General features: G+C 36.6%; 4 protein-coding genes, 1 long non-coding RNA gene and 1 other non-coding gene across 6 annotated transcripts; 4 read left to right on the top strand and 2 right to left on the bottom strand.

Moving 5' to 3' along the window:
- Window positions 1-27,491: 27,491 nt before the first annotated feature.
- LOC132032688 (eukaryotic translation initiation factor 5A-3) lies at window positions 27,492-30,793 on the top strand. The gene is made up of 5 exons (XM_059422365.1): window positions 27,492-27,710; window positions 29,414-29,536; window positions 29,651-29,707; window positions 29,786-29,860; window positions 30,450-30,793. Exons 1-5 carry the CDS (start codon window positions 27,588-27,590, stop codon window positions 30,549-30,551), a joined length of 480 nt encoding a protein of 159 aa, XP_059278348.1. The 5' UTR covers window positions 27,492-27,587; the 3' UTR covers window positions 30,552-30,793.
- Window positions 30,061-30,178, top strand: LOC132035706 (small nucleolar RNA snoR100). Its single transcript, XR_009409422.1, has one exon. It is a non-coding gene; the product is annotated as a small nucleolar RNA snoR100 (small nucleolar RNA).
- Window positions 30,794-37,023: 6,230 nt separating the features above from the next.
- Window positions 37,024-42,883, top strand: LOC132032686 (probable WRKY transcription factor 4). The gene is made up of 4 exons (XM_059422364.1): window positions 37,024-37,382; window positions 41,256-41,911; window positions 42,019-42,174; window positions 42,623-42,883. The coding sequence occupies exons 1-4, from the start codon at window positions 37,047-37,049 to the stop codon at window positions 42,861-42,863; spliced, it is 1,389 nt and encodes a 462-aa protein (XP_059278347.1). The 5' UTR covers window positions 37,024-37,046; the 3' UTR covers window positions 42,864-42,883.
- On the top strand, window positions 40,129-40,522 carry LOC132032687 (uncharacterized). Its single transcript, XR_009408579.1, has 2 exons — window positions 40,129-40,228; window positions 40,286-40,522. It is a non-coding gene; the product is annotated as an uncharacterized LOC132032687 (long non-coding RNA).
- Window positions 42,884-47,813: 4,930 nt separating the features above from the next.
- LOC132034684 (uncharacterized) lies at window positions 47,814-48,272 on the bottom strand. Its single transcript, XM_059425059.1, has one exon. It carries the CDS (start codon window positions 48,270-48,272, stop codon window positions 47,814-47,816), a length of 459 nt encoding a protein of 152 aa, XP_059281042.1.
- A 6,663-nt stretch (window positions 48,273-54,935) lies between these two features.
- On the bottom strand, window positions 54,936-57,061 carry LOC132032685 (uncharacterized). Its single transcript, XM_059422363.1, has 2 exons — window positions 56,478-57,061; window positions 54,936-56,351 (listed from the first exon to the last, which is right to left on the bottom strand). Exon 2 carries the CDS (start codon window positions 56,343-56,345, stop codon window positions 55,263-55,265), a length of 1,083 nt encoding a protein of 360 aa, XP_059278346.1. The 5' UTR covers window positions 56,346-56,351; window positions 56,478-57,061; the 3' UTR covers window positions 54,936-55,262.
- Window positions 57,062-72,089: the final 15,028 nt, after the last annotated feature.

Below are 72,089 nucleotides of genomic sequence, written 5' to 3'. Positions count from 1 at the left end.
GGTGAAAGAAAAATTTTGAACCATGTTGCCTCTCCAAGTGCCAACCATGGGAACCCTCTCCCTTCTCACTTTTTTTTTTTGTTTTTGCTCTCTCATGTAACACACACATATATATATAGCTATATAAGCATGTGAGGGCACATGGTCTTTTATTAAAAATTTCTTGGAGAAAGATGAAATATCTTAAAATCTAAGTATGGAAAAACGCGCCCACTTTTCTCAATATTACCATTTTTGTCCGTCATTATGTCCGTTTGCGAATTTCTCGTTTCGTCCTTAGCCTCAATTCCATACTAATAATAGTCATAAATAATGGCAAGCAACTCGTACATTAAAATAATTTTTGGGAATGGTCTTGCCCTTAACTTTCCGTCGACTTTGAAATTTCCAAACGTACAAGACGAGGTTATAACATCTCGTCGGCGGCATCAATTTCGCTATGGCAAGACCGCTGTGCGTGGCGGCACCATGCGTTCAAAACACCCGGCCCGTGGATTTTTAACTCTTTCCGAAACTTATTTTACCACTCTTAATCATTTAAACACCCCATAGGGCTTACTATATAAGATCGTAGGCCTTGATTGGGGAAGGGTTTGCGAAGTATTAAATAACGACCGAGCGAGACATTACAGTGAAACTGAAACTCAGTTAAAGTTTTTTTCTTCTCTTCTGCAGATGTGCTTTTATGGTGTTTAATTATCTTCCTTATATGTATATATTTGTGCATTTGGAGCTGATCCAAGGTTTTTGTGGTAGTTGTGGATTTGGTCAACCATAGCATCAAAGTGGAATCTAAAGGAGCTCAAGGATATCCAGAAAGATCCTCCTAGCCATGCGGCGAATCTATCAAAAAAAAATAATCAAAGTTTATAAAAATTTATATTAAATTATTTCAATAAAGTAGTAAATTGAGGTGTGTATATATACATATATTTATGTATACTAGTTTTTAGCATGTGCGTTGCACGTATGTTCCAGATCAATTTGTATAAATTGTTAATATAGATTAAGTAATACTAAAACATTTAACTAATGAGTAATCGTTCTTCTAATAGTGAGGAATTTACGTATTTGTTATGCTCCTTTTGGCTGCAACTGCCAAATTTTAATAATTGGGAGAATGCATCTCAACCGTCGGATTCAATTAAGTGAACTCATCAAAGCCACTTCTCCCTATGATTAAATCTCTTTCGCCCTGAAGAATATATCTCAGCTGTTTGATTCAGTTTACTGAATTAATCATAGCTGTCTATCTTCATCCGCGATTATTCCTCCTTCGTCCAGTTGTCACTGATTGCACGGTTCAGTTTACGCCACGCCACACTGCTCCACTTTACTAAATTAGCTCCTCTAGGCCTAATCGATCTTATTCACTTCGTAGACTCCGACCACCTCCAATCATAACATTAACTTCTCTATACGATTAAATCTGCTTCGCCCAGCTGTCATGAAATGAGGGTTCCTGATTCTGCACCTCACTATTCCACCTTTACTAACTCAACCCTACATCCCCAAATCACTTTTATTTCTCCTTTGTAAACTACGACAACCTCACATCCTAACATTTTTTGATAGTTAGTGATTTGGTCAACCACGAAATGCAAGCAGATTCTCAAGGAGCTCAAGGATTCCCAAAAAGTTCTTCCTACCTCTTGCAATGAATCTATAAGAAAAATTCGGTGTCTATACAAAATTATATTAAATAGCTTTGATAAATTAGTAAATGAGGGTGATATATATATATATATATATATATAGAGAGAGAGAGAGAGAGAGAGAGAGAGAGAGAGATAGAGAGAGAGATACACACACTAGCTTTCAGGACGTGTGTTGCATGTGTGTTCCAGATTAATTTGTATAAATTTTCAATATAGTTTAATTAATATGAAAACATCTAACTAATGTGTCACGACCCAACCGGAGGGCCATGACGGGCATTCGGAGCTAACCCGCCGGGCACCTCTCATCGTACATTCACAATCATATCTAGGTGAGCCACATAGCTAACTCGCAATCTTATGAATCAATAATACAATTTCCATCGGGCTAAAGCACTTTTATATCAACATCACCAACTATGCCCATTTACATATACACAAGCCGACAAGGCTAGCAAAATGATATACAAAAATATGAGCCGACAAGGCTATGAGACATCTAGCCATACACAACAATCTACGAGCCTCTAGAAAGAGTACGTAACATCATATAGACGGGATAGGGCCCCGCCATGCCCATATATACACAAAACAATAGTACTAACAGTGCGCAGCCTCCGAATCAAGTGGAGCTACTCTAGCGATCCGAATAAGCGACCTAAGGATTGAGTCTATCTTCTTGTCCACCTACGGGCATGACGCAGCGTCCACAAACAAAAGGACGTCAGTACAAACAATGTACTGAGTATGTAAGGCATAATCAATAGCATAATAGAAGCATGAAAAATACCATAAGACGGAAGAGTCATGGGATGATATAGTCATTTATACCTCTAGCGATGTTCATCATATTTACTTACCCTTTTTCTAATGGAAACCTTCCATTACATACACTTACATATATAGTAGTACCATAACCAACCATAAGGTTCAGTTTTTCACATATCCGACCATGACAAGGCTCGATGTTATGCATACCTAGCCCTATCAAGGCTCAGTATTATCCGTACCCAACTGCAATGGTGCGTGCGTAATAGATATCATACCCGGTCATATAAGCTCGGTGTTACTTAATAGCCATACTCCTATATATATATATATATATATATATAGGAGTACATAAGTATCATCAACATCATCATTTTCGTTATGTCTTTCCTTAAAGGATCCACTATCATAGGAGGAGACCAATGGTATCGGGAGAATATCAAGAATCATGAGCTTTAGTGATTCTTGGAATGAAGTCATCATGGAAGATATTATGTATTTCACATGAAGGTATCCATCAATGGGATCATGCCTTAAGAAAGAAGGTTAGCCTTACATACCTTTCACGCCTTCTTAACTACTTACGTTCACCTCCCAAGCTTGAGAAATCTACATTTAAAAGGATTCATACCAAGGTTAAGTCGTAATGACACTCTTAAGTTCAAACTAGAATAATTCATGAGCTAATGTAAATTGGGTAGCATTTTCCTATTTCATGGACTTCCACCATATAGCAAAACAACTCCTAAATAACTATAATAACATCCACAATATCATAATCAAGTAGTCATATTCCATGAAGTCTCAAAATTCATTCTCATATTCAACTTATATCAGCAACTTCACACCAACCCTTTACACAATCGTATACAATACTTTCTTGTCATCATTATCACCCTTCATAACGAGATTATACTCATAACATTCTAACAATGATAACCCAAGTTAAGTTATTACCGAAAATATCATGAAAGCTACATTTGAACTTCATCTTCTACTTCCTTCCCTCATCCAAGTTATTCAACAACCAAGCATGCTTAATAGCATGAAATAGACATGAAAACTAACCTTTTATCACATAGGATTGATCTTGGGATCAATTTATCAACTTGAATGAAACCCTAGCTTCAACACCCAAGAAACTCTTGAATCCTACAAACCCTGGTGAGTCTCCCAACACTTGAATTTCTTGATTCTTACCTCTTGATCTTTGATTTCTCTTGAGTTTAGTCCAATATATGTATGGGAAGGTTCTAGAGCTCTCAAGAGTTTGGGAGAAGTGGGAAATGAAAAATAAGAACAAGGGTCATCTCTTTATATAAAAAGAACAAAGCTGCCCGACCCGATTATACACCCATTTATACGGTCCGTACAATTTTATATGGTCCGTACAAATGGTTGTATAATCCCACCATGGGATAACCCCTCTCTGGAATGGTTATACGGACCATTATACGGGCCGTATAATTTATACGGTCCGTATAATTGGTCGTACAACCCATATTTTTCCGAAACTTTCTCTTGTCGATTCGATCAACCTCTAATCCTTATGGAACCTTATTGACACTTATATAACACATTAACCATCTAAAAAGTCCTATAGCTCCTCCTTAAGACATTACTAAATAAATATTAGCTCAATTATTGCGAAAACCTTTCCAAACATGACTTACATCTCACTTCCTTTGACGAACTTAGTTCCACCGATTCATATGATTTCAAAGTCTTGTGGTACACACTTAAAGCTATCAAATACTCTCCTTAATCTCGTAAGTACTTCATGTTCATCTTAAGCTTGTGCTAGTTCACTCATAATGCTACAATCCGAAATCTCAGATATGTAACATAATGAGTAATTTTTCTTCTAATAGTTATGATTTACTTGACTTGTTATGCCCCTTTTAGTTGAAATTGTCAGATATTAAAAATTGGGAGAATGCATCTCAGCCGTTGGGTTCAATTAAATGAACTCATCAAAGTCGTCCACTTCTCCCTACGATTAAACCTCCTTACCCCAGCTGTCATGGAATTAGCATTCCAAAGTTTGTCACATCACTACGCCACCTTCATTTACTCCACCCTAAATCCCCAAGTCGTTACTCATTTCTCCATCGTAAACTCCAACAATCTCATATTCTAACATTTTGTGGTTATAGGGGATTTTGTGAACCATGGAATCCAAGCGGATTCTCAAGGTGCTCAAGGATTTCCAGAAAGATTCTCTTACCTCTTGCATGGGCTTGGACTTGCTTTGATTATGTGTAGGCTTGTTGTGCTTTAGCCCTTCCGTGGGCTTTTATCAAGGAAAACCATTTTTCAAGTGGTTGTGGTCTCTTTTCTATTGCTTTACAAAGGGGAACCAAAAAAAAAAAAAAACAACGTGCGACTTGAAGGACAAGAGCCTCTTTGCTTAAAAAAATGTGGCATGTCAAGTAAGTTCTACTGAGATTTTCTCTCTTTTTGAAACTGAAACTCAATTAAAGTTTTTTTTTTCTTCTCTTCTTCAGTTATGCTTTTGTGGTGTTTAACGGTCTTCCTTATATGTATATATTTGTGCATTTGGAGCTGATCTAAGGTTTTTGTGGTAGTTGTGAATTTGGTCAACCATGGCTTCAAAGTGGAATCTCAAGGAGCTCAAGGATCTCAAGAAAGATCCTCCTACCTCTTGCGGCGAATCTATGAAAAAAAATTCAGAGTTTATATCAATTTATATTAAATTATTTCGATAAAGTAGTAAATTGAGATGTATATATATACATACATATATAACATCAATTATTACAAATTTTCAATATTGATTATGTGCTACTAAAACATGTAACTAATGAGTAATCATTCTTAACTAATGAGTAATCATTCTTCGAATAGTTCGGATTTTACCAAATTTGTTATGCTCCTTTTGGCTGCAACAACCAAATATTAATAATTGGGAGAATGCATCTCAGCCGTCGGATTCAATTAAATGAACTCATCAAAGCCACTTCTCCCTATGATTAAATCTCTTTCGCCCTGAAGAATATATCTCAGCCGTTAGATTCAATTTAATGAACTAATCATAGCCGTCTATCTTCATCCGCAATTATTCCTTCTTCACCAGTTTATGCCACGCCACACTGCTCCACTTTACTAAATCAGCTCCACTAGCCCTAATTGATTTTATTCACTTCATAGACTCTGACCACCTGCGATCATAACATCCACTTCTCCCTACGATTAAATCTGCTTCGCCCAGCCATCTTGAAATGAGGGTTCTAGATTCTGCCATTTCACTATTCCACCTTTATTAACTCAACCCTAAATCCCCAAATCTCTTTCGTTTTTCCTTCATAAACTCCAACAACCTCAGATTCTAAAATTTTGTGGTAGTTAGTGATTTGTTCAGCCATGAAATTTAAGTGGATTCTCGAGGAGCTCAAGGATTCCCAAAAAGATCTTCCTATCTCTTGCGATGAATCCATAAGAAAAAATCAGTTTCTATATAAAATTATATTTAATAGTTTCGATGAATTAGTAAATGGGGATGATTTTATATTATATATATGTTTACACACGCGCGGGCGCGGGGGCACACACACACACACACACACACACTATACGTGCGTTGGACGTGTATTCCAAATAAATTTTGTATATAATTTCAATATAGTTTATTTAATATTAAAACATGTAACTAATGATTAGTTGTTCTTCTAATATTTAATTGTCACGACCCAACCCGCCATGACTTGCACCCACACTAACTCCTAGTGGGCAAACTAATACGCTTAACCATCTACTCATTCAAAGTCCATTTTTACTTAGTCAATTCATTCAGTTCACAATAAATTAAACGCAAGATTAAGTCAAAAGTGGTCATGCCATAAAACAATACTGTAAATGCAGAAGTCCTAACTATTACAATCCCAAAATCCGAAAGTCACCATACAAAGACTCTAATCCAAAACATATCTAAGGAATTCATACTGTCTGAAATAAATAAACATCAATGTCTGGAATGAAAATAGACATTAAATAAAGGAAGATCTTCAGGCGGCCTGGCACGGATAGAAGCTCACCCTCTATCTGTCAACAAATGGCCTTAAGCTAAATATGAGGTCGAGTAGCAGTCTCTGGATCACAATCTGCACTAAAAAAGAATGCAGCAAGGTAGTATCAGTACAAACACTATATACCGGTAGATATCATAGGCCGACTAAGATTAGTATCATGCATGAATCATAAAATCAATAAAATAGATAGACCAGTCAACAACACATAATCAGATAGCCAACACCAAGTCAACCAATGATATTAACAATCAAGTCAACAGAAGCAAGCAATGGAATAAACCTCACAACAACATTCTCACTTCCTCAGTTACTGATGACTCGTGTACATACATGCTAATTGGTGTCTTTTCCCAATAACTATGACCTGCAGGGGACCCATGGTGTCCATGTATCACTCGCTCCGGAACTGACCTCGGATCACGAGCCCATAATCTAGGTCACATCCTCACCCCATGTCAAATGTGCCTTTTCATATATATATATATATATATATATATATATATATATATATATATATATATATTGTCACATCACTTTCAATGATCGATTATCAAGTAGTATCTCATTTTCACCAAGAAGATCATATTAACTTTTCACCACAATTGTCATCAAATTATAGATCACAACACATCAAATAATGGCATTAAGCCTACATTATTACTCAATCAATAGCATATAGGAATTCCAACCACACATTATGCTCGAAGACCAGATATGCTTTTTCCTATCAATCTCATAACACATACAATCAACTAATCAAAGTCTAACTCAAGTAAGCTGTAACCTACTCAGCAAAATAGATAATCGGAACAATGAGAAAAAGATTTAACTGATCTAAGATTTAACCTACTCGAATTTGGACTATGGTTGTGGTCTCTTTTTAATTATCTTCCTTATATGTATATATTTGTGCATTTGGATCTGATCTAAGGTTTTTGTGGTAGTTGTGGATTTGATCAACCATGGCATCAAAGTGGAATCTCAAGGAGCTCAAGGATCTCCAGAAAGATCCTCCTACCTCTTGCGGCGAATCTATCAAAAAAATTCAGAGTTATATCAATTTATATTAAATTACTTCGATAAAGTAGTAAATTGAGAGATATATGTATGTATGTGTGTGTGTGTGTGTGTGTGTGTGTGTATGCTCAGGATTAATTTGTATAAATTTTCAATATAGATTAAGTAATACTAAAATATGTAAAAATGAGTAATTGTTCTTCTAATAGTTAGGATCATACCAGATTTGTTATGATCCTTTGGCTGCAACTGCCAAATATTAATAATTGGGAGAATGCATCTCATCCGTCGGATTCAATTAAATGAACTCATCAAAGCCATTGCTCCCTACGATTAAATCTCTTTTGCCCTGAAGAATATATCTCATCCGTTAGATTCACTTTAATGAACTAATCATAGCCGTCTATCTTCATCCACGATTATTCCTCCTTCGTCTAGTTGTCACTGATTGCACGCTCTAGTTTACGCCACACCACACTGCTTCACTTTACTAAATCAGCTCCTCTAGTACTAATCGATCTTATTCACTTCGTAGACTCCGACCACCTCCAATCATAACATCCATTTCTCCCTATGATTAAATTTGTTTTGCCGAGCTGTCATGAAATGAGGGTTCCTGATTCTGCCATTTCACTATTCCACCTTTACTAACTCAGCCTTAAATCCTAAAATCGCCTTTGTTTCTCTGTAGTAAACTCCGACAACGTCAGATCCTAACATTTGTGGTAGTTAGTGATTTGGTCAACCACGAAATTCAAGCGGATTCTAGAGAAGCTCAAGGATTCCCAGAAAGATCTTATTCCTACCTCTTGCGACGAATCTATAAGAAAATTTCGGTGTCTATACCAAATTATATTAAATAGCTTCGATAAATTAATAAATGGGGATGATTATATATACACACACACATAGACACACACACACACACGCTATTTTTAATTACGTGTGTTCCAAATCAAATTTGTATACATTTTCAATATATTTTATTTAATAGTAAAACATGTATCTAATGAGTAGTCGTTCTTCTAATAGTTAGGATTTTATTCAATTTATTATGCCCCTTTTGGTTGCAATTGCTAGATATTAACAATTGGGAGAATGCATCTCAGCCGGTTGATTCAATTAAATGAATTCATCAAAGCCGTCCACTCCTCCCTACTATTAAATCTCCTTCGCCTAATTGTCATGAAATGAGCATTCCAGATTATGTCACGTCATGAAATGAGCGTTCTAGATTATGTCACATCACTAGGCCACCTTCACTAACTGAACCCTAAATCCCCAAATCAATCTCATCACTCTTTCTTAAACTCCGACAACCTTAGATCCTAATATTTTGTGGTAGTTTAGGATTTTGCGGCAAATTTTATTAGAATAATTTAGTGTTTATACTAAATTATATTAAACAACTTTAACAAAGTTGTAAATGAAGAATATATATAGCTTTCGGCACGTGTGTTCCAGATTAATTTGTATAAATTTCAATATATTTTGATTAATATGAAAACATTACTATAATATATAAGAGCAAATGTGAGGACTTTTGTAGTCCTCACAATAATTTCCTAATTTTTTAAAAACTTTTTAATTAATTACTTTTATGTCCTAATCTTATTTATTTAAGTTAATTTTTTTGTTTTTTTGTTTTTAAAGTCTACTTTTCAAAAGCTATCGAACCTGGGGACTTTTGTAGTCCTCACAATAATTTTCAATTTTTTTTAAAACTTTTTAATTAATTACTTTTAGGTCCTAATCTTATTTATTTAAGTCAATTTTTTTGTTTGTGTGTTTTTAAAGTCTATTTTTCAAAAGCTATCGAACCTCCTACCTCATTTTTCACGTTCTTTGATTTTCGATTGGTGCTCGATATCTCGCGAAGAATATATTTGAGCCCAATTAATCCGGATAATTCGCACCGCATCGCGCCTATTCGGGGGAGCGCTTCCTCCAAAGATTTTTTTCCATATCCATGTTCGAACCCCTGATAAATTTGTTTTGCCGATATAAGAGGGTTCTCGATTTCGAGCTAACTCGACCTTAAATCCATCCGCCGCACAAGTTAAATTATGTATTTATCTTAAAAGTTCATTAACTATGTATAGATTATTTATTTAGAACTAAATAACTTCAGAAAATTACACAGGACACATAAGTTATAATGTCAAACTGTGGTTCTAAATTTGATTTGAATTAAATAATTTCATCAAAATGGAAGTTAAAATATTAAATGAGTGGAATGAAAATTTTGCTTTCATATAACTACCCATTGTCATGGGACTATGTCAATGGGTATATGGTTGTTGTTGTACACTTGTACTAACACAAATTATATTTCTTTAGTTAAAATATCTACTTTTATATCTTGAGTTTGGGCCCGGGCTTAGCACGTGCCTCACATAACTAGTATAACTAATGAGTAATCATTCTTCTAATAGTTATGATTTACCAGACTTGTTATGCCTCTTTTAGTAGAAATTGTCAGATATTAAAAACTGGGTGTAATGACCCGTTAGGTCGTTATGAGGGGGTGACTTAGAAAACTAGACCTCTATTGGGAATTTTGAGGCTGCGGGTGAGACTGTAGCATGATTTTATGTGTCTGTACTTGTTTTGTTTGCAATCTGTAGGATTTTGGATTGGTGTTGAGATTTTTAGGTGAAAATTGGTGCAAAAACCCAAACTACTGGTCAAAATAGACCGCTGCAGCGGGTGAGGGACCGCGCTTGCGGGTCCGTCATGGCGGGTTGTGGGTAGCCGCCGCGGGAGGGGGGACTTTAATGAGGTCCGCCATAGCGAGACCGCTGCTGCAAGACACTTACCGCTGCAGCGGTTGACGGGAGGAAAATTCATGTTTTATATTCCTTATTCCAAACCCATTCCCTACATAGCACCAAAAAAGTTTCCAAGAACTGCAGTGGCAAAAATTTAAGGCTAGGGCTAAAGTGCGCTTGAAAGGTAAGTCTCAACCCTTGACTTTGTTAATTCCATCATCATGATAGATTCCATGAGTAGTTAAATGTCCATTAATGGTGAATGAAAGGGCAAAACTCTAGAACTTAAGAAACCCTTGATTAATGAATGGGTTGTTGAATTTATTGCTGTTTAATCATCTAGAAGTATAGGTTACTACTTCCTAGGATGAGAGCTTGTCTATTAATGATGGGACTTGTTGAATGAGACCTAGGGTCTCATAAAGATGAAAACCTTGGCATAAAAATTGCTTGAAAAAGGGTAGAAGTAGTTAGGTTATTTTCCCCAAAGTGTTGGATTGTTGAGTAGATGATTTGAATACTCATATAGTTCTATATTTCTAGACTTTGAACGTTCGAAAGCTTTACGAAAGGGAAAAGCTATCGCGGAGTGATTACATTGTTCCAATTCTGCTTTGAGGTAGGTTACGGTCTACTTGAGTTAGACTTTGATTAGTTGATTGTATGTATTAAGAAATTGATAGAAGAAGCATGATTAGGACTTCGGACATAAAGTGTGGTTGGTAACTCCTACAGTTTGATATTGATTGATTAATTATGATGAACTGATATGAAATGATAAAGGAGTTCATAAATACTCTTCTTGTTGACTTGGAGAATTCCCTTATTCATGTTATTGATTGTTGAGTCTTGATATGACTTATGACATGGTGATTTGTGTTCCCTGTTATTGATTTATTGATTGTTCCCCTTACTTGTTTGTTTGTGGAATGGAAATACATTGTGATGAGAAAGATATTATAAATAAAGGCACATTTGACAGGGGGTGGGGATGTGACCTAAGTTAAAAGCTCGTGATCCGAGGTATGATTCCGGAGCGAGGGAACATGAACACCATGGGTTCCCTGCAAGTCATGGCTAATGGATCAAACACTATCATTTAGAATGTGTGTACGAATATGTGACAGAGTTGAGATGATTTGTATTTTACGGTTCTGTTTGGTGATTACGTGGGTTGAGTTACTCTTATTGATTTCTATTTGTGTGGATTTATTTTATCCCTGTGTTGGCAGATACTTCAGCGTTGGATGATTCTTGTTGATGATTTTGTATGGTTATGTGTTGTTGTGCCTATCTGTCTATTTTATTGATTTTGTGATTGTATGCATGATACTAATCTTAGTCAGCTTATAATATCTATCGGTACATAGTATTTGTATTGATACTACTTTACTACATTCTTTTGAGTACATATTGTGATCCAGAGACTTTTACGAGACCTCATATTCAGCTTAAGGCCAGTTTTCGACAAATTCAAGGGTGAGCTATTATCCATGCCAAGCTTTCTGAAGATCTTTGCTATTTTAGATGTCAATTTCATTTCAGACATTTATGTTATTTTCAGACAGTGGCTCTTTCATGGACAGTTATGTTAGAGTCCTTATACGATGACTTTCGAATTCGGGGTTGTAATAGTTTAGACTTCCGCAGATTTTATTTATTTATGGCATGAGTAGACTTTTTGAGATATTTATATTTGTTATATCCTTGAAAGCTTTAAAATTGGCTATGTAATTTGTTAATGATTTGGATGGTTGGTTAAGTAGATGGTTCACCCACTAGGGGATTTGGATCGGTGTCACTCACGACTGTTTGGGTCGTGACAAAGTTGGCATCAAAGCCCTAGGTTCACCGATCTTGTTGTACAAGGACATGTCTAGTAGAGTCTTGTGGATCGGTATGGAGACGTCTATACTTATCTTCGAGAGGCTATGGGACACTAGAAAAATTCAATTTCTTTTTTTCTTTTGTGCTACTTGATTCCAATTGGTATATGGATGATTCAAATTGTTATCTGACTTTTCTTTCTACTCTCTCATAGATGGTGAGGACTCGTGCGGTAACGACTCGCAAATGAGTCACCGCGTCGGTGCGGGCCGGCTGCACGTGAGGAGGTTTTGCCGTGCCGGTCGCCGGTTCGTGGAAGAGGACGTGGTCGTAGGACGGGGGAGGAGCAGCAACACCAGCCAGAGGCAAGGCTCGGGCCTGCAGGCGGCGAGTCCCCGAGCCTCGAAATTCCAGATGAGGTGGCAGAGTTTGCAGTAGCACCGGCACAACCAGATATTATAGCTCCTCCACTGTTGTCAGATGTGATGGTCAGGGAGGCCGTGATTGATGATGAGGGTGTCTTGAGAATCAAGGGGCGTGTTTGTGTTCCCCGTGTTAATGATTTGATTAAGACAATCTTAGCAGAGGCTTACAGTTCTAGATATTCCATTCATCCTGGTGCTACAAGATGTACCTCGAGTGGCCACCGGGTGTCCAGGATGAGCGATATTATTGAGTTTTTTGCATTGTGTTTGAATTTTCAGTGGGTGAAGTACGAGCACGGGTTACACTTCGGAGGATGCCTATTCCAGAGTGAAAGTGGGAGAGGATAACAATGGACTTTGTGGTTGGTCTTCCAAAGACCACAGGTAAGTTTGATTTGATTTGGGTTATTGTTGATATGACCAAGTCTTCCTATTTCATGGGGAGGCCGTGATTGCTCGCCTACGAGGGTTTTGTTTCCATGAGAATGACGTTTACATCCCGATTCTGGATGACTTTGCATTTAGAATTCGGTACTAGCTTGGACTTTAGTATAGCTTTCCAATGATTTGATATAAGACATATCTTATGTGTGATTGACTTCGGTGGCCATTGGGATCAGTCCTTGCCATTGGTTGAGTTTGCATATAATAATAGTTACCACTCGAGCATTGACATGACCCCGTTTGATGCTCTCTATAGGAGGAGGTGTAGGTCTCCTATTGGGTGGTTTGATGCTTTCAAGGTAAGGCCATGGGGTACATATCTCTTGAGAGAGTCCTTAGATAAAGTTAAGAGGATTCAGGAAAAGCTCCTAGCTGCTCAGAGTAGGCAGAAAGAGTATGCGGATCGAAAGGTCCGAGATCTTGAGTTCATGGTTGGGGAACAAGTTTTGTTGAAGGTCTCACCCATGAAGGGTATGATGAAGTTTGGGAAGAAAGGTAAGCTTAGTCCCAGATTCATTGGGCCGTTTGAGATTCTCAATCGTGTGGAGTGTGTAGCCTGTCTCTTTTCAGGCGTTCAAAGTTGAAAAGATATCATGGTGATGGTTCATTTATCATTCGTTGGGATTTTGTCTTGTTGGATGAGAATCTGTCCTATGAGGAGGAGCCTATTGCTATTTTTGATATAGAGGTTCGTAAGTTGAGGTCGAAAGAAATATCATCCGTGAAGGTTCAGTGAAAGAACCGTCCCGATGAGGAAGCTACTTGGGAGACGGAATCTGATATGTGAAAGAATTATCCCAACTTTTCACTGAGTTAGGTACCGTCCCCTTGTTCCTTCTTTTGTCCGTTCGGGGATGAATGGTGGTTTAATTGGTATCTGATATAACAACTCGCTAGGTTGTTGGGGGGGGGGGGACTTAGAAAAATAGACCTCCGTTGGGAATTTTGAGGCCGCGGGTAAGTCCGTAGCGTGATTTTATATGTTTGTACATGTTTTGTTTGCGCATGTAGGACCTTGGATTGGTGTCGGGATTTTTAGGTGAAAACTGGTGCAAAAACCCAAGCCACTGGTCAAAATAGACCGCTGCAGCGGATCCGTCGTAGCGGGTTGTGGGTCGCCACCGCGGGAGGTGGGACTTTAATGAGGTCCGCCATAGCGGGAGCTTTCTCGCTTCAGCGAGACATCGACTGCTGCAACGGTTGACGGGAGGTTGAATCTGTATTTTATATTCCTTATTCCAAACCCATTCCCCACATAACACCAAAACAGTTTCCAAGAACTGTTGTGGCGAAAATTTAAGGCTAGGGCTAAAGTGCGCTTGAAAGGTAAGTCTCAACCCTTGACTTTGTTAATTCCATCATCATGATAGATTCCATAAGCAGTTAAATGTCCATTAATGGTGAATGAAAGGGCAAAACTCTAGAACTTAAGAAACCCTTGATTAAGGAATGGGTTGTTGAATTTATTGCTGTTTAATCATCTAGAAGTATAGGTTACCACTTCCTAGGATAAGAGCTTGTCTATTAATGATGGGACTTGTTGAATGAGACCTAGAGTTTCATAAAGATGATAACCTTGGCATAAAAATTGCTTGAAAAAGGGTAGAAGTAATCGGGTTCTTTTCCCCAAAGTGTTGTATATTTGAGTAGATGATTTGAATGCTCATATAGTTCTATAATTCTAGACTTTGAACATTCAGAAGCTTTGCGAAAAGGGAAAGCTATCGCGGAGTGATTACATTTTTCTTGTTTTGCTTTGAGGTATGTTACGGTCTACTTGAGTTAGACTTTGATTAATTGATTGTATGCATTAGGAAATTGATAGAAGAAGCATCATTAGGGCTTCGGACATAAAGTGTGGTTGGTAATTCCTACAGTTTGATATTGATTGATTAATTATGTGATGAACTGATATGAAATGATAAAGAAGGAGTTCATAAATACTCTTCTTGTTAACTTAGAGAATTCCTTTATTCATGTTATTGATTGTTGAGTTATATGACTTGTGACATGGTGACCTTTATTCCCTGATATTTATTTATTGATTGTTCCCATTACTTGTTTGTTTGTGGAACGTAAATACATTGTAATGAGTAAGATATTATAAATATGAAAAGGCACATTTGACAGGGGGTGGGGATGTGGCCTAAGTTAAAGCCTCGTGATCTGAGGTAAGATTTCGGAGCGAGGGTACATGAACACCATGGGTCCCCTGCAGGTCATGGCTAATGATGGTTCAAACACTACCATTTAGCATGTGTTTATGAATATGTGACAGAGTTGAGATGATTTGTGTTTTACGGTAGTGTTTGGTGATTACGTGGTTTGAGTTACTCTTATTGATTTCTATTTGTGTGGATTTATTTTATCCCTGTGTTGGCAGATACTTCGGTGTTGGATGATTCTTATTGATGATTTCATGTGGTTATGTGCTGTTGTGCCTATCTGTCTATTTTATTGATTCTGTGATTGTATGCATGATGCTAATCTTATTCGGCTTATGATATCTACTGATACATAGGGTTTGTACTGATACTACCTTACTGCATTCTTTTGAGTGCAGATTGTGATCCAGAGACTTCTACGAGACCTCATATTCAGCTTGAGGCCAGTTTTCGATAGATTCGAGAGTGAGCTATTATCCATGCTTGGCCGCCTGAATATCTTTCCTATTTTAGATATCTATTTCATTTCAGACATTTATGTTATTTTCAGACAGTGGCTCTTTCTTGGACAGTTATGTTAGAGTCCTTATACAATGACTTTCGAATTTGGGGTTGTAATAGTTTAGACTTCCGCAGATTTTATTTATTTATGTCATGACTAGACTTTTGGAGATATTTATGTTTGTTATATCCTTGAAAGCTTTAAAATTGGCTATGTAATTTGATAATGATTTGGATGGTTAGTTAAGTAGATGGTTTGCCCACTAGGGGATTTGGGTGGGTGCCACTCATGACTGTTTGGGTCGTGACAAAGTTGGTATCGGAGCCCTAGGTTCGTCGATCTTGTTGTACAAGGACATGTCTAGTAGAGTCTTGCGGATCCGTACGGAGACGTCTATACTTATCTTCGAGAGGCTATGGGACACTAAGAAAATTCAATTTCTTTTTTTCTTTTGTGCTACTTGATTCCAATTGGTATCTGGATGATTCAAATTGTTATCTAACTTTTCTTTCTATTCTCTCACAGATAGTGAGGACTCGTGCGGTAACAGCCGCAAATGAGGCACCCGCGCCGGCCGCTGGGGCTGCAGCTCACTGGGGACGTTTGGCCGCTGGGGTCGCAGTTTGTGGATGAGGCCAGGCCAGAGGCCGTGGTCGTGGTAGAGGCAGGGGAGCAGCAGCACCAGCCAGGGGCAAGGCTCCTACGGCTGGTCAGCAATGCACTGAGTCCCTTGAGCCTCAGGAAATTCCAGATGTGGTGGCAGAGTTTGCAATAGCACTAGCACAATCAGATATTATAACTTCTCCAGTGTTGTCAGATGTGATGGTCTGAGTGTTGAACTTGCTGAATGGTTTGACAGAATCAGGTGTGTTACCAGCTATTCGAGGTGCACAGGGTACCAGAGTGGGTGATCCAGTGCCGGGAGGAGTTCGTGCTCCTTGATAACAGTATGCTGTAGCTATAGCTTCTCGTTTGGATGAGGCTACAGAACTAGGGGTATTTTCTAGGCCAGTAGGAGGTCTAGTATTGACCGGGGATGAGCATGATTTGTTTTGGAGGTTCACTAAGATAAAACCTCTAGAGTTCTACGGCACTGAGGTTAAGGATACTTACGAGTTCATTATGGACTGTCATGAAAGGCTCCATAAGATGGGGCAGTGGAGAAATATGATGTTGAGTTCGTGACCTTCTAGCTCTTTGGTGATGCCAATTTATGGTGGAGGGCTTTTGTGGAGTGCAGGTTAGCGGGATCACCTCCGTTGATTTGGACTCAATTCTATCAGGTGTTTCTAGACAAGTATGTTCCTCGTACTTTGAAGGACGAGAGTGATGAGTTCAACAATATTGAGTTGGGTAATTTGTCTGTGATTGCTTATGAGGCTCGATTTCATTCGTTGTCTCGTTATGCCCTCTAGCTTGTGCCTACTGCGGAGGAGAGGGTTAAGATGTTTGTGAAGGGGTTGAACACTGCCCTTCGGTTGTCAGCTCTTCAGCTTGCAGCGATAGGTGCTTCCTTTCAGGAAGTGGTGGATCGTGTTAGGACTGTCGAAGGAGTTCGGCAGAAGGGTTACCATAAGCACACAGAGAAGAAGGCCCGAAAAGGTAGTGGTTACAGTGGCTCTTTCGCTAAGGGCCAGAGTTCATAGTTTTATTCAGGGCGTCCGGTTCAGTCAGCTATGTAGGTTTCAGTTGGAGGCCTATCAGGGGTCATTCAACACTATTCTATTCAGCCAGGGGGTTCGCAGACCAGTGCTCCAGATTATGGTGGTTACTCAGCTTCGTCCGTTTTTGTTCGGTGTCCGACGCTAAATTGTGGATGGTTTGAGTGTGGTGATATGAGGAATTTCAAAAAGAATTGTCTCAGACTTAGGCAAGGTGGTCAGAGTACTCAGTTTCAGGCTCCCCGAGCCCTAGCATCAGGTAAAGGGGGAGGATCTTATGGTGGGAACCGTGCTCAGTCTGGGTGTGGCGGTCACACAGCTGGTAGAGGTGACCCCCAGCCTAATAGAGGCATGTTTCAATTTGGTAGAGGTGGTCATCAGCCCAGTAGGGGCGCAGCGTATAGGACAGGTTGATCGCAATGGTTTGCAGGCAACTGGCGGACGGGCTCATTGTTATGCCTTCCCTAGCAGGACAGAGGCTTAGGGCTCAGATGTAGTTATTACAAGTAACATATCAGTCTGTCACCGGATGGCTTTTTTATTGTTTGACCCGGGTTCTATGTTTTCCTATGTGTCTACATATTTCTCTATGGGTCTTGATATGGTCTGTGATTTACTTGATGCCCCTATACATGTATCTACTCCAGTTGGAGACTCTGTGGTTGTGGATAAAGTCTTTCGATCTTGTACTATCATACTTATGGGGTATGGCATCTGGGTTGACTTAGTTATTTTAGACATGGTGAATTTTGATGTCATCCTGGGTATGAGTTGGCTAGCTCATTACCGTACAGTGCAATTGTCATGCCAAGACAGTCATCTTAGCTATGCCCGGGGTACCTAGACTTGAGTGAAAGGGTAACCTTAGTTCCTCCCCAAAGAAAATAATTTCCTTTATTCGTATAAAGAACCTAGTGGACAAGGGGTGTTGGGCTTATTTGGCACATCTTCGTGATACCAGTGTTTACAATCCCTCTCTTGAGTCAGTTCCTGTGGTACGTGAGTTATTGGAGGTGTTTCCCGCAGACTTGCCAGGCATGCCTCCAGACCGTGACATTAATTTTTGCATTGGCTTAGAGCCAGGGACTCGCTCTATTTCTATTCCGCCATATCGGATGGCACCAGCAGAGTTGAAGGAATTAAATGAACCACTTCAGGATCTTCTTAGTAAGGGTTTCATTCGTCCGAGTGTCTCTCCATAGGGCGATCCTGTTCTGTTTGTGAAAAAGAAGGATGGGTATATGTGGATGTGCATTGATTACCATTAGTTGAATAAAGTAACCATCTGAAATAAATACCCCATCCCTCGTATTGATGATTTGTTTGACTAGCTACAGGGGGCGCTTCTGTGTTTTCAAAAATTGACTTGAGGTCGGTGTATCATCAGTTGAAAATTAGGGCAGAGGATATTCCTAAGACTGCTTTTCGGACTAGGTATGAGCATTATGATTTTCTGGTTATGTCTTTAGGGCTTACTAACATCGCAGCTGCTTTTATGGATTTGATGAATGGCATCTTTAAGCCATACTTAGATTCTTTTTTTATAGTGTTCATTGATGACATCCTGGTTTATTTCAATAGTCGAGAAGATCATGAAAAATACTTGGGGGTTGTTCTTGGGTTCTTTGGAGATAGAGAGTTGTATGCCAAGTTCTCTAAGTGTGAGTTTTGGCTTACGTCAGTGTCCTTCTTGGGGCATGTGGTTTCGAAGGAAGGGATTGTGGTGGATCCGAAGAAAATTGAGGCAATCAGGGATAGGGCCAGGCCCACGTCCGTGACAGAGATCCGTAATTTCGTGGGTTGGCTAACTACTACCGACGGTTCGTGAAGGGGTTTGCTTCCATTGCTTCACATTTGACTCGGTTGTCTCAGAAAGAGGTACCTTTTCAGTGATCCGACGAGTGCGAGGAGAGCTTCCAAAAGCTCAAGACTTTATTGACTACAGCTCCTATTCTATCTTTACCCATGGAGGGCAATGACTTTGTAGTTTATTGTGATGCTTCTCGTTCTGGTTTGGGTGTTGTTTTGATGCGAGAAAAAGACGGTGATTGCCTATGCCTCCCGAGTATTTGAAGGTTCATGAGATGAAATATCCTACTCATGATTTGGAGTTGGCAGCGGTGGTGTTCGCGTTGAAGATTTAGAGGTACTACCTATATAGTGTCCGTTGCGAGGTATTTACTGATCATCGTAGTCTTCAACATGTGTTTACTTAGAGGGATCTAAATTCTAGGTAGCGGAGATGGATAAAGGTTCTTAAAGATTACGACATTACTATCTTGTATCATCCTGGCAAGGTAAATATGGTGGGAGATGCCTTGAGCAGGAAATCAGCTAGTATGGAGAGTTTGGCTCGTTTGATTGCGAAATGCAAAAAAAAAAAAATAGCTCTTGCTTGTAAACGCTCACCCGAAGATAACAGTGACCGGTTAGAGTTCTTTATAATGTAAATTTTGTTGCATTTGATTGCATATGCACCGAAAATGTAAAATAAAAAATTGAAGTAATCAGTTTATAAATAACTTTTCGTCATGTTGTTATATATCTTCTCCAAGCATTATTGCATACATTAAAAGAAGCTAAAAAGAAGCTAGTTAGTAGGTTTCAATTCATTTTAAGAATCTTGGCGAACATTGTACACTTATTTAATTTTCTCCAAGCATTATTACATCGTTGAAGAAGCTAAAAAGAAACTAGTTAGTAGCTTTCAATTCATTTTAAGAATCTTGCTTAAAGCATTTACACTTATCTTTTCCAAGCATTATTGCACACTTTAAGAATCATTGTTGTTATATATCTTTTATATTTCGTTGCATACTTTTCGAAATGCGGGGACAATTTTTTAGCATGGACAAGTCAAATCCCAATTTTTTTTACACGGATTCCTTGGCCTTGGCTGTTGAAAGAGCTAACATTTTCTTACAATTGCATTCATCCAATTTATAAATAAATTTTCGTCATAGGCTTGTCAAATTTAAGTTTTTTACATTTCGTTGCTGACCTTGCGAAATGCAAGGATAAAAAATTGTCAAAAGCTTTCAATAGCTTGTACAAGTCAAAAGCTAAAAAAAAAGCTAGTTAGTAGGTTTCAATTCATTTTAAGAATCTTGGCAGAAGCATTGTACACTTATTTAATCTTCTCCAAGCATTATTGCATACGTTAAGAAGAAGCTAAAAAGGAAACTAGTTAGTAGCTTTCAATTGCACGATCCCGACGACCAGTTGGCAACTTAGGCGGTGCCACATAAACTGCTGGTGGTATGTAATTGGGATCAAATGTCAACCTCGTCCCCATTGCAGCGGCATTCGGACACTCGGTCGACATGTTAATAAACCTTTGCATCAATGCATTCATACCACGAGAATCGAAGGCCACTGCGGAGCTTCTCGAACCCGCAAGCCAAATGTCTAACTTTATGAATTCCACGCGCCTACAAAAAAATATATAACAAACGTTGACGTAAGAAAGCCATTTATTGGAAAAAAAGAAATTAATATGTATCATATACGTATAGTTATTAATATTACTATAATATTTAATACATATGGTACACATGTATTTGTATGTAAATCGGTTCCAAATCCTTTATATGATAATTTAATTAGAAAATATAATTAAATTACTTTCATAATCATGGTCAATGTATTATTATACATTCTTTTTGGTAAATAACGAAAGAGATAAAGTATAAAAATTGAAGCACCTAGGTTAAGGGAATCATGGTAAATTTGCACGAATAATGGCATTAGATGAGATGCCGTAGTAAGTCAAATTCTTAGACTATTTTTCAAGATATATTAATTAGTAAGCGGTAATTTTGTTTCTACTCAAATGTTAGAAAACTATATAGTACATCATTAATTTGTCTATTTAACTTGACATGCACCAAAAGTTACGTATCGGTGCTTCGTGCCTCCTGCGGGTGTTGGTATCCATCCACGGTAATTCGGATTTCCTATCAAAGTGCGGGAGTACCTCCGGTACCAACGAAAATATTCAGAATCCGGTCCGAGAGCTACAGTAGCATATGATGCTTCAACTATTAGTTCCCGACGGCGTTCCCAACAATATTTAGCTGCCTCAAAACTTTCCCTCATCTCCTGACTTACCGTAAATCGCTTGTCCGGTGAAAAGTGAAATGGTCTATGTGGGGAAAGTGGTCGGGAACATTTGCTCCCCTACCCAGGTGTCGGTTGACCCGACCCACCATGTGCCACTCTCGGTAGATTCCACAAATGAGTGGCAGGCGCGCCTATCCAAATGTCTTGACCACATCGGCACCACTTCTAAGTCCATCATTGATGGCCTGTATAAGGCTCCCACACAAACTATGATAGCAAAAATATTATACGGTCATTTATAATTTATAAGACAAATTATACATTTTCTCATTACAACAAACATCCATTATGCATTTTCAGTTAAGTAAAGATTAGAACATTCAAGTAATTTCCTTCCTTCTAAATACACAAAATTTCATTATTTCCAAATCGTGCAAATGAAGAATCAAAAATACTCAATAGTAGAAAGCGTATCATGACCAAATCCTTGCTAGAAGCACTTTCTTTTTTATTCAGTTCCAAAGCATAACAAGAACATGCTACAATGGATTTTGATGGAAATAAAAACAAAATAAAATAGTTTAGTTTAGTAACCTTCTAGCCATTAAAACAAACCTAGACAAAATACTAATTATGCTAAAAGAAGAAAAGCTAATAAAAAATATCACAACCAGTAGCAAGTTGTAGCAAATTAGCTATAACAAATTAAAACAAAATCAACCCATTATCACGGTACGAGTTAGCAAAAAATGAACAAATCTATAAAAACTCTATTGTTGTTATATTTTTCACATTTCTTATCAAAAAAAAATTTAAAAGGAAAAATACTGATCATCGATTAGGTTGTCTAAAACATCTCTACAAATTACTAGCACGACTCGTGCCTCGCTTTCACGAACTCCACGCGAGTCTACGCGCAAATACAATATCTCGTTCGTTTACTCTTGGAGGACGAAGTAATGGTTGATCGGGATTATTCGCTCCCAAGCCCAAACTCCGTATAAGTAAATTTAAATATATAAATATTTTTTGAATTAAATAAAATAACCCAAAAATACACATGAAAATTGTGTTGTTATGGTTGGAGTTAGATAATGCTCTAATATTGTCGTGCAAGCCATTCGACAATATTATAATTTTTAATGATTTATTATACAAATTATAACACTAGGAAATGTAAAATATTATTTAAAAGATAGCGAGAGAAGTTGACTATATAAACGTGTATCAAGCAATACTTTTAAATTGTTAGCGTGATAACTCAAGGAAATATGGTTAGCCGAGTTATATATATACACAAATATTAATAATCAGATTGCATTATATATAGTGGTACATTTAGTGTTTATAATAAAGCTCAACTTTCGGTTCTAATTTCATTTTCAAAATTTAGGTAATGGTGGTTATAAGAATGCTTGCTTGATCTCTTATTTCTTTGAAGTAGAGCAATATAATATTGAAATTCACATACCTGTAACAAAGCAATAAATCCACAAACATCACGGCTATTAGCCATCGAAGCACGGCATAGACAAGGCGTACAAGTATGATAATGCGGTGCTCCCCAAGCTTTACCGCCTATTACATCAAGGTCTACTATGTCAAGCAAAAGTGTAAACTAAGCTTTGAACCGAGAATTATCGGGGAATATAGAGCCACCAATCAACCAAAGCGAGTACAACCTCGACCTCTTTTGTACCTCGGCCTCGTCGGTGTGTTCATCAATAATATCATTCCCGGCAATCAAGGTTTCCAAATGATTAGATAATTGTGTTATTACAACAAGCTATTACCTATAATTGCTTCTTCTCCGGCAACCAACCGGTGAGGTCGTACATCGATTCCCGCCACGCGATTTAGTTATATTTTTAACATTACTCTGCACCAATGGGTGGCTATCCACGGGAATGCCATATAACACCTCGACATCCTGCAGTGTGATGGCACATTCGCCAGTCCGCATATGAAATGTATGCGTCTCTGACGCCATCTCTCAATAAGTGCAGTGATGATTCCTTCATCATACTGCACATTACCTACTGCTAAAACTCCCCCAAATCCACACCTCTCAAAGTAATTAAGGATGCGATTATGTAAAGGGTATTGCCTCACGTGATTCCAAAATTCATGATCCGCACGACGTATAATTAAATACGTGTTCCGTCCAAATAATGTTCCATCCCCATGACTGGGATCGATGTTATTCTTCAGTGTTAATAAATCATAGTTTTACGGATGCGGATGTACGGTGACTGCGGGGCGATCCATATCTATAACATTGCAACACCAAGCCAACTTACATTAGAATAATTGACAACACCTTACACAATTGTTTACTATATATTCAATAGGAAAGTCAACAAAGGTCAAACTATAAGATATATTATCACGTGAGAAAAGAAAAAAATTAATAAAAGTACAACGCGTCAAAAAATAATTACGGTTCCCTATGGGGTCAACGAAATGTAATTAAACTTTTGGTTAAGCTCATAATTAATTGCCATAATAGTATTCATCTTACATATAACTACTTCTTTTCTATTTAAAACAAACCATATATTTGGAGAGGGGATGCAAGGACAATTTTTTTTTTTCTGGGATCAGAACAGTATTTCGTTATTTATCCAACGAAATACCCATTTTGGTATTAAAAAAAAAAAGGTCATGCTATTTTTCTCTATTATCTTCATAAACAAGTCCAACTTCCTCACAGTTTCTTGATCTTATACTTTTAATTTGAAAAGTAAAAATTCTTCATGCTTATCAACAGCAAATAATCTCCAACGACTAGTCACAATTTGAACATAGAAAATGACCCAACAAATGATACAAATATCTTTATGTTATATTTAACAATCTTACTTTCCTCACAATTTCTTCATCTTTTTTTTAACTGTTGTTCTATGAAAATGACTAACTAAAAGAACATTTTATAATATAAATTTATACCTTTTTAATCAGTAACTTTGACGATCTTTTTAGTATTTTAATAAATAAAAAAATAAAAAAAATAAAATCGCAAATGATACAGAAGTTTGCCTTAAGACAAATTTTTACCCAAAATTAGGCCTTAAGGCAGAAGTTTGCAAAATTCCAGCAATTATTATTATTATTTATTTATTTTTTTTGCCTTAAGGTAGAGTTTGAAACCCAACTTATGTAGGGATCTAGTAGCTCAGTTGGTTGGCTACCTGAACTCTCACCTTGTTGGTGAGGATTCGAATCCCCACATTGTAATCCCCTTCCCCATTTACCCTTCTCCTACCCCCTATGTAATAAAAAATAATTTTTTTAAAAAATAAGAAAAGAAAAAAAACCCAACTTATGCCTTAAGACATAAGTTGGGTCCAACTTATGCCTTGCGATTTTTTTAAAAAAAATTTTTTGACTGAGCGGGGGTTCGAACCTGGAACCAAGAAACTTGTAGCGAAGGGCTAAAATTAAAGACCACTGATTTGAGGGGCAAAAATTAAAGACCACCCCAGCGAAGGGCAATCCTGCAAATTGCCCAACAAATATTCACTCCGGCTCTAAGAAAATGAGAGTTATTCCGGTGCAAAGGAATAAGTAGAATCGCTAATTGTAAAGACTGGATTGCAAAAGAATGAGTATAAGTGATTGTTATTCGATGCTGTTTTTAGGGATATTAGGCTCCTTTTATAGTACAAATACATCAGTTCTTAAGCTGTAATTAAATTCCAATAATGAATAATAAATGCAACTTCAATCCTAAATTATAACGCTTGCTCCGTATCTGCACCGTTCATATAACGTTATTATGTTGTTAATGACCCGATGCTATTGCCTTTGTGGATTTGCTCCGGATATCTCCGAGACATCTTCCTCAAATTAAATAAGACAACTTGCAATGTTTTACCTTCCATTGCCATTTATTCCAATATCATATTGCCACATGTCGAGCTGTATTTTGCCATGTATACCCAAAACGACTCTTTAAAAAACTTAAGTCTTTCAGGAATAAATTCGATTGCGAAGGACAAAAAGTAATTAAAGACCAGCCAATTTGAAGGACAAACCGTGCAATATCTTGGGGTGGTCTTTAAATTTTGCCCCTCACATTTAAAATCTTTAAATTTTGCCCTTCGGCTAAAACTCATGGGTTTCAGGTTCGAACTTTCACACAGTCAAAATTTTTAAAAAAAATTCGCAAGGCAGATTTTAAATTTCGCTATGCCCCCACCGGCATACACTTGTGAAAGAATTACTAAAGTTATGCCGGACCCGGCATACTTATGCCTTATGGGCAGACTTGGCATAAGTATGCCGAGTCCGACATAACTTTGATAATTCCTTCACAAGTTTATGCCGGGTCCGGCATAAAAGTTTGCCTATTAAAAGTATGCCCCCACCGGCATAAACTTGTTAAGAATTACCAAAGTTATATCGGACCCGGCATACTTATGCCAGTACGCCCATAAGGCATGAGTATGCCGGGTCCGGCATAAATTTGGTAATTCCTTAACAAGAGTATGCCAGGTCCGGCATACACGCGACCCAAACCTTGCCTTGCAATTTTTTTTTTTTTTAAATTTATGCTTGAGCGGGGATTCGAACTCAGAACCTCATGATTTCTGCGTGAACCCTCAGAGTTGCAATGCGAAGGGCAAAAATTAAAGACCAACAATATGAGGGGCATAATTTAAATACCACAAATATGAGGGGCAAAATTTAAAGACCACCCCAAAAGAAGGGCAATCCGCGCAAAAAAAATGCAATTTCTTCAATATCTTAATCAGACAGTCCAAAGGAAATCAATCAATCCATAAAAACACAAACCCGTTTGGCCATGAGAATCTTTCACTTTTTCCAAAAAAAAATTCCATTTTATTTGAAAATCAGTGTTTTTTACTATGAAAATTTCAAATACAACTTAAAGTTGTATTTATAATTTGAAAAGCATCTAAAACTTTATTTTCACTTTAAATAAATTCAAACAGCCAAATATTCTTAATTATAACCAAACACAACTGTATCTTCAACTCCAACTTTAAAATTCCAAATAAATTAAAAAATATTTTATTTTCATGGCCAAACGTCTACTAACAAAAAGTCTTGACTTTATTTTTTAATCAGACGGTCCAAAGGAAATTAATCAGGGCAATTCGCAATTGCCCTTCTTTTGGGGTGGTATTTAAATTTTGCCGCTCATATCTGTGGTCTTTAAATTTTGCCCTTCGGCTAAAACCCATAGGTTCCGGGTTCGAACCCCCGCTTAGTCAAAAGTTGTTAAAAAATTTGCAAAGCAGAGTTTAAATTTCGCTATGCCGCCTCCGGCAGACTTTGCCTTGAAGCATATATATATATATATATTTTTTTTTTTTTTTTTTAACTTTTCAAGGTAAACTTTTAGTAATGCCTTAACTAAAAGTGTGCCCCATAAAACATAACTAAAAGTATGCCCCATAAGGCGTAAGTTTTCTTAAGGCATAACTAAAAGTTTGCCTTATAAGGCAAAGTTTTAATTTTTTTTTTTACGCCCCCCCCCCGGACTTTTAGTTATGTTTAACTAAAAGTCTGCGAAGGGCACTTTTGCCTTGGGGCATATATATATATATATATGTATATTTTATTTTTTTTACTTTTCAAGGTAAACTTTTAGTTATGCCTTAACTAAAAAGTATGCCCCAAAGACATAACTAAAAGTATACGTAAAGGCGAAACTTTTCCTTAAGACATAACTTAAACTTTGCCTTATAAGGCAAAGTCTATGCCTTAAGGAAAAGTTCTTGCCTTATGGGGCATAATTTTGTTATGCCTTAACTAAAATTCCGCCCCCTTAAGGCATAACTAAACTATGTCTCAAGAAAAATTTTGCCTTATGGGTATTTTTTGTTATCTTCGATCCGACATACACTCCTCCCCGCTTGCGAAATTATTTTTTTATTTTATCTTGAGCCGGGGTTCGAACTCGAACTTTATGTATTCGCCCACCTTTCAAGTCGAAGGACACAACTTAAAGATCACAAATATGAAAAAGAAATTTAAGGACCATAAATTTGAGGGGCAAAATTTAAAGACCACCCCAAAAGAAGGGCAATCCGCGCAAAAAAATGAATCAATCAATCCATCAAAACACAAACCCTAAAAAACTACTCACAATCCCTTAAGCCCAGCATATAAATAGCCATCACGTGCTTTACTCTCAATCTCTTCGCCTCCATTTTGCTCTCTGTTATTTCTTTTCCCTCTTGTGTACTATTCAATCGAATTTTCAGCCATGTCTGACGAAGAGCATCAATTTGAGTCAAAAGCAGATGCAGGTGCATCTAAAACTTACCCTCAACAAGCTGGTACTATCCGTAAAAATGGTTACATCGTTATCAAAGGCCGTCCTTGCAAGGTTTACATTTTTTTGTTACTGTTACTGTTACTGTTACTGTTACTGTTACTGTTTTATTTAGTATATCTAATTTATTTGGACATAACTGATGTGTAGGCTTGCAAATATAACCTATTCAGATTGATTTGTTATTTGAGGTGTTGTAGCAATTTTAGATCTGATGCTATGTGGTTTAACATTTTGTTTGGATGGTACATTAACTATACGATACATTAAAATTTAAGTAACAATCAAAATAAATATTATATTTAAACTCAGTGGCGGAGCTAGGATTTCCGTCGAGTAATTCAAAATATAAAAAGGTAAACATACGGCGAAACCTAAGGGGGTTCAGCATCTACTATATATACATAAAAAATAATTTTAACCTTGTAAAAATAGTGTTTTTTTTCCTTTGATGAACACCCTCGGCTCTATGTGGCTCCGCCACTGTTTAAACTAATAACACAATAAAATACAATAGGTTACCACCATCCAAACAAGTTGTAAAAAATTTTGTTAATCTTATTGTTGTTTTTTTTTTTTTAAATGTTAATGCATATATATCTGTGTTTGTAATTTATTTGGATGTAGATGATGTGTAGGGTTGGGCATATAGCTTCAGATTGATTTGTTATTTGAGGTGTAGTTGATTGGTGATGTGTATGTATTTGATGTTACAATTTTAGATCTCATGCTTTGGGGTTTACTCTATGTGTGTTTAATAAAGAGTTTGGTCGTTCGATTGTAAAAATAATTATGTCTGGGATTTGGAGAAACCTTATTTTTGCTGTGACTGGAATGGTTATGGATGTAGATGGTTCGTTTAACTTATGATATCGTCATTTGGCCACCCTTGCAAGGCTTTCTAGTTTGCATCACATGTTTTGTTTTGGTGTTTTGTTTCCGGTGTATGTTTTTTGCTATGTTACTCGGACTCCTCAAGAATGGACACGGGTGCGTGTCGGATCCTCCAAAGGTAGTGCATTTTTGAAGGATCTGACATGGGTGCGGCATCATTTTTGGAGAGTCCGAGCAACATAGGTTTTTTGGGGTGTACATGTTTGCTTACTGTTGCATATACAGTGGTTATTTTGATTTTTTTTTTTTTAATTTTATAATTTTAGGCCTGGTGACTGTGGTTTATAGAGCTTGTGATTGTATATTATTTGGTGTGTTTATTAGGAGTTCGGAGTTTGAGGTGCTGGTATATTTTGTGCAATTACTGTATCTTTAATCCTTATAAGAAAATAGAGTAGCATTTTGGTAAGCAACTTCAACATCTAACAATAAGGTTTGGGTTTAAAGATTTACCACCAATGGAGCAAGAGTGGGAAGTGGCCACTGTTGGGTTTGTGGATGGGGTTTTTTTGTTGTGTTGGTGGGTTAGTGGGTTTTACCATAGTAGAATGAAAAAAAGATTTGATATTTTACCAAAGACTGCAGCTTCTGAAATCCCTTGTGTTTGGTGTGTCTACATTTCAAATGTTGAGTTTATTTTTCCATAGTTCTGGTTATGGACGATATGCCACTTTGTTTGTAATATGTTGAACTGTTAAAAGTGTCGTAGTTATGGATGTATATTTAGACATTTGCATCAAGTAACTCAATGATTCTGCTTCAGGACATAGCATAGACACATCTCCTTTTTATTATTGTTGAAGTCATTGTTGCATTAGTTGTAGTGTAAGCGCTAGCTCTAATTTTGATGCTTCTGATTACAGGTTGTGGAGGTCTCGACATCCAAAACTGGCAAGCACGGTCATGCCAAATGTCATTTCGTCGCCATTGACATCTTCACTGGCAAGAAGCTTGAGGATATTGTTCCCTCTTCACACAATTGTGATGTATGTGCTCTCTGTTTCTTGTACATCATATGTTCTTTGTCCCATTTCCCCTATATTCGTTTTTCCCGGTATATTAATGCTCATATATATAATAATTATGTGTTTAAATTGCAGGTGCCCCATGTTAATCGCACAGATTATCAGCTTATTGACATCTCTGAAGATGGATTTGTATGTTACATTCTCTTGTCCGGTTCCTTTTTTATATTTTTGGTTGATATGATCTAATGTTGCTGCACAACGTTCCAGGTGAGTCTGCTCACTGACAATGGTAACACCAAGGATGACCTTAGGCTTCCTACTGATGAAAATCTCCTCACGCAGGTTAGTAAGAATTTGTCTAATCTGAAGTTGTTTTTCGGTGTCTCGGAGGTCATATTCTGTTTTGTCCAGCCTTTTGTTTTTCTCTTATTATCTTCTTCTAGCACAAGCTTATTGCCTTCTCCATAATTTTTTTTTTTGAGTCGTGGTCGTGTTAGATATGTAGAGCTGTGTACAATTAAGCCGATGCTCTGGACATTAAAAGATGAAGGAAGCATGGTTATGTGCACGGAGATTGAATCATAGAGTCGACTTGTCTGCTCTCTCTGATACTCTTTTTAAGGGTTAATGATTTGAGGGCCTGGTTTTATACTCACATCTTCTTTGCTTATATCTACCAAGGTTGTATTTTGGGTCAAAGTATACAGCTTTTCTCAGTTGTATGTAGCCCCTCTAATTCTTTCACAAGCTCATTGACTCTCTACTTAAACAGTTTCTTGTAAGAGGTACCCATATGTCCTTGATCTATATGAGTGATGGTGCTGATAGTGAACAGAATTTTTCAGACTTTGGCCGGCCATAAATTTTTCTTTTTGAAAACTGGGGCTTACCACTATGCATTTACTGATTATTTTTAATTTCCCGAATTCAGATCAAGGATGGCTTTGCTGAGGGTAAAGACCTTGTCGTGTCTGTTATGTCAGCCATGGGTGAGGAACAGATTAATGCCCTGAAGGATATTGGTCCCAAGTAACTTGATCGGATATTGCTCGATGCGAAGTTCTTTACTACCTTGAGATAGATATTATAGTCATGGAAAAAAAATTGTGGTCTTATGGAATATTCTTCAGGATTTGCGGACCATTGTGAGTTAGATTTTTATTTATTTTTGTTGTTTTAAATTGTATTCGTCTGAATTTTGTTCTGCCTTGAGGCTTTTTAAATTTTGTGTGGGAAAATGGTAAACCTTCAACTATATACCAACTTCTTCACCAATTGTCTGCTCATTAAATTATGGGGATTCATTCTAGTTTCTCCTGCATTTGGAGTAATAATCTTTTAACAAATATGAAGGCAGATATTCTAAGCTTTCCATGTTTCTGCTTCCACAATTCTGTGTACGAGCCCGAATTGGCGTTTTGGGTAATTGGTTCAGGCTCGTTGAAGCAAAACATTTCTCTTTTCCATTTTATGCGACACTCTTATTTCTGAAGTCTTGAAACATGTGTTTCTTTTTTGGAGTCTGTACCAGGTAGATTTAGGAGTGATGGGCTGTTAATGCCCTTTCATATCGAGCCATTGAAGTAGCGCGTCGTGCTATAGTCAGACAGAGGCTCTTAATTATGCATTATGAGTGATGCAGTATGACCGAAAAAAGTTGATGCAGTAGTTTTTGCATGTGGAGTGATTGTTATTTTGACAGCATAAACAACTTAACCTGTTATACTGGTTTTGCACCCTTGAAGATGTCATATGGTTATCAGTACAATACACGTAAGGTGATTCAAAAAATTAGTACTAATATAACACTTGTAGTTTGACGTTATAACCTAAAGCAATTTTTAAACCATGTCACCATTTTACTGTAATTTTCCTTATATCAATAGGATTCAACCATTTATATATAATAAAAAATTTATATTTTTTACTTTATTTACCTAGTACATCTCAACAAAGAGGGTTTTAATTTGAATCCTCCTTTCTCCACTTTGCTCCGCCAGCAAAAGCGAATCTAGAAGATTAGGTTCATGTAAACCCAATAAATTAAGAATTTAACTAATTATCTATAAATATTTCATTGTGAACTCAATTATTATTATTATTATTGTCATATTAATTTAAAATTGCTACAAAACTTATAAATTTCAAATCATGATTCTGTCTATATCCATTAGTGAGTACTTATAGTTATACCATTGCAAGGACACAATTATTTATGTTTCGTTTGACTTCATACGACATGTGAATAACTGAGAATGATGAACATGTTATCCAGGTTGATGACATTTCTAAACTAATAGCGAATCAACAATATTTGGCCTTAGATATTTTGTATTTTTTTGCAGCACAAGCTGCTCTTAAATGGTAATTATGGTTGGGATTTTTATGTAGATAGTTATATATGGTATAGGGTATAACACGATGTTTTCACTAAAACAGGTAAAGAGAAATAAGAGATTTCAAAAATGTGTTGACGGTTTTGAGAGTGTTCCCAAAGTAAGCTAAAGCCTAAAGCTATTGCCAATCAAGTCTTCACCAACAAGAGTTTTACTTGAAGATAATTGTGAGTAACTGCTCATGATATGTAAAATAATCTAACAGTATAACAACTTATAAGACAAGGCAACGTACGTACAACAAGCTTACAACATGTATTACACTAATAGCATAATTTTTTTACACGACAGTAAATATAAGGTAAATCTTATAGCAATTGCAGTATGTTATGATTGCGTGTTTCTGCACATGTTAGTTTTAAAGTGTATGGTTTCAATTAACTTTTTAGCCTGTTTGACCAAAGCTGTTAAGAAACGAAAATTGTTTATTTTAGAGAGTTAGGGTGTTTGACTAAGCTTTGAGAATTTGGATAGTAACAGAAGTTATTTTTCAGAAATCGAAAAAATTGCTTTTCTCGAGAAACATTTTTGGAACCTTGACCAAGTATAAATTGTTGTTTGACAAATGTGTGTTTCAGATGATTAGCGAAACACAATGGCTACCTCAAAAACCTTTTTTAATAAGCAGATTTTAAAAGCTTGCAGGTTATTTATAATTTTAGTACTTCAAGAACTTAACTAAAAGGCGGAATAGTCTGGGAGGCCCCGGTACTTGTCCATTTTTGTCATGCCGGTATTCGTACTTACGGGTTTGCAACTAAATCCCTCAACTCAATCAAAATAAGTATTTTAAACCCCTCTGACCATTGACCAAGCTTATGTCGCAATAAGTTGGCTGAGTTGGACGAAGTGCCTGAAAAACACGCGTACCTAGCGAGTGATTTCACTGATTTTGATTAAAAAATTATATAGTACTATTCAAAAGGTCAAAAACAATGAAAAATAATTAGGATAATCTTTCTTCTATCTTTCAACGTTTGGATTTTCTCAAATGGGTTTAAGATCTTTCAATATTTGGGTTTGCTTAACTGGATTTTTTCGTTTATTGCCTTGCTACATATGCTAAATTGGAGTACTTTTGTTCAGAATTCTGCAAATTAATACCTTAATGGTGATTGCAAGTTGCCTTTGTTATCTTGGAACATGAAATTTTGGGGTTGGAAAATTTTCTATGAGCATTATGTAACTGCACATATTCATTAATTTTTTGAGAGAATTTGAATGGAAATTATGGTCTCTGATTTGCTCTTGCTCTTGGTGGGAGGAAAAGAGAGACGGGAAGGTTTTGAGAGAGAAGAGAAAAGGTTTTTTTTAATTTTTTTTTTTAGAAAAGGGGATAAAATTTGATTTCTTATAAAAGCTAATTTATATAAAAATAATTGATGATATGGCATCAATTTATCTCGGTGGATCTGACGTGTCCTCCATGTCAGGGCAAGTGAATACCATCAATGGTTGGAGGGGTTTAAAATACTTATTTTGATTGAGTTGAGAGGTTTGGTTGATAAATTCGTAAATACGAATACCGACATGATAAAAATGGACAAGTACAGGCACTTTCCAGACTATTCTGTCTAACTAAAAATAAAAAATGACTACTGGAGCCCAAATAGGGAGTTGCCCCTCAGCACTCACCATAAACGTGGGATATAAAAAGCATTATCCCATTTGGAAGTGATCTAAAAGTTACTAGCTTTTATTGTGCGGCGTAATGATTGCTCAACAACTAACCAGATAAGACATAACCATATATCATGCATTTCTGTGTTTTATCCAACTCAAGTTGAAGCCAACTTGCCAAATGGCAACTTTGTGAAGCTCTCTTATTTTATTTTGACTTTGGAGTGTTGAAGACTTTATGTACCAATAAAAAATTATGGTGAGATGGATTATAAATAAAATTTCTCCATAATTAATTAGAGATTCTGAGGATCAGAATCGAGCTTTAAAATGGAAAAAATCTTAAACATTAAGTGGGATGACCAGTTATTTGAGCCGACAATTAAAGTTTGGCCATCATAATACGCCTCCCGTATATTCTTACATTAATTTATTTAAATATAAATTGAAATAGTTCGGTATATACAATTTTTCCTTTGTTCATTCCTTATTGTGTTGCATTAAAAGATCTTCCGCGCTGTTAACAAATAGTCAGGAAGCTAATATTGATTTCAAGTTTATTCTGAGATAATCATTTGAAAGTATGTATTTAGTAAAACATGTTATAAATTAATTTAGAAAGTCAGTAATTAATTTTAATGAAGTTTCAAATTGTCCAATTTATCAATTTCAAATTGTCCAATTTATCAATCTGAGGCTATGATAGTCATCCCACATAATAATCCCATATTTTCTCAAAAAGAATAGTAGAATTAACTTAAATAACAGTCTATTCAATCATTTAAACTAAAAATAGTCAATAAATACATAATATATATATATATATATATATATAATTAGTGTATAATTTATGTATCTCACCTACGACAGACTATTTGTGCAAAAGAACTTTTGGAAATTTTACATGATATAGCTAACTCTAAGAGATATTTATGATTAATAACTACTACTATTGAAGTTAACTACATTTCGTAGCTATATGCAGTCATATATGTATTTGGTTTACGTACTGCAAAAACTGAATACAATTGTATGTGTATTTATGTTATTTTTTATATACATATGTATATACTAGTTATGTGAGGCCGTCATGGCCCGGCCCAAACTCAAGCATATAAAAGTTATATTTTAACTAAAGAAATATAATTTGTGTTAGTACAATGGGTGTACAACAACAACAACCATATACCCATTGTAGTCCACACAAGTAGGTAGTTATATAAAAGCAAAATTTTCATTCCACTCCTTTAATATTTTAACTTCCATTTTGATGAAATTATTTAATTCAAATCAAATTTGGAACGAGAATTTGACATTATAACTTATGTATCCTAATTTTCGAAGTTATTTAGTTCTAAATAAATAATCTATACATAGCTAATGAACTTTTAAGACAAATACATAATTTAACTTGTGCAACACGGAGTGCTCCTCTCTTAATCGGGGATTGGGGGTTCGAACATGGATATGGAAAAAAATCTTTGGAGGAAGCGCTCCCGAATAGGCGCGATGCGGTGCGAATTATCCGGATTAATTGGGCTCAAATGCGGATATCGAGCACCAATCGTAAAATCAAAGAACGTGAAAAATGAGGTAGGAGGTTCGATAGGCTTTTGAAAAGTAGACTTTAAAAACAAAAACAAAAAAAAATTGACATAAATAAATAAGATTAGGACCTAAAAGTAATTAATTAAAAAGTTTTAAAAAAATTTGAAAATTATTGTAAGGACTACAAAAGTCCCAAGGCTCGATAGCTTTTGAAAAGTAGACTTTAAAAATAAAAAACAAAAAAATTGACTTAAATAAATAAAATTAGGACATAAAAGTAATTAATGAAAAAGTTTTTAAAAATTTGGGAAATTATTGTGAGGACTACAAAAGTCCTCACATTCCCTCTTATATATAATAGTAATATGGCTGAACACATATCTTGACTTAATTATGACTCTATGTTTCTCAGTTGAATTGCATTTTTTATTTGGGCAATTCGCAGAATTGCCCTTCTTTTGGGGTGGTCTTTAAATTTTGCCCCTCATATTTGCGGTCTTTAAATTTTGCCCTTCATATTTGTGGTCTTTAAGTTTTGCCTTTAGCTTGGATACTCGAGGTTTTGGGTTCGAACCCCCGCTCAAGCATAAAATAAAGAAATAATTTCGCGCGCAGGGGGGGAGGGAGTGTCTTCCTCCGCATAACTTCCTTAAGGAAAAACTAAAGTTATGCGGAGGGCATAACTTTTCCTCAAGACATAGTTTAGTTATGCCTTATGGAGCAAAACTTTTCCTTAAGGAACTATGCCTTATGAAAGAGATTTTTAATTAAGATAACCAAAAGTATGCCTTAACTAAAAGTGTGCCTTGAAAAGTTTAAAAAAAAAAAATGTCTCAAGGCAAAGTCGCCCCTCCAAGATAACTTCCTTAAGGAAAACTAAAGTTATGCGGAGGGGACATAATTTAGTTTTGCCTTATGGGGCAAAACTTTTTCCATGAATTATGCCTTATGGGGCGGTATTTTTAATTAAGGCATAACCAAAAGTATCTTAACTAAAAGTGTGCCTTGAAAAGTTAAAAAAAAAAAAAATGTCTCAAGGCAAAGTCTCTCTTCAGCATAACTTCCTTAAGGAAAACTAAAGTTATGCGGGGGGAAGTATAACTTTTCCTCAAGGTATAATTTAGTTTTGCCTTATGGGGCAAAATTTTTCCTTTAACTATGCCTTTGGGGCATCTAAGATTTTTTTAATTAAGCGCATAACCAAAAGTATGCCTTAACTAAAAGTGTGCCTTTAAAGTTAAAAAAAAAAAAAATGTCTCAAGGCAAAGTACGCCCCTCCGCATAACTTCCTTAAGGAAAACTAAAGTTATGGGCATAACTTTTCCTCAAGGCATAATTTAGTTTTGCCTTATGGGGCAAAATTTTTCCTTAAGGAACTATGCCTTATGGTGATATTTTTAATTAAGGCATAACCAAAAGTATGCCTTAACTAAAAGTGTGCCTTGAAAAGTTAAAAAATAAAAAATGTCTCAAGGCAAAGTCGCCTTCCCTCCGCATAACTTTGGTTTTTCCTTAAGGATTGTATCTACGGATCCCAAGCATGCACTCTCCCACCCCCGTCTTGCGAATTTTTTATTTTATTTTATTCTGAATCCAGGGTTCGAACCTAACCTCGTGTATCCAAGTCGGGCAAAAACTTAAAGTTAACACAAATATGAAAAAGAAAATTTAAAGACCACCCCAAAAGAAGGGCAATCCGTGCAAAAAATTGTTTTTATTTTGTGTATGTTTGTTTCTTTAAAAGCCTTTCTTTCTTTCTCACCAGCTTTCTCTCTCTCTATATATATATCATTTCTATTTAAAGAGAGAAACCCAATAACTACAACAAGAAACATAAGAAGAAAAATAAACCCACCAATATCAACCAAGTTCATACACACAGCTAAGAAACAAGTATACAAGCAAGAAATGTAATGATTGTTTTTTCTTCTATAAGAAGTGAAGGGTCAAAGTAATCAAAATCAATGGCTGAGAACCAATCATCATCATCAAGGGTACGGCCCACAATTACTCTACCACCACGGGCTTCAATACACAATTTCTTTATGGGCGGGCCCGGCCCAAGCCCGGGACCAATGACACTTGTTTCCAACTTCTTCTCCGATTCAGAGTCCGATTATGCTTCCTTTTCGCAACTACTAGCCGGCGCTATGGCATCTCCGGTCGGTCTACGACAGGAAACCGGTGATTTTGGGTCCAAGCTGAACCGGCCGTCCGGTTTACTGATTAGTCAGTCACCGTTGTTTAGCACACCGGCCGGTTTGTTGGGTTCGCCTTTGTTAATGTTCTCGCCTGGCCAGGTACTTTGCAGCTCTTTTGGTCCTTTTTACTGCTCATTACTGCTTGCTTATTATTACTGTTGATGCTTTTTCATGCCCGGGGGTCTAGAGGTAAGGTCTGCGTACACTATACCCTCCCCAGACCCACCTGATGGAATTTTACTGGGTTGTTATTGTTGATGCTTTTTCATGACGGGGGTCTATCGGAAACAGGCTCTCTACCTGGTCATAAGGTAGAGATAAGGTGTGCGTACACTCTACCTTCTCCAGATCCACCTGATGAAATTTTACTGGGTTGTTATTGTTGATGCTTTTTCATGACGGGGGTCTATCGGAAACAGGCTCTCTACCTGGTCATAAGGTAGAGATAAGGTGTGCGTACACTCTACCTTCTCCAGATCCACCTGATGAAATTTTACTGGGTTGTTATTGTTGATGCTTTTTCATCTCTCCTTGAGACGGGGGTCTATCGGAAACAACCTCTCTACCTAATCATAAGGTAGAGGTAAGGTCTGCGTACACTCTACCCTTCTCAGACCCCACCTGATGGAATTTTACTGGGTTGTTATTGTTGATGCTTTTTCATCTCTCCTTGAGACGGCGGTCTATCGGAAACAACCTCTCTACCTCGTCATAAAGTAGAGATAAGGTCTGCGTACACTCTACCCTTCTCAGACCCCACCTGATGGGATTTTACTGGGTTGTTGTTGTTGTTGTTGTTACTGCTTATTTTCAAGTTAACTGGATTTAATGAGGATGTAGTAACTTTTGGATATAGATTTGATTGAAACTTAGGTCCATTTTTACTTGTCCATGTTTGACTTGACACACCACTTAAAAGTACTCCTCCCTTCCAGTGGCGGATCAGGATTTTCACTCGAGGGTTCGAAAAAAACAACAAAAGCTAAATATAAAAAATAATATTGTTGATGGGAATCGAACCTAGGACGGAGACAATTTTGAACACCCTGGACCGCTTGAGCAAACCTTTTCATATGCTCAACGTGTTCAAAAGTTAATATATGTACATAAACACAAAAAATCTATCATATATATACACTGTAATTTTTTGCCGAGGTGTTCGGTTGAACACCCTCGCCTCCACTTAAATCCGCCCCTGCTCCCTTCACTTTTACTTTGTTCACTTTTGACTTTGCACACCCGTATAAATGAAGTATATATTTTACCATAATATGTATATTAAATTGGTCTATAGTCTCAACAGGCTTGAAAAATGATTTGGAAATGAGTAATTAATGTTAAGGCTAAAACAAGAAAAAAAAGCTTGTCTTTCTCTGATATGCTAAAGTGGACAAGAAAAAGTGAAAAATTATAGTATAGTGGACAAGTAAACAGGGAGAGTACTAATTAATAAAATGTTAACTTCCTCCGTTCACTTTTACTTATTCTAAAGCTCCATTTGACAAAAGACACTTTTTTTTTGGATAAGGTGGCAGCACTTTCCAAAATAAGCATATGTTGGAAGTTTAGTCAGATAGACTCTTAATGATCAAAAGGAGATGGGATTCAATCATTGTTACTAAAGAGTAGTGCTTCAGTTTTGGGTTAAATTGCTGAATGTAGATTGCAATTTTGGAACTACAAGCTGATGCTCTTTCTCTGGTAGCAATGTGAAGATCCTTCATGCTAATATTTCAACATTCATATTATTTAGGTTCATTTTGGTAGTCAAATGCCAAATGTGGGGTATTAGGTGGACATTCAATATTCTGCATACAAGCTAAGGGTGGACAAGCAGGCTCCTTTACATTTTGATCATATATCAAAGATGTAAAACTATTGCTGATTACCTGAACTACGTATATAGGGCGAACTCCTCCAGTTTACATCAAAGACCTTGACAAGATCGCGAGAAGAAGATGAAACATGTATTTGAAATTTCTATCCATTAAGAAGTTCTCCCCTTCTTCTAAATCTTGAATTTCATTTCGGGGATATAAATGACCCACCATGTCCACATCCCTTACGTTCTCTTGCACCTAATCTGGCTCTTGTTCCTCGTGCATTCTTAGTGATCTAGGCCCAAATGTGGTGATAGGTTCATGGTCCAATTGTGAATCCTCTTCTGCTGATTTCTGTCTCCTTTTTCCCGCACTTCTTTACTATGACCTAGTTTGTGGTGTAATTAACTTTCTTCTTTTCCTGAGTATAAGCTTTTGATCCCTCCATTTGTTTTCCCAATAGGTTGATGCAAAAGGCCTCTATATTTACAAAACAAACATAGCCCAAACTCATGCAGGGATTTTCAATTTGGATGAAGTAACTTCCCCTGGTATTTGTAGGAATCTACTTGAGGTTGGCTTCCCTCTCAGTATAGAACTTTCATTGATCTCTTAGTGTGCTCTTTGATCTTCTTATTCTGTTAGGACTTCTATGAAACACCAGTAGTGCCCTGTCCCCCTTGGCTTATGTTCCTCTTTAATGATGTAAGGGCCTTGTTGGTCTGGATTGGTTCATTTTGAGGCACCTAATACACTATTTCCTTTCTTTACAATCTGACAAAGCTCTTACAGATGGATTTGGTGCTTGGTTTCCCCTTCGGAAACTTCTTTATAAGCCTAAATGGACAGTCAGTCGAGTGCCAGATTATTGGAATTATCTCCTTGGAGAAGTGAATAGCCGGTTTACCCTTAAAAGAAGAGTCGTTCATTGGCATGATGGGTTTTCTAGAGCTTGGAGTGCTTGCTTGCTTTGAGCGGAGAACCACAGCAAACAACACTTTGGGTGTTTTTTGGAGGATGCATAGGTGGGCAGACTGCACTGTTCTGATCCCTCGTCGAGGATTGCGGGTCCTTCAGAGCTTCCATGGGTGGACTTCAGCATGAGAGAGAAGAAAAGAAAAAAAGGTAGAGGGGGAAAAAGTTCACCGGACTTCCGCACGAGAGAGAAGAAAAGAAAAAAAGGTAGAGGGGGAAAAAGTTCACATCTGGATTTACTGGTTTTATTTGCCTGAATATAGTAAAGTATGGGAGAAGTTTAATTTCCAGTACTTTTAGAGAGGGTAAGGAACTGTATTTGGACATTTTCTTGTTTTTGCAATCTGGAAAGCACATGTCTATGTTGAAAACCATGTCTGTGCTGACCTTACAGTCCAGACTTATGTATTTACATTTGCAATGTCAGCCTGCCATTTTTCTTTTGTTCTGTTACCTTTAAACAGTTGGATGCATTGCCAATCCTTTGTTGCATGCTAGGGTAATTCAGATAATTTAAGATCTTCACTACTTTCCCACTCCACATCTTACAAGCAAATATCAGCCTGGAAATTCACCAGTTGTCAAAGCATATTCTTATGTCCCTGCTAAGGTTGGAGCTATGGTTTAAGAGAAATTATTCTATTTCATCTGGGGAGAATTATTCTTCCAAACAAGAGAACACAATTATAATTCCCTTTAGGCCTTCCTTACTACAACAAAAACATACCCAACGAAATCCCACGAAGTGGGGTCTGGGGAGGGTAGATGTATGCAGACCTTACCCCTCCCTGGGAGGTAGAGAGACTGTTTCCGGTAGACCCTCGGCACAAAGGACCCTTTAGGCCTTCCTTCAAGAAGGAAAAAAAGGGGGTTGGTTGTCGAGAATAGAGGAGAGAAAGAAGATAACTACTCCTCTTGACACATTCGTTCCAACTAATGAAGTAATTTAGTCTCAAGAGATGTTTTGTCAGAAGATACAATATCTCAATATCACATTGTCACAAACTTGAGTACAATCTTTAGCTTACAGTCACATGACCAGAATTATGGCTAAATCACTGACAGAAAACACCGCTCTTTAAATGGACTGTTGCAACATGTACAATGATGATGCTATTAGTTTAAATTTTATTTGCCTTTACAAAGTTATTTTCATATCGTTTTTGGACCACAAAAGGGCCCTTTTGGAATGTCACATCAGCAAGCCCTCGCTCAAGTTACAGCTCAGGCTGCACTACCTCAGTCTCAATTGCATATTCAACCTGACTATCCATCTTCATCAACAGCACCTGCACCGTCTTTTTCACAGTTTCAGTCCCTAACCTCAAATTCCACAGCAAACCAACAGATGCTGCCTCCTGCATCAGATCCTAATGTTATAAAAGAAGCATCAGAACCTGCTTCTCTTGCTGTTGATAAACCTGCTGATGATGGTTATAACTGGCGAAAGTATGGGCAAAAGCATGTCAAGGGAAGTGAATATCCTCGTAGTTATTACAAGTGTACACATCCAAATTGTCCAGTCAAAAAGAAGGTAGAGCGGTCACTTGATGGTCAAGTAACTGAGATTATCTACAAGGGCCAGCACAACCATCAGCTGCCTCAACCTAATAAACGCTCGAAAGAGAGTGGAAATCCAAATGGAACCTATAATTTTCAGGGCCCATCTGAACTCAGCAACTCCACAGATAATGTGCCTTCCCATATAAAAATGAAGGATCAAGAATCCAGCCAAGCTACACACGACCAAATCTCTGGATCTAGTGAGGGTGAGGAAGTGGGTGATGCTGAGACTATAGCTGATCAAAATGACGAGCGTGAAACAAAGCGGAGGTAATTGTCGCTAACTTGGGATAATATTTGAAGTTAATTTTTTTTTTTTTTTAACCTTCTTTATTCTCATAGCTACTTCTCTCCATTTCTACAACTGCACTATGCAGGGCAATAGCAGTACTGACTTCAGAGGCAGCTTCTTCTCTAACAGTTGCAGAACCTAAAATCATTGTTCAAACAACAAGTGAAGTTGATCTTTTGGATGATGGTTATAGATGGCGGAAGTATGGGCAGAAAGTTGTTAAAGGAAATCCTTATCCAAGGTAGAATATCTTTCATCTACTTCTTTTGTCATCAGTGAACAAATTACTCCACAATAGGCGATCATCTATGTAATTTTGGTGTTAAAGCTAGTTTTGGTGGGTTTATTGTTATTGAACCCTAAATAGGATATATCTGGTTATGTAGCATTATGAGTGTAGAGTTACCTTCCTGAATCACCCTCCCACTTGAAGTTGTAGGTTAACTGCCACAGTTTGAAAAAACTTTCTTCTACTTGAACGGTGTTTTTGGGAATGATCAATTTAGAACTCTTTGTTTGAAACTCATGGTTTGAGTTTTCAGTTCTGTTGGACCATTTATTATTTACACGCAAGGACAAACAAACCAATCAGATATCTGGATGACTTTCTGTGAATGTATAGCCAGTTGTTTAGTGGTTATTTTATTTGCTATGCTTACAGATTCTGTACACCATATTATTTTCTGCAGAAGCTATTACAAATGTACCAGCCAGGGATGTAACGTAAGGAAGCAAGTGGAAAGGGCTCCAAGTGATCCAAAAGCAGTCATAACAACATACGAGGGAAAACATAATCATGACGTGCCTGCAGCTAGGAACAGTAGCCACAACACTGCAAATAATTCTGTGTCACAGTTGAGGCCACACAACCCTGTAGTTGATAAACAGGATTCAACTAGAAGAACAGCATTTCTGAACAATGAACAGTAACCAATAGCACTGTACAGGTTACATGATTATTGAGCTACTAACCTGCAAGGGAATGAGCAGGGAGCCGCTGATAAACTTTTGCCGAACTCATCTCAGGATGGTTCTATTTCCTGCATTTGAGTGATAAGAAGGAAAATGGTATAGAAGTTTGTTGTCACAAATGATAGGTGAGGAAGGAGTGGGTTGAATATGGAGTGGATTGAATATACATCGATTGTAAATTTTCTCAAAAAGGGCATAGAGTAGCTATATTGTGTTATAAAATGAAGTTAAAAGAGTCACAATATTAAGGGATGAAAACCATAGAAAATAGTGACAAAGAGAGAGATTTTATTGTTCTTCCACAATGTATTACAAGTCCATTTCATATGAAAATTTATGCCTCTATTTATAGTGATACATATGTATTTAATATATGAAATGGTGGAAGTAATGGAGAGCCATTAACATGGTGGAAGAAAAGGAAGAACCATTAACATGGTGGAAGGAGTATTATATTTGAGAAATGGACATTCATAATTTCATAACACTACCCCTTGATGTCCATAGATGACGTGCATCGTTAAAAACCTTATTGGGAAAAAACCCTGTGGGAAAAAGCCTCCAATGAAGGAAATAGGTACATATCAAGAATACGCTTTGAGAGTTGCCTCATTAAAAACCTTACCAAGAAACCCAATGGGACAAAACTTGATTAAGGAAAAAGAGTACAACGCGTATTTTCACTCCCCCGATTTAAGACCAAGATTCAGATGTCGGAGTCTTCGCATTCCAATCTTAATTATCATCTTCAAGAGTTGAAGTTGGCAAAGATTTGGTGAACAAATCTGCGGGATTGTCACTTGAACGAATCGTTGTACATCAATATCACCATTCTTCTCCGAGATCATGTGAAAAATAACTTTGGTGAAATGTGCTTCGTTCTATCTCCTTTTTATAAATCCTCCCTTTAATTGAGCTATGCACGCATTATCTTCATATAATCGTGGGTATTTTTGTATCACATTTCAAGCCACATCTTTCTCTCGATTGGAATGTATCACCGATCTCAACCACACACATTCTCTACTTGCTTCATGAATAGCTATTATCTCGCATGATTCGAAGTAAGTAGCAACAATGGACTGCCATGATCGCCATGATATAGCAAGATTCTCCGCATGTAAACAGATAGCCCGTTTGAGATCGAGCTTTATGCGGATCGTATAAATAACTCGTATCCGCATAACCAACAAGATCCGTACTACCTTTGTTAGTATAAAAATGTACCCATATCGCTAGTTCCCTTCAAATATCGCAATATATGCTTAACTCCGTTCCAATGTCTTCGCAGAGGGAGAAGAGCTTCATATCTTGCTAGCAAATTAATGAGAACGCTATGTCGTAGTTGTAGCGTTAGCAAGATACATAAGTGCACCAATTGCACTAAGATATGGTACTTCAGTGACCAAGAAGCTCTTCATTTTCTTCGAGGTCGGAACGGATCTTTACTCACTTCAAGTGAGCGAACAATCATTGGAGTACTTAAAGGATGCGCATTGTCCATGTAAAACCGTTTTAAAACTTTCTCTATATATGCATTGATGGATAAAGATCCCTTTGTGAAATGTTCAATTTGGATACCAAAGACAGTAGTTTTTGTCTTTCCGAGATCTTTCATCTCAAATTCTTCCTTCAAATATTCAATCGCCTTTTGGAGCTCTTCGAAGTTCCAACGAGATTTATGTCATCAACATAAACAAGCAAGTATAATGAACCCCGATTTTTGTTTTCTTAATAAAAACACATGGACAAATGGCATCATTTGTATATCCTTCATTTATCAAGTACTCACTTAAGCGATTATACCACATGCGCCCTGATTGTTTTAAACCATATAATGATCTTTGTAATCTGATTGAATACATTTCCCGAGACTTTAAACCAAATGCTTCAGGCATTTTATATCCTTCGGGGATTTTCATATAAATTTCATTATCAAGTGAGCCATAAAGATAAGCCGCAACCACATCCATCGACGTATTTCAAGTGGTTTCATATACTGACTAAACCGATAAGGTATCGAAATGTTATAGCATCCATAACCGGTGAATACGTTTCTTCATAGTCAACGCCGGTCTTTGAGAGAATCCTTGTGCAACAAGGCGTGCTTTGTATCGTACAATTTCATTTCTCTCATTTCTTTTCCGTACAAAGACCCATTTGTGGCCAACTGGTTTTACACCATTAGGCGTTTGGACTACAGGTCCAAAAACCTCACGTTTAGCAAGTGAATTCAATTCTGATTGAATTGCTTCTTTCCATTTTGGCCAATCATATCTTCGTCGACATTCTTCGACGGATTGAGGTTCCCGATCCTCATCGCCTTTCATAATATTTAGTGCAACATTATATGCAAAAACACTATTCACCACAATTTTCGAATGATTCAAATTGACCTCATCACCAGTAAAACTTAATGATAGTTCTTTACTCACTGGAGTCTCGGGTTTGCTGATTTCTTCAGGAATATTAGGATTAATCAGATCTTGAACCTCTTCATGAGATCCTTTCATAGTGTCATTCTGATCATTGTTTGTATTTCTTTTTCTAGGATTTTTATCCTTGGAGCCCATGGCCTACCACGCTTCGTGCGTGGATGAGATTCAGAGGCTATGACACTAGTATATTGTCCCTTTGGAACGTCAATTCGAATAGGCACATTCTCCCAGGATATGCGACTTAGTTATTCTTTTTCAAACCGCAAAACTGGCTCCATTTGCTATGCTATTTTCCGCAAGTGGATGATCTTTTGGATCTCCCCGCTCACATAGGGGCACGTGGATCAAAATGAGATAGTGATGAAACTTTCCACGCAATTTCTCTTTTGGTTTCTTCTTTTCTCTCCCCCTAATTGTGGGAAATTTGTTTCATCAAATCGACAACCGCAAATCGTGCAGTGAATAAATCTCCCGTTAATGGTTCAAGGTAAATAATAATAGTAGGTGATTCAAACCCAACATATATTCCTAACCTTCTTTGGGGCCCATCTTAGTGCGGTGGTGGTAAGCATCGGCACATACAAGACAACCAAAGATTCGGAGATGAGCAATATTTGGTTCATGACCAAATACTAATGATGGGGAGTATTTATTATAATGACTCTGTCCGAGGCGAATAAGCGGATCTTTGCCGTATGTAAGATAGCATGACCCCAAACAAGTGGTAGGCAACCGTGTTTTCATAAGTAATGGTCTTGCTATCAATTGCAAACGCTTAATAAATGACTCGGAAGGCCATTTTTGGTAATGAATAGCTACGGATGTTCAACTTTTTATCCCAACCGATAAACAATAATCATCAAAAGTCTGGGATGTAAATTCTCCAAAGATTATCAAGCACGTATAGCCTTAATAGGATAATGCGGGAATCGTGTCTTTATTATTTGTGCTAATAACTTCGTAAACGCTGTTCATGCAGACGATACGAGGCATACATGACCACCCAAGACGATCTATTAGAACCATAAAATATCCGAACGACCCACAAGATGGGTGAATAGGTCCACATATATCCCCATGTATACGCTCTAGAAAAGCAGGAGATTCAACGTCAACTTTCATCGGTGATGACTTAGCTATCAATTTACCCCGATAACAAGCAAAGACATGAAAATTCACCACTTTCAAGAATCTTCGTGTTCTTAAGTTGATGCCCATTTGAATTTTCAATAATTCGTCTCATCATTATTGATCCAGGGTGACCTATTCGGTCATGCCAAAGCAAAAAAGTACTTGAATCATTAAACTTCTGGTTTACGATCGAGTGTGCTTCAATTGTACTAATTTTTGCATAATACATGTACCGTAAGACAAAGTTGACAATTTCTCCAAAACATATTTTCCGGCCGGAGACATTCTTTGTAATGGCAAGATATTCATCATTTATTTCGTGTTAATATGATATCCATTACGGATGATATCTTTGAAACTTAACAAGTTTCTTTTGGGATTTAGAAGAGAATAATGCATCCTCTATAACAAGTTTCGTCCCCTTAGTCGAAATATAGTAGCTCTTCCGAGAGCCTTCAATCAATTTGCTCAATTTTAAATCGTATTAATATTTCCCCTTTTTTTCACGCAAGTTGAGAAAAGTATTTCTCATCTTTGAATATGGTATGTGTTGTTCCACTATCAATCACACAAATATCTTCATGATTGGTCATTGATCCAAATAAAATTGAGGGATTTCCATAGATTCTTCAAAATGAAATATTAGATAAAGTGAATATCGAAGTAGATATTATGATTAGGTAAAGCATTACACACATTTTATTACATATATTACTATTTAAACAAAGCGTTACACACACTTCATGGAAACATAAGCACATGCAAACGACACGTATGAAATATCTAAGTTTTTACAGATCCATCACCGATCAAATGATCTATTTTTTCTTCAGGGAGTTCAAAGAAATCTGCCACATCTAGATGTACGGGCTCAACATTATCTTCGTAAATAAAATTTGTTTCGGCATCTTTTTCTGCGCTCTTTTGAGAGAAGCTGATACAAGATAATTAGGTGCTTTGGCGTACGACAAGTACGTGACAGTGCCCCTTTCCTCCACATCGAAGCATTTATTTTCTCGAATTTTTCTTTGCCCGAGCTTTCATACTTTTCATCCTTCCTTTTACCTTGCTGGTGGTGAAGGGTATTATTTGGTGCAAGACGAGAATCTTGATTAAAATTTCTTCTTGACCACCCCCGCCATGACCACGACCGGGGCCACGACTCTCTTCCACGCCTAGAATGGCGAAAATTTGCCTCATTCACTTCCGTGGAATGGGGCACTGGAATGGCTCGCTTTTCATGATTTTTCATTAATAATTCATTATCTTGTTCAGCCACTAGAAGATGTGCGATTAGATCGAATATTTCTTGAACTTCATTTCATAAATCGTCGTCGGGCTAGAGCATACTCGAGGCGAGAAAGTGGAAAATGTTTTTCTGAAGCATATCATGATCAAGGATATTTTCACCGCATAATTTCAACCGAGAAATAATTTTAAACATGGCAGAATTATATGCTTTAATAGATTTAAAATCTTGTAGCCTTAAATGGAGCCAATCAAAACGTGCTTGTGGAAGTATGACCATCTTCAGGTGGTCATATCTATCTTTTAAATTATTCCACAGAGTAAGAGGATCTTTAACGTTGAGATATTCCATTTTCAAGTCCTCATCAAGGTGATGGCGAAGGAATATCATTGCCTTGGCACGGTCTTGGTTTGATGCCTCATTTTTATCTTTGATGGTGTCTGCCAGACCCATCGCATTAAGGTGAATTTCGGCGTCAAGAATCCAAGACATATAGGTATTGCCGGATATATCTAAAGCTACAAATTCACGTTTGGTAAGATTTGCCATTAGTAAAGAAAAATAGAAAATCAATACCTTCGAGGCTTTAAAGTATTTGCTCGGAACGGCAGAGTCTCGTGCTGATAACGTGTTATAAAATGAAGTTAAAAGAGTCACAATATTAAGGGATGAAAACCATAGAAAATAGAGTGACAAAGAGGAGAGATTTTATTGTTCTTCCACAATGTATTACAAGTCCATTTCATATGAAAATTTATGCCTCTATTTATAGTGATACATATGTATTTAATATATGAAATGGTGGAAGTAAATGGGAGAGCCATTAACATGGTGGAAGAAAAAGGAAGAACCATTAACATGGTGGAAGGAGCATTATATTTGAGAAATGGACATTCATAATTTCATAACATATTGTATTTATTTGTATTCTTTCTGTAAATGCTCTTGTAGAACATGTTTTAGCTGTTTATGCCTGCATAGTGATGGTGGATGGCTGATCAACACAGACGGTGTTTGATGTCAAGCTCAGCTCTTTTTCTTATTTATCTTGCTATTTTTCAAAGATATCGTAATAATGTTCTGGCAGAGTTTCCTGTGATTTTAGTATGTCCTGCTGGTGCAGCTCCACCACTTTTGGAGTTGGAATTCTAACATCTTATTTGGCTTGGCCTTTTTATCTGAGTTTGACCAATTGTGCATGAAGTTCTTGGACAAAGTATACTAGTACAATCTTCATCTATATGGTCATCTCACTATTTACAATGACATGATTTGAGTTGCTGGAAGTCAAAAGCTCAAATTTGGTACTCCTTTGTCCTATTTTATGAGACTCACCTTTTTATTATGTCCCTAAAAGAATGACGCATTTCTCATTTTGTGAACTATGTAGTTGTAGCATTGTTGTATGCCCTAGAAGTTAGGTTGTAATGAGCTATACTTGGTATTATTTACTTCAAAAGAAATTTGTCTAAAATTATCTATAGGTGGTAGGGGTAGGGTTATTGATGTGAGGTTGATCCAAAAAAGGGTGGTTCTAGTTACAATCCCAAAATGATTTGTGTATATATTTCACAAACACGTGAAATCAAGTAGGCAATAAAGTAACTACTAGACTCGAAAATAAAGTTATCATATTCAAAATTTTGCCTAGACAACATATGACTTATTTACAAGATGGAAGATCCATAGATATAAACACGTGGTCTTTAACCTATCAGGAGTACTTTCATGAATGTAGGACAAGTATTTGAATGTTAGCTAAGGTTAGCATTTTACCCTCAGTGACAAGACTTGTTGGGGCTCATTTGATATAAAAGTTCATTTTGTTTATAACGGGAGAGAATGAAAAGACATGTGAAACTCTCATCACCACTCATTTAAAAGGATACTTTTGGTACTTCACATATATTTTGGCTTACACGTCAAAATTTTCTTTAATTTCTTAAACTCCATGCTCAATCAAACACCGTCATGTAAAATGCGACGTCGGAGTAATATCTATTATGAAGCTTCAAGTGACATTGATAGCAATCTAACACACGGGAAGCATCACAGGCTCCTGAAATGGGTGCAAGTTATAGTTTCCACACTCTCCAGACTTTGAAATATATTGTATTGGAAAATAACTTAGCAACTGCTATTGTCTTTTACTTTTTCAACAAAGATAAGAGTATGTTGTAGAGTGAACAATTACCAAAGTTGTAGAGTGAACGATTTTGGTAATTGGTTTCCATCTTACACCTCATCACGAGAACTTCCCCTTTAAGGGTGGTGATTCTTTTAATCTTTGCAAATCAGCAAATACTTTTTTGTCTTCTGGACCAAAACAAGCTCAGATATAGAGACGCTACAAAGATTGAACATTTCATTTTGGTAGATTTTTCATTTAATTGACTATCCTCAGGACTATAATTGATTCTGATTTCTGCAACTTGCTCAGCTTTTCTTCTCACATACTTTTTTGTAAAGGTCAGTTTTTATGTGATATAGTGAGATTATAGCTTCTTCTGTCCTTGATGAACTTGATGGAAGTAATCGGGGTCAACAAGTTTTAGAAAACGTTCTTGGTGGAAAAAAATGTTAATGAAGGATTCCACTGATTAAATTTTCATGAATTTAAGAAATAGTGAGAATTCTTGATCTCTCAAGTGATGTCTTCTCATAGATTCTTCTTAAATTGTATTATGTATCCTAAAGATTTCATTTCAATTGGAATTTGGTTCTAGAAAGGCACACGGGATGGACTGGAGAAATCCGGAATGGAGAAATCAAATATGAAATAAAAGACAGAAATGAGAGACTATTAGATTCTATTTCTTTTGATACATTCTATAACGAGAATCACAAGGCAGGTCAATAAGGAACAATCTGGCAGATTGTCCGGATATAACAAGACATCAATGACAATGCAAAATGATAGAGAGTGGCGACTATAAAAGGTAGTGTTGGTTGTGTTGTTAGCAAGCTCTTGATTGAGTTTGTCACTAATTGACAATTCATGTTTCAATGAAGCTTCTCAGTTTTTTAGTGTTCCTCCTACATCCCTGGTTCTAGCTTCAGAATGACAGTTTGGCCAGTGATGTTACCTTCTCAAAAAATTTTTTTTAAAAAATGACAGTTTGGCCAATGCTTTTTTCCTGCTTCTAAAATAGGAATTCTTTAAAGCTGACATTCAAAAAACAAATATGTCGAATGTTTGAGCTGGATAGATTTAACTCTAGTCCAAGGTTGTCTAAGACATGGAACCTTGAGAATTGTCAACAAAGATTCCCTGTAGTTTGATGTAGTACAGTGTATCAGTCAGTTCAGTAGGTATAAATACAATTTGGATGAACCAATCAAGAAAAAGAACCCTGTTGCTGTGAAGATCAGCCAATGTAGATTAGCACGACTGAATGCAGAGAATATGTCAAAGGCTGCTGCTGAAGCAAGGAAGAGTTCAAAAATTATCCAGCCAGTTGTGAGAAGGCCAAGAACCTTTGCTCTTTGAAACAACTAGCAATTTAAGAAGTAGTGGGCGTCATATGGTTTCAAAGCTTGATAACAGTTGAAAGAGAACAAGTAAGCACATTAATCTTCCCCCAGAGCTACCCTTTGAATCCTTGACTAGAATTCCCAGTGCTATAGTTCGAAAGCAGTAAAATTCCATGTTCCTGAGATGCGAACAAGTTTGGCTCCTCTTGAAGTTGAAGTATGGGGTGATTTCAGGACAAGCCGAGTTTCTTCCTCAGGTGGTGTTGTTGCTTCAGAGAGCATTTAGACACCCGTGATGTTCACCCATTCTGAATGTATCACCATAGCTGAAAAAGCTAGGTAACACGAGCAAGCTCGAGAAAACGGAGAACAAAACTACCGCTTCAGCCAACCGACCAAAATACAACAGAAGCAATATCACTAAAAAGTAGGTTTTAGGGCAAGTGAATTTGAAAGGAGTCTCTTTTAAAGAGAGTTAGAAAAGCTAATCCAGTGCAGGGGGCGGAATTGCACTTTTGTGTTTAGAGCATTGTCCAAGTGAGGAGGCCGCCTACGACCAAGACTCCTTAAAACTCACCAATAGCAGCACTGAGCGGCCAGTCATGAATGGAATGCGAGGAAGAGAGATGAGCAGTAGGCGGGGACCGTGTGTTAATCGGTCCATATTCGGTATACTGCTCTGCTCGTAGAGCGAATGAACATAAATCTTTCCGAATATCATGAAAATCCTTCTAGCATGACTCTTCAGAAGAAAACCCCCCAGGTCCACTAGTGATGGATATGAAGCATCTGGTGAGTAAGATAGTGTTATCAAGTACCTAAAAGGATTGTGCAAAGGTCAATGAAGTGGAGTAGCCTTCGTTTTGGTGCTGACCATGATGATAAGAGTCAGTATACTAATGATACCATCTTCAACCTGGCCTATCCCAATGGATATTGAGTTCAATTTTTTGTATTTTGGGTGAGACAAGTGCTGTAAATATTCACTTGATAAAGAACATACCATTCTCTCCACTCAATGCAGCACCTGATGATTTTTTCATCATCGCTGGTTACCAGATGTTTGTGTTATATGACCCAGAATATGGTTTTGCTATTCTAAGTTTTCTAGAACTTTGATTTGTAATATTTCAAAAAAATATCAGTCAAGGTTATGCAGTTGTCTTCCCTGCATGAACAAAACTATTGCAACTTACCAAATTTACAAAAGAGACCCCAGACATATACCAACTTCTGATAATACAATATATCATCTTCTTTTAGCTCCCTCATTTGAGCTTTTCCAAAAATTGGTCCTAAAAGAACAAGAAAATAAATAAATATGCTAAGTGGATTTGTTCCATACTGAATTGAGCTAGTGCATCCAGACATAACTTGCATGTGATGGTTTTTGTGATATAATGTACTCTCAAAAGGAAAAGAACATCCAAACTATCATATGCGATATGTGTACTCTCAAAAGGAAAAGAACATCAAAACTATCATATGTGATATGGATACCAAAGGAATCATCAAAACTATCATATGCAATCAGGATACTGCAATCGAATCATCAAAATGATATGCCTATGGCTTTGACACAAGCAAATAAAGTAACTCGATACTACAGCATTGGACTGAATGATGCAATATACTATACACAAATTCTTGAGACAGCTCAAGCCTCAAAGCGTCATGAAAAATACAGCAAAAGTGTTTACTGCATCTAGATTGAACCACTGTCAAATTCACTTCTCTATATCAGTGTGCTACACCTAGAAACAATACCTACAATTCTCCCACAAACTTTTGTAATTCCAAATTGACATTGCCACAGGCTGTACATTTAGAGGTCCGAAAAGAAAAGAGCATTGGAGCAGAACACTTCATGATAGACTATTCATCTGCTTTCCACCAAATAAATGCAAGAATAACCACTACAGATACAGAGCAATCGAAAAATAACCACTAGAGATACAGATCCCAAAGGAGAAGGGGAGCCTTGGCGTAACTGGTAAAGTTGCTGCCATGTGACCAAGAGGTCACGGGTTCGAGCCGTGGAAACAGCCTCTTGCAGAAATGCAAGGTAAGGCTGCGTACAATAGACCCTTGTGGTCCAGCCCTTCCCCGAACCCCGCGCATAGCGGAAGCTTGGTGCACCGGGCTGCCCTTACACAGATCCCAAAGGCGGATAATGCTCTTGTGATACTGCAACTGCTCATTTGCACCCAAAGCACCAACACTTGTCAACAATTACCACTCAAATCCCCAAAAGACGATGGCAAATAAGTTTTCCACTTAGGAGAAGACTTATCTCCAATTATAAACAAGGGATTGTATGATACCAGTCTGGTTGAAAAGTTTTTTTTTTATTACATAGGGGATTGGGGGAGGGGAATGGTTGAAAAGTTTAATATAGAAAGGAACTATAATTAGATGTGTGGTGTGAACCTGGAGAATAAGCATTGTAACATCTACATGACTGTAAAAGACTATTAGCACTCAACCTACCAAGAAATAATTCATTTCATAGCTTTTAGTTTAGATGGGGACTTCAGCTTCCGGATGAGAGATGACAATGGAAAAGCTCAAGGAATCCAAGCATGACATGATAAAATATCATCAGCAAGTGAAGGTGACCAAATTTTCGGAACACTGAATCTGTAAGCATACAAAGCGTGAAAACCAAACATTACGAAGGGACCATCAAGTTTGGAATGTTCCAGCCACGGGAAGAATTTGCAGTTGCAAGAAACAGAGTCCTCAGTTAGCAATGAGAGTAAGCAATTATGAATGATCCTTAATAGTTTCTGCACCTTACACTACAGCACATATTCAAACTACACTAAATGATATTCAACTTTGCAACTTCGATCTGAAAGGAAGTGCCAACAACTTATAACTAATTTATGTCTAACCTCAGCAGGTTTACCAAACAAATGCAGAGACCACTGTGCTACCTGTCAGAACAACTATAAGGAGCATGTTTAGATGTTTCTGGAAATTCATTTAGGCCGGTTCGGAAATACAGTGTTGCCATCAATTGATAATGAGGCATTTGTGTGTTTTTGACACTCAAAATAGCTGATACCTGATGGATCAATTGATAATACAGAGGAATGCTGAGTTCTTTTTTCACATCTTAGTATCCCTGGCTAATTTGTCATTTCTTAAGTAACACCTTGCCAGTTCTCAAGTTATAAGACGTCCTTGTCAATCAGTACCAATTTTCAATTGATTTCCTACTGGCACACTCTATTTGCCTTAAGAATAGTGTGCCTAAAGACAAAAAGTGACCATTTGTTTGTAAGTAAACAAAAAGTAATGACACAGAGGAAGAAATGCATAAAAACAGTTTCACGAGACTGATAATTACATTCGGGGAAAACTTCAACTGAAGCACAACCCCCCCCCCCCCCCCCCCTACCACCACACACACAGAACAATATAGAAAAGAGAAGAAAGTGGCACTATTTTTCAGGTAACTAATTATTAAGAGACATTTTCTAACCAAAGAACATTTATGAAAGCTATTCTGCAAAACATAAGTTATGGAGCTTTAGGAAGGTCTCACGACATTCCTATTAGAAAACTGCACCATATTTAATTTTTTAGTTATTTTAAGCTTTCAAAATCCTTCTTTTTAGAAAACAAAAGATTTTGAAAGCTTAAAATAACTATAAAAATCTAGCCACCAATAGCTGTATTAATTTTCACTCACGGCATAACATGCAAACGGAGACAGATAAGAGACCCATGAAAGAAAATTTCAAGATATCTTTATAAATTGTGAATGAAAAAGTACATTGTTTAAAATTTTCAAATCTCAGCTGAGCTTTTCAACAGTTTATTACTGTGCAAAAATCCAAAATTACCATCTTTCAAATGATTTTCTTTTGGTAGTATGTTAGCAGACAACATAACTTATCCGCCTCCAGCATCTGATAACTTTCTCCAAGAGGAATTCAACTCATCCCTTTTTTTCTCTTCAAGAGATGCACAAATTGAATGCGAATCCAGACTTCACGTCGTAATTCCTCCTCGTCAAAATAACTTCCAGAGCCTTAAATTTAAGTTTCAAACATGTTATTGGACTTCTGCTAATGCGGAAGAAATTGTCAAGGCTTCTAGCACAGGTTGACTTTCTTCACTTGAGGTTTCCATTCTATACGATTTACAGCTGAAGTAGAAAACCGTGCTCATCATGGAGTCGATAAGTATCACGAACGAATACAATAACACCAAAAGCGGCCCTTCCCATAATCTTGAAGATCCATCTCCATAACTTATTGTCTTCACTCTATGCTCAAATAAACCCTGCACGATTGCCATTCCAATAGTTGAACCAAGAAATATCAGAAGTCCAACTTGCGTCTGCCCCTTGATAAGCGAACTCGACTTAAGCAACGCCTGCGGGCCCGAGTCATCCTCTAAAACTGATATCACAATCGCGATGTTGCATATAATAATAGCATTCGCTAAAATTATCGAGAAAATTATCCCTACTACCATCGCGGGGTACAAAATCAAGTCTGGAGGGAACCCCATGATCGAGAAAACACTGCTCACGGAAACAAGAAGTACGATAAACAACGTGAGGCAACCGGCAATCACCACACAAACCCATAAGTAAGTCACAGCGACCCGTTTCCAAATCTTGGTCATAATCACGTAAAACTTGTGATAATCAAACTTTTTCCTCGAGTAAGTGCAATCAACCGAATAAACTATCGCAGCTTTCGACAACAGCGATAAAGTCACGTACATAGGGAAGCACATTATAGCTGAAATCACGACTTCGGAGAACTTATGACAAGACTGTTTGATAAATGGCTTAAGTGGAAGTCCACTTGTTTTGGCTACAAGTAATAACCTTATGCTCAATCTCAAAACAAACGGTTGATAGACTAATACATTAGATAAAACAACAGCAGATACAGGACAAATTAGCAATGCAGCAATTGCCATGAAACCTATTGAATTATACCTTAAAATTCTCACAGTTTCCCTTAAAATCTCCAATGCATTCAAAGTAAGAAACTGGTGATCCGTTTGTGTAACCGTATCGATTGATTCCAATTCAAAATTTTGATGATTTGGTTCATCTTTTTTACCTTCAACTGATGTAACTGAGTTCACTCTTGGACTCAATCCACTTGAAATTTCCATCTTTCACTCAACAACAGTTGTTCTTTACAAAAGTAAATTCCACAACAATTCCAAAGAAGCAATCTTTAACCAACCCCAATTGGTCTTTACAACAATAAATTCCACAACAATTCCAAAGAAGCAATCTTTAACCAACAACCAATTGTTCTTTACACAAATAAATTCCACAATAATTCCAAAGAAGCAATCTTTAACCAACCCCAATTGTTCTTTTACAAAAACAAACTCCACAGCAATTCAAGAAAAGTAAAAAAACAAAAGCTGCTTGTTGTAATATAACAATTACATGTCCCTTTAATCAACAGTATAATAAAAGGGTAAAAAAAAAAAAAAAGGGATCTTTATTACCAAACTTGGATCTAGCCCTTTGAATCTTGGTTTATTTGAATTTTCAGCTCAAGAAAATGCTGCCCAGATCTGCATAAAAGGGTGTTTGCAAACCTTGAAACTTGAAATATAGCTTTGTAAAACAAAAGGGTGCATGCAAAACTAGAGACAGAGAGAAAAAAGAAGGTGAAATTATATATAAAGAACTGATCTGGATCAGAGAAATGAGCATACAATGGAGAAAGAAAAAAGCAGTGAAGAAATGGAAAGATCAGGTGATTGGGGAATGAAGAAAGGTGTCATAATGATTCGAAAGAAAATTGGGAAGTGAGAGTGGTAAGTGTGGAAGTGCCAAACAAGGATATGATTAGGAGTTTGATTAACAGCTTGTTTGGATGGTTGTTACATACTGTATTATATGATTAAGAGTTTGATTAACAGCTTGTTTGGATGGTTGTTACATGCTTTGTTATATTATCGTGTTGTTAGTTTAAATACAATGTTTGTTTCGATTGTTATTTTAATTTTATTGTACGTATGTTAAATCTATCTTTATATAATGATGAAAAGTTCTATTTTATATAACGACTAATTTGGTGTTATCGTGTCATTATTTTTTTTTCTCTCACTTTGTCATTATTTATTACTCCCTCCGAATAAAAAACAGCGTCTATTTAGTCCTTTTTTCTTGGGTCAAATAAAGTGTTCACCTATCAAATCAAGAAAAAATTAATCTTATTTTTCTAAATTTTCCCTTTTAAATGTTATATGATCAAATTTCAATACCTATTTAATTAGAGATAATTTAGTCAAATTACCTATTTTTGTCTAGGGGTTACTGTTTTTTTAATAGGTGTGCAAATGGCTAAGTGGACACTTTTTCTGATCCGGAGGGAGTATCTAATAATCATATTTTATTCTTTATCATAACTTTTTATAGAGCTATACACTGTATCTTACTTTTCTTATAGATTTATCCTTCAAATTATTGATATCTTACATTATGTAATGACGGAAACCAATACAATCTGAACGTTGTTTTTTTTCAAAACAATACAGCACAATACGATACATTATAAAATAATAGAGAAAATAGTCAAATGAGCCCCCAACATTTGACCGAAATCTTAAGTACACATCATACCTTTGTAGGGTTTCTATTTCCCCCTAAATAATTTTAAAATAGATTTATTTACCTCCTAAATTATCTCGAACAAAAATATACACCCCTCTAAAAAGCCACACCCAAATATAAGTTATGCAGTGATATACACGCACCGCCACATGTATATTTCTCTTTTAAAAAGTACTATTTTTTATTCAAATACTTCTCTTTTTTTCATTTTATCCCTTAAACTATTTTTCTTTCCTCTTATTCTGGATTTTATTTCCTTTCTCTCATCTCTTTCCCAAGGCCATTGGTGGCTTTCTTCTTAGATTTTCCAGTGATGTCTGAATCGCTCCGGTGAACTATGTTTAGATGTTATTCGGTTTTGGTTTTATTTTGGGTGTCGTTCTACTATTTTTGTGCTAATGCTGCTATGTTGATATTCTTGGGTTGTTTACACTGTTTTGCACGTGGGGGTGTTTGGATGACACAGTAATGGAGAAGAACAGAAAAAAGAAGTTAAAAGGTGAGAAGGGAGACCAAAACAAATCTTTTGTCACAAAATAAAAATATCTCATACTATTAGGAGTAATTACATATTAAGACAAAAAGATTAAAGTTATTTAAAATACACTCTCTTTATCACATCAGCGCATCGGCAAAAAATAATTCTATTTTAAAATTATTTAGGGGATAATAGGACCCCCGCAAAGGTATAATGTGTAGTTAGGGTTTCGGTCAAACATTGGGGGCTCATTTGGCCATTTAGTCTGAAATAATACTCCCTCCGTGTCAAAAAGATTGACACTTTTCGTTTTTCGAGAGTCAAACGAGTTGTTCTTTGACGGTAATTTTTTCATATGTCTTTTAAATATTTTAAATTATTAATTATGGTGACTTATAGTACTTTTTATATAGTTTTCAAATATATAAATTTTATTTCGAAAAAATTATAGATACTATATTCAAACATACAATCAAAATTAAGAAGTTTGACTCTCGAAAAGTAAAAAATGTCAATCTTTTTGGGACAGAGGGAGAACGTAACAACCATCCAAACAAACTGTAAGGAAAGGGATTTTTTAAGAGATTGCGAGTGATGAAGGGAGGGGGAGTATGAAAAGTATTTATTTGTTATGGAAAAGTATTTATTTGTTCTGGTCTATGTTCCAAATTAATACACCCATGATATATGTTCTTTATAAAGTATGGTTTATTTACTTAATTATAAGTAATTAATTCATATTTTTAAGGCAATTTATCACACAACTAAAACTAATATGGTATGGACCGTATGGTGTATAGGAGATTGGACGCGAAGTGCACAAATATCCGCTTTTGGGTCGCCATTTAACTTGTGTCCGTTTTGTCACTTTTTTGTAAGTTTATCCACTTTGGGACAGTCTCATTCGTGTATGCAAGTGTGGCCTTGTGAAGGCCAAACCTCAGACGTTTTCTCCTGATGTTTGGTATGGCTTGACGAGACATTCAGACATTTTTTATGAGGTGCCGTGTAAAAATTAGTTAAATTATCAGCCATGTATGTCTGAATGTTTCATGTATGCAAGAACTTTAGTAGTACGTGACTGAAGTACATGTAAAAATAAACTAAAATTTTAGTCATGTGTGTCTGAATCTTTTTTGTCAAAATAATTTTTTCATATGTGTTTGTATCACAGTCATGTATGACTGAATGTAAAAATGAGCTAAAATTCCATACATGTGCGTCTAAACACAAGTAATAATTTGTTCTTCGAAAATCCAACACACAATTCAACACTCAAATCTACTCTAAATAAGCTTAAATTTGAAACATAAGTTCCATATATCATAAAGAACAAACCTCAATCATCCGGTTGTCAAAAACACAACAAATCTAACAAACTCATTTTACGCCCTTTAAGTTTTTCAAATATGCCTTCAGTCATACATACATGACTGAACTACATGTTCAAATGGACTGAAATGAGGAATATGACTCCGAGCAAGAAGAAGCAATCACTACTGTCAAAGTTATCTAATAAATAGATATTCGTGCAACAAAAAAAATTGAAGCAGGTACTACTAAAATGGGCGACCAAAATAGGGCGCCCCGTGAAAATTTTACAAGAGGTCAAGTGCAAAAGTAGTCGATTGGAGGACCGCTATTTAAGATATAACATAAAATTACAAAAGATTTAATGTTTAGTCGTTTCAAAATCAACTTTAAACCTATGAGATTAAAGTTTAAATTTTGGGTATGAAGTTAGGGTTGGTAATTTAAACTTCAGGCATATATATGAATTCGAAATAGGGATTGTCAATGAGATGTTTGAAGTTTGACATATTGCTTGTGTAGTTCGAATTTCATATATTTAGGTTAGAAGTTTGGTTTGAGAATTACCAACTTCAGACCCTTATGTTTGAAGTTTAAACTAGCAATCCTAACTTCAGACGCGCATGTTTGATATGGAACTTGAATCAAGTCCAACTTTAGACATATATCCGGGTGTGAAGATAGTAACTATATTAAATCTTAGTTTGACATCAGTGGCCGTCACCAACTACAACCATCACCCATTATTGCTAGCTACCATCATCACTTGCTACTACCCATAACACCATCACTAGCCAATACCATCCCCAATCGACACCCACAATCACCACCACCACCACCAATCGATATACAATTTGTTTAAAATATTTTATTGATATAGTACTAGATTAATTTAACATTTTATTCAATAATTTTTATTCAGATGTTGGGAAACAAATAGTCTCAATTATTTAGTATTTAGATCTTAATATAATATCTTAATATTCATATTCAGACATCTTAAATCTTAATGCACATCTTATTTCCAGACATCTTAATCTTAATAAAAATATATAAGATCTTAGATATGTGTGGCTCTCCTTTACTACCGGGGACATATGAGAGGACCTGACCTCACAAGAGGAGTTTACATGCATCGAGGATGAGTGCATGTGAAATAGCACGGATGAGTGCATGTGGACTCGTAAATGTATTCTATTTTAAGGGGAAAAACATAAATAGTGTCCATTATCATAACTTACATTCAGTTAGCCTATAAAATTTAGCGTCCAAACCCATCGGCAGACATCTGTGGTCGTCCACTTCTTTCACTTGAGCACCTAAAGTGGAGCTTGTTTCATTTAGACACCCCAGGTGGACAATACCTGTTCCAGCTTAGACAATTTTTGCACCGCATTTTTTAAATCCCAAGCGCGTGTATATCGGTTGTATCCTAAGTGGATTAAGTGACCAATTACATTGTGCCGGCTTCATTTAAATTTTGCCAACTCAATTTACATCCCGCCAACTCATTTGCCAACTCAATTAATGATGTGCCAACTCATATGCCAACTCATTTTAATTGGCCACATCACTGCACACGCGGGCAAATCAACTAAAGACCAAATTAGGGCTCAAAATTACCCATTTCCATACGCACACTTCAGGTGCAAACGATCAGGAGATTTCCACGAAAATCGAGGTAAAATTTTCGTCAATTTCGTTCAATATCTTCTCCATTTTCAGTTAATTCTTAGTTAATAATCACTCATAAGGTATTATTTTCATTTATTTGCAGGTTTTAGTCTGGAAATCGACCCTTTGGACTTTGTTCGTTTCAACTTCATTTGCGACATTGGAGAAATTTAAGGTTCTACTGAACTTTTCTCGTATTTGTATGCTATATTGTGTTTAAATTAGGGTGTTTTGGTACGAAACTGGTTGTTATCACTTTATTTGTTTACTAGGGTTTATTTGGGAATTTCAGTGTCAAAGTTAGGTTTTTTGGGTATTTCCTATTGCTTGTGTGTTGTGGGTTGTTGGGGAATAAAATGGACGACTATATTCTTACTTGTTTTCACCATGGGGGTACAGTGGTGGAAGACCCTGTAGTGGGTCCCACGTACAAAGGGGAATTAGAGGTCTTTGGTGTCGCTTATCGACAAAGACCATTTTAGTCTTGTTGAGTTGGAAGCATACACTAGAGATCTTGGGTACACAAATGTCCTTGGATTCTACCGCAAAAAGGTTGATGATAGTGCCTTTGTTCACAATTTACTTCGATAGACAATTACTAGGGCTTGTGAATGATTTAAAATATGGGGATGAGTTTGATGTGTTTGTGGTCCATGGCATTGATGAGGTGGATGAGTTGCCACAACCAATTGGTTTGTTGGTAGGGCCGCAGAGGGCGATGATCGTATTAATGACCCACGTGGCACCGATGAAGCTAGGGCAACACATGTGGGTGGGAGGGGTATAAATCGATGTAAATGTTCCGGACGGGGTCGAAACATTTCCAAAGGAGGTCGAAACACCTCCAAAGGAGGTCGAAGCATTTCCAACTCCAAATGTGGTTGAAACAGATCCAAATAGGGGTGAAACATATCCAAATAGGGAAAAAGATCCAAATGGGGGTGAAACAAATTTGAATGGGGGTGAAACGATCCGAATGGTGTTGGTCGGAACAGATCCGAATGGGTACGCAACAAATGGGGATCAATCGGATGTTGCTAGTAGTTCCGAATCGATTTTCCGGATCTTGATGATTCGGATGTTGATGAAGAATTGAGAAACCTTAGAGTGAAAAGAGAGTAAAAGGAACCCCAATCCTAGAAAGAAAAAAAAATAACACGGAGGAAATACCATTAGGTGAAGGTTGGTGTTGATAGAGGCTTTGAAGATATTGGTAGAAATAAGTCTCGCTAGGTATGTGGGAAGATTAGGTGGAGATGAGGATTATATTGACGGTTCGGATTGTGGTAGTGATGACGGTAGTGATGAGTTAGATGCCGATCTTTGGGGGTGCCGATCTACCATCAAGAAGGAAGAGCACAAAGGTCGGATATGATCCGGCTTGTGTAGTTGCTATTTTTGAACTTGGTATGGTTTTTGAAAATGAAAAAGTATTTAGGAAAGCATTGGTCGATTATGCAATAGAATACAAAGTTAGTCTTAAGTTAAGGCCTAATCAACCTCGGTAAAGTAAGGGCTCGGTGTAAGGGTAACAAACAAAGGCAAGTGGTTGTGTTATGCCGCAAATGAGATAGAGATTCCGGTGACTTTATGATTAAGAGCTACCATCCCGTACACAAGTGTACAACTTCTAACAAGAACAAAATGTGCAACACCAAATGGCTTCTCTGCTAGATTTAAGGATGAAATAATTAAGCAGCCATCTTTGAGAATATGGGAAATACAAGACATGTGCAGGGATAAGTTAGGACTTTATGTTGGTAGGACAATTTGCTACAGAGCTAAAATGCAGATACTAAGAGAGTCTATGGGTGATTGGAATTTAGAGTTTGCAAGATTGTGTGACTATTCTGATATGATAAAATAGACAAATCCCGGTAGTATTGTTTGGGTGAGGATGGACAGAGAAAGTTGTCCAGGGAAGAATTTGTTTGTGTACTTCTATGTCTGCTTGGATGCATTGAAGAAGGGGTGGATGGAAGGTTGTAGGAGAATAATAGGTTTTGATGGGTGTTTTCTAAAGGGTGCTTGTAAAGGTGAACGGCTAGTAGCAGATTGGCAAGAATGGAAACAATCGATGTTTCCTATAGCCGGCGATTGTTGACTCGTAAACTAAGCATAGTTGGAGTTTTTTCATTAATTACTTGAAAGAGGATCTACGGTTGGGTACCGGAGAAGGTCTTACCGTGAAGCATGGCGGACATGCAAAAGGTAATGTACATAGTAACTTGTTTAATTTCTCACCGTTTCTTCGTTGAGTGTTTATTTAATAATTTCTTTTCTTTGAAGGGTTTTCATGTCCGCCGTAGAAGAATTGTTACCCGATGTCGAGCATAGGAGATGTGCAAGACACATCCGGTCCAATTGGCATCAAGAATGGAAGGGTGAAGAGAGAAGAAAACAATTTTGGAGATGTTCTAAGGCCAGTTTTGAAGTGAAATTGTGTCGAGCTTGATAAAATGAGCAAACTTGGTAAAGATATTTGTGCTGATTTATTGCATTATCCAGAAAAATCATGGGTGAGGGCATACTTTAAAGAGCATTCTAAGTGTGATGTTGTTGAGAATAACATGTGTGAAACCTTCAATTCATGGATCTTGTCTTGTAGACACAAATCAATTATAACCATGTTGGAGGAAATTAAGAGAAAGATAATGACTAGACAATGTGATATGATTAAATTTGCCAACACTTGGATATCTGAGATTTCACCTATGGCTAGACTTACCTTAGAGGATAATAAGGAAATGGCTAGGGGCTGCAAGGTTCTTTGGAATGCTGATGTTGGATTTGAGATTGGAGAGTGTGAGTATAGGCATACGGTTAACATGAGTACTAAGAGTTGTAGTTGTAGAACTTGGCAACCGAGAGGAATTCCATGCCAACATGCCGTTTGTGCATACTACCACATAGAACTAGAGTTCGAACACTTTGTGGAGCATTGGTATAGGAAGGATACATTCTTAAAGGCATATAGTCATTTCATCCAACCAATTCCAAATATGAAGATGTGGCTCGAAACAAACAATCCAAAGATTGAGCCTCCTCGCACCTAAACCAATGCACAGCGGTGCCGAAGAAGAAAAGAACAAAAGGCAAAGATGAACCAAAAAAGATGAGGTATGGAAAAGTGTCCAGAAAAGGGGGGGAAATAACTTGTTCAAAGTGTCATCAACAAGGACATAACAAGAAATATTGCAAGGTAAAATAGTTTTCTTTGCGTTGGTTAACTTGTTTATCATGTATTTTGGGTTTTTAAGTTGGTTACTGCCTTTAAATATGCGAGTTGTGCAGTGCGAAGCACCTAGCCAAAGTTTACAAGACCCCATAGAAGCACCTAGCCAACCGCACCTACAAGCTTAAGCCAGCCTACACCTTCAGCAGCAGTTTGTGATGATACAACTAGAGTTAGGAGGGTGGTCCAATCAAAAAGAGTTAGAAGCTCAAGCCAGCCAGCCCCACCTACAGATACAAGTATTCCTATTACAAGAGGAATAACAAGTCAACTACCTCCTAGAACAAGACAAGTTGCTGGGATGTAAGAGAGCTAAGGTCAAGAATGGAGAGGAACCTACAAGTAGGGGACACAAGAGGGCAAATGTTGGATTTGGCATATACACAAGTACAAGTGGAACTCAAATACTAAATGTAAGTCAATTCTAACTTTGGTCTCTAAAACACAACTACATGTAACAAACCGACTATGCTTCATTTTTCTCGCTAAAATGCAGCCAGAACATCAAGCCAAAGGATTCTAGAAATCGGTTCACTTACAGGATGCAAGTCCAACAGTGCATAGACCTTGGTTATAAAGCTAGAGGATTGAGATGGAAAAACAAGGAAGTCTTCACCGGCCCCCAATTGAAGCAGATGGCAAACAAGAAGAAGAAGAAGAACCGCAGTATTAGGATAGGATGTAGTACTTAATTGGCAATGTAATATGGCACCAAACAATTTCTCTTTTTGGATGGTTATTTTGGCAACCGATACTTGTATGTAGCAAGAACAATTTGCAGTATTTTAATGTTTGCTTTTGGCTACTTGTATGCTAACTTTGAGCTCATTCTTGAGCATGTTAATATATTAGCTACTATTTGGGGTTACCTGTTGTTAGTGTTTAAACAGTTGTGCTAATGTAATTATAGCTGCTGTTGGTGTTAAATAACATTGGCGCCTACCTGTTGTTGGCAATAATATGTAGCATAAACTTATTGGAAGCAGCTGTGTTTTTATGCAACTGTGTGAGCTCAAAACAGAGCATTGTTGGCAAATACAGTATAGACAAAACAACATTTCATTTCATTTCATTCAAAATGCTGGTTTACATGAGTGACTGTTGGCCAAAGTTCGCCCATGCCAAAATACAAAATTGTCACAACAATGCAAAGAACCAAATTACATTCCAAGAATCCTAACAATATTACAACTACACAACTTAGCAAAAGGCAACTACTTAAGGAGCACGTATTGTACTGCTCCATCTAACAATTTGGCTTGATTTTCCATATCCCGAGCATCACAAAACCAGCAACAATGGCAGCAACAATGAGCATATTTCTTGCTCGAATTCTTTTCTCTTCAAAAGCCTTCACTTTCTTCAACAAACCCCATATCACCCTATTTGCTTGCGCAGGGTGCCTATCTTCCATCCAAAAGAAATAATCACAACCACCCATTTTCTACAAAACCAATTTTCAACCCAACAATTAATCATCTAATAAATAATTAAATAAGGAATGAATGAAGATATAAGTTTACCTTTGGTATTTTACAACATAAAAATCGACATTCGGGTTTAATTGGGTCCAAGAAGTCTTCAATAATGCTTCATTACCACATCTACAATATCGGGCATGTTCATCAAAAAACTCCATGAAAGAGTCGGATAAGCTCGACATAATAGTAACAACAATGGAAGAACGAACGTGATGAACCAGTAAAATATTAGCAAGAAGCGAGTAAAATATTAGCTTGAATTTGAGGAAAAAAATTGATCGTGAAAAGGGGCTAAAATTAGGGCTAAATTGGATTTAATTTTGAAGTGGGGAAGATGATATATATAAAAGGGTGAGTAATAAGACCGTTGGCTGCCACATAGGATTAAAAAAAAAGGTTACACGCGCGTTTTTTTGACTGATAACACGCGACATGCCAACGGTGCAAAAATTGTCTAACTGGAACAGGTATTGCCCACCTGGGGTGTCTAAATGAAACAAGCTCCACTTTAGGTGCTCAAGTGAAAGAAGTGGACGACCACAGATGTCTGCCGATGGGTTTGGCCAAATTTAGCCATAAATTATGCATACCCAAATTTAGTGCACGGGGCTGCAACCTACCATCCCATGTGATGATACTTCATCTATATTTAATTTTACCTAGTTACTAGTTAGTAGTAAGTACGTAGCACAATGTTGTTTAATTATATATACAAACAAAGCATACGAATACCGGTTAGATGACTTTGTTCAACATGGGGTCACTTGGTGCATGAATTAAGGTGGGATAAAAATTTGGGATTGATTTTATTCTATATTTAATTTTGAGTACTTATTAAACCCAGAATAAATTATACTAAGATCATGGGATTAAATTATTCCATCTCCTATGTAAATTGAGGTACCAAGATCGGTGTCAAGAGTGAGGTTGTGGGCTATCTTGGATATGAAAGTTTTCAATCACCACAACAAGCTCAAAGTGTCATGGAAGATGTATAGATCAAAAGAGCCTATAAAGTCCATAACATGCTCAAATGGATTTATGAGGGAAGTGATGACAACCAAGGACGTCATCAACGACTTTGGAGCATTCTTCCAACCATCATGAGCTTGGAGAACTTAAAGGAAGTATGGAAGGAAGACTTCAAGATTACTAATATGCTCAAGTCACTATTTTTATAATTTGGTTATTTTTGCAAGACAAGTATAAATAGTGTTTTAAGTCTTTCACATTAAAGTTAGTTAATTTTTGGATGAATAATGCGATTTAGGCTCCTTTGTGAGTTTTGGGGTGACTCCTCTCATCTCTCCAATTGAACCCTCTTGATTACTTGGGTAAATATTCTATTGTATGAGTTCAATTGCTCTTCCCCTTAGATTAAATCTAATGATTATTGCATTTTAATTGTTTGATTATACCTTCTTTTCTTCTAAAGTCTATTCTCCCTTCCTTCTATCTTTTAATCATATTCTTGTCTTATCTTGTTTTTTTTTATTGTGGTTCAATTTATTGTTCTTGCCTCTTGAGTTACATCAATTGTTACAGAGCTTGGAAAAAGAATTGTTCATATAATTCTTAATCCTTAGCTTTCTTCTATTCGAAAAAGAAAAAAAAATTCCGATCTGAAAATTGGAGAAATCATCGAGTGGATGTTGTTAGGTTTTGTTGCTAATAGTCTAAAGAGGTTGAATATGAAATTTGGAAGCATTTAGACTTTAGAGTTGATTTGAATATTTCTCATCCATTTTTGCAGCTGAAATTTCAGCACTTGTAGAGTGCGAAAATTTGAGTTTTGGAGATCTTTTGTGCGAATTTGTCATGACCCAAAATCGTGCCGGCACTTATTCCCAACTGATAGGTAAGCCAACCCAACCCAACCCAACCATTTACCAATTCAATTAAATTAGATATGAATCAAACAATTCAAATCCATAATATGAGGCAAGAATTCGTAAGCAACAAGCTCAAAATGACCAAATTTCAAATTTAAACTAGTGATTTTTTTTTTTTTTTTTTTTTTTTGCAGAACTAAGAAAATTGAGTTCAAATGGCAAAAATTTGATCCATATTAACTCCAATACTCCGAAACAATTAGATTCAAGTTATCTTCTCCACAAGATTTCAAGCTCAACAAAAGTTCAATAATGATGTTCTTCAATTTTCATCCACCAAACCAAATAAAATAAAGTGGGATGGACAATATAAATTCAATGGAATATTATTCACTTAATTCCAACCATAAATAACCAATGAGTATTTAAATTTAGCATAACAAAAAGTTCAACACTCAAAACTAAAATGCCTCAAAATGGATATCTCACGTTTATTGCATCATATTCTGCATATTCAAAAGATAACGAGAACTTTTAAAGCTGAGTTTATTTGGGATATTGTCATACATACACTAGACATATTGAAAATCAATTTGAGATAATTACTCCTAGATACCCATCGAGCATCTACATTTAGCCCAGTTTTTTCATTACTTACCCGCTTAGCCCATCCTACTCACTTCAGCCTACCTTTTAATTTCATCCACGTACTTCTAAGCTTTGCTTCTCTCACAAAGAAACTTCGACCACGACTACACAGATAAGCATCACAACGAAACACAATTTTTTATTGAGCTTTGAGTGTTTCTATTGACATTATTCTCTTAATATTTTCAATGGATAATTTCTCATCTCCAGAGTGACGCTTAGTACTTATAAATTCGATTTCTTCGACCATGATAAGATTTATTTCGAATCACTCACTGAAGAAGGAATCAAACATTGTGAGAGGACTCTTGCCGATGTTGTCTTCAACACCATATCTTCTTGCTTTAGTTCTTCTGTGTTTGTTGAGGGAAAATGGAGACTGGGTTGTTGATAGGTGCTTGAGTTGAACTTGATTTTTCATTGTTAATGGATTATGAATGGAGGAAGATTATCTAGATGATATGTATATACCTTGTATATCTTTGTATAATCATGTATATGCTTTGTATACTCATATATTTATGTATATACTAACAATTATGCAAGATTATACATAGGTTACACGATTATACAATATATAATGGAGAGCAGGGTTTGAATTTTTTTCATTCAAACATTGTATATTAACTGTATAAGAATGTATATCCATTGTACAATCAATATACACATGTGTTTAACACTGTATACAAGGTGTTCATTAATGCAATCTTGTGTTTTTAAGTGCCATAAGAAATTTTTGTTTACAACATTTTAAAATTTTGTAACTGTTTTTCAAGTAGAAATTTAATAGGTTTGCCTATATTGTCAGATTTGTTTATGGTAGAAAGAAAGAGAAGAAAAGGAAAGCAATGAGAAAAAGAAAAAGGACCAAAATGAACATCCTAGATTAAAAGATGTTTTGAAGTAAAAACATGAAAGAGAGTTTATTGCATTTCGCAAAGTTACTTTTTAATGGAGTCAAATAATAGAAAATATTAGTCACCTTTTCCTTTTGATTGATTGAATTTCACTACTTCAGTGCTTTGAATTAATGGGAGAAATGGATTTTTGGCCCTCTATAATTTTTTTTTAGTTTTATGACTTTTTTATAAGAAATTTTAATATTTTACATATAAGAGATCTGAAAAAAAAAAAAATTCTTCTTTTCAAATTGTAAAAGGCCAAAAGATCCTATTTCTTCTGAATTAATTGCATTGTACCTATTTCAGTGATAAAGGTAAAGTAGGGTGCGACGATTTTTATTTTTTTTTGGTTTCCCGTCCGGTATCCGTATTGGGCCCGACTAATCCGGATTCTTGCCGGGTAGTCCCACTTTGGGGGGTAAAGCACTCCCTAACAATGGTGACTCTGTACCCAAGAGGGCTCGAACTCGCACCTTAATTAAAGATGGAGTAGTACCAGCCATTACACCACAACCATTGTTGGTGTGATGAGTTGGTCAAATAGCGTAAAGAAACAATTTGAGGAAAAATCTAGGCTATATGGGGTGTAATCAGTGCATCTGCTTAAGAAGCCCAATCAATTTTCAACATTAATCTTGGGCCCATGCTAGCACGGTTGCATGGGCTAATCCACATCTAGTTGACGGGTTTGGCACTTACGTCCCTTTTTTGTTTTGCGCGGATTGTCCTTCTTTTGGGGATGGTCTTTAATTTTTTGCCCTCAAATTGGTGGTTTTTAATATTTACCCATTCGCTTAACACCCAGAGGTCTGCATTTGAACCCAGGATCCGTTAAGAAAAAAACAAAATCGCAAGGCATAAGTTAAGATTCGCTAGGCATAAGTTGGGTCCAACTTATGCCTTAAGGCAAACTTTTACCTAAAATTAGGCGTTAAGACAAACCTCTGCAAAAGTTTGGCCTTAAGGCACAAGTTTGTAAAATTCCAGCAAAATAATTTTTTTTCCTTAAGGCAGAGTTTGAAACTCAACTTATGCCTTGTGAATTTTTTTTTAAAATTTTTGACTGAGCAGAGGTTTGAACCCGGAACTAAAGGGCTTTTAGCTAAGTGCAAAATTAAAGACCGCTGATTTGAGGGACAAAAATTAAAGATCACCCCCAGCGAAGGGCATATATCATAGATGACAAATTCAATTCTTAAAAAAAAATGTCACTCAGTCCTCTATGATGCTCACATGATATATGTCATATATTAATAGGTTATCCTAAAGGAATGAATTTTTAATATTTTTATTAGTCTAAAAATAATTAGCGAATAGTTTTATCTTTATATTTTATTTTATCTTTAAAAGAAAAACAAAAAACAAAATAAGAAAAATGACAAAAAGATAAAAGCTAAAGTAAATTAGGCAGATTGTAGTAACTCAAAAAAGGGGAAGGAGCAATTAACTCAAAAGATGTCTTCCCCTGGATTGTCATGCATGCCAGTATACGCTTCTTACCATCAGGGTGGAGCTAAAAAGAGGTAGGAGTTCAACTGAATTTTCTTTGCCGGAGAATTATACTTGTGTAGATCGGACAAAAATGAATTTTATTTATTATATGTGAACTGTTGAATCCATTTGATATAAGAAAAGATTCCAGTGTAATGATAAGGGTTTCAAAAAATTCTTTAGATCATAAATTCAAATCGTAGGTATGACATTCTAGTATATTTTTAAATTTCTTACTCCGCCGCGGCTTATCATGTCCCCTCACTATCAAATCCATCAAATTCACATTCAAAATACCATATTATTCCTTCGGTATACATAACTTATAAGAGCTAAATTTTACAAATAGTCATTTTTAAGCTCCGATAGCTAAAAAGCAGCCACTAGATAATCGATTTGATATACATAAGGCGTAAAATTCTTAAATACCGCTATTGATAGACTAACAAAATAAGTATCAAGTGTTTAATAGTAAATGTGTTTGTCAATTTGTCAATCACTACCAATCATATATTGATTTATTAACACTTTATCTATAACTCGAAAAAAATAGGATTGAAATAGTAACCACGAGACAAAAGAATTGGAAAAACCAATAAAACCGAGAAAACAGACCAAAACCCAAATAAATGATTTGGCTTTGATAAAAACCGAATCAAACCGCCTCTTGTGCACCCCTACTACAGAAGACACATGTTCACCAAACCCAAAAGTGGTCCACACATAAAACCCATACCTGTTTTCTGGGCTCTTAAAAACTGACGGGCAATTTGCACGATTGTCCTTATTCGGGGGTGGTCTTTAATTTTGCCCCTAAAATTGGTGGTTTTTAATTTTTGTCCTTCGCTAGAACCCTTTGGTTTAGGGTTTGAACCCCCGCTAAGTCAAAAAAATTTAAAAAAATTTCGCAAGGTAGAGTTTTGATTCGCAAGGCAGAGATTTGCATGCAAAATTAAGACAGAGGTAGAGTTTTGCACTCAAACTCTGCCTTAAGGTCTGGTAGAGTTTTGCCTCAAAATTTTGAGTGCAAAACTCTACCTCGCAGTAGTTTTGCCTTAGGGAGTTCGAGTTTTGCATGTAAAATTCTACTTAAATTTCATGCAACTCTGCCTCTGCCTTAAGGATTAATTTTGGCTCGAATAGGCCAAGTTTTGCTATAAAATTCTATCTTGCGAAATTATTATTTTTTACTGAGTCAGGGTTCAAATCTCAAATATTATGATATTAAGT

Source organism: Lycium ferocissimum, chromosome 10, assembly GCF_029784015.1.
Source record: "Lycium ferocissimum isolate CSIRO_LF1 chromosome 10, AGI_CSIRO_Lferr_CH_V1, whole genome shotgun sequence".
Classification (NCBI taxonomy): Eukaryota; Viridiplantae; Streptophyta; class Magnoliopsida; order Solanales; family Solanaceae; genus Lycium; species Lycium ferocissimum.
The sequence above is the reverse complement of the archived record's forward strand: the minus strand, read 5'-3'. Positions and strand labels throughout refer to the sequence as shown.

Coding starts and splice junctions, on each gene's coding strand:
- LOC132032688 (XM_059422365.1), top strand. CDS start 27,588: ATGTCTGACGAAGAGCATCAATTTGAGTCAAAAGCAGATGCAGGTGCA. Junction 29,537..29,650: donor CCTCTTCACACAATTGTGAT/GTATGTGCTCTC, acceptor TTTAAATTGCAG/GTGCCCCATGTTAATCGCAC. Junction 29,861..30,449: donor ATGAAAATCTCCTCACGCAG/GTTAGTAAGAAT, acceptor TCCCGAATTCAG/ATCAAGGATGGCTTTGCTGA.
- LOC132032686 (XM_059422364.1), top strand. CDS start 37,047: ATGGCTGAGAACCAATCATCATCATCAAGGGTACGGCCCACAATTACT. Junction 37,383..41,255: donor TAATGTTCTCGCCTGGCCAG/GTACTTTGCAGC, acceptor GGACCACAAAAG/GGCCCTTTTGGAATGTCACA. Junction 41,912..42,018: donor GAGCGTGAAACAAAGCGGAG/GTAATTGTCGCT, acceptor TGCACTATGCAG/GGCAATAGCAGTACTGACTT.
- LOC132034684 (XM_059425059.1), bottom strand. CDS start 48,272: ATGGCAAATCTTACCAAACGTGAATTTGTAGCTTTAGATATATCCGGC.
- LOC132032685 (XM_059422363.1), bottom strand. CDS start 56,345: ATGGAAATTTCAAGTGGATTGAGTCCAAGAGTGAACTCAGTTACATCA.